The 72,089-nt window shown below is 34.6% G+C and overlaps 4 protein-coding genes across 4 annotated transcripts; 1 reads left to right on the forward strand and 3 right to left on the reverse strand.

Annotated features, from left to right (window-relative positions):
* Window positions 1-19,442: 19,442 nt before the first annotated feature.
* On the reverse strand, window positions 19,443-20,421 carry LOC133324314 (lectin subunit alpha-like). Its single transcript, XM_061533163.1, has 3 exons — window positions 20,308-20,421; window positions 20,131-20,242; window positions 19,443-20,071 (listed from the first exon to the last, which is right to left on the reverse strand). Exons 1-3 carry the CDS (start codon window positions 20,419-20,421, stop codon window positions 19,443-19,445), a joined length of 855 nt encoding a protein of 284 aa, XP_061389147.1.
* A 1,472-nt stretch (window positions 20,422-21,893) lies between these two features.
* On the reverse strand, window positions 21,894-22,352 carry LOC133324325 (lectin subunit alpha-like). Its single transcript, XM_061533174.1, has one exon. The coding sequence runs from the start codon at window positions 22,350-22,352 to the stop codon at window positions 21,894-21,896; it is 459 nt and encodes a 152-aa protein (XP_061389158.1).
* A 1,195-nt stretch (window positions 22,353-23,547) lies between these two features.
* LOC133324281 (lectin subunit alpha-like) lies at window positions 23,548-24,524 on the forward strand. Its single transcript, XM_061533130.1, has 3 exons — window positions 23,548-23,661; window positions 23,726-23,837; window positions 23,899-24,524. Exons 1-3 carry the CDS (start codon window positions 23,548-23,550, stop codon window positions 24,522-24,524), a joined length of 852 nt encoding a protein of 283 aa, XP_061389114.1.
* A 10,249-nt stretch (window positions 24,525-34,773) lies between these two features.
* Window positions 34,774-35,775, reverse strand: LOC133324336 (lectin subunit alpha-like). The gene is made up of 3 exons (XM_061533185.1): window positions 35,644-35,775; window positions 35,463-35,574; window positions 34,774-35,393 (listed from the first exon to the last, which is right to left on the reverse strand). Exons 1-3 carry the CDS (start codon window positions 35,773-35,775, stop codon window positions 34,774-34,776), a joined length of 864 nt encoding a protein of 287 aa, XP_061389169.1.
* Window positions 35,776-72,089: the final 36,314 nt, after the last annotated feature.

The following is a 72,089-nucleotide window of genomic DNA, read 5'->3' on the forward strand; positions in this document are numbered from 1 at the left end:
AGCCCGACTTCACTACCTTCCTTACTGGTTTAAACATATAATTATGTATTTTAAATTATTTCCTCAATATTAGAAACTACATCAACGGTAGCTCAAACCGCAAAAGGGCTTTCTACTAATCATTACGTTAACATATCAAGTGTCAAATTTGAAAGTAGAGCCTTCATCATATATATATATACCCAGAGATGGGAGGGTCTTTTGTAAAAGGCAAACAAGCATCAGTTACAGTTTCACATAATATTATTTTTTATTGCTATTACTTATAAATACACTGTTTATTCATGCCCTTTTCCCCCATCCCCGAAAATAACGCTATGTGCTGGACATACACGCAATATGAATGTGTGTCATAGATATCAGTTTTCATGTGTAAATAACCCTTCTTCCGGTTGTTCTTAGCGTAAAGTTTCTTAACAATGTATGCTCACAATTTACATATATATCTATGTATATGCGTTGATGTTATGATAAACAAACCTCAAAGTTTAACTGAGTGTTTATGTGTAAGCACACTAAAAACCTCTGGCCCATTTATTAATCAAATCGACTTTACCGCTTAGAGCAGTGACGAACTGACATTTGTTGTTGTTCGGCTGCGGTAGTAGTGGCAGTATGAAAAGCGGAAATGGTTGTTAATTTTATTATTGCCTTATAATTTGCATATGATATCACGCTCGAAACCTAAACATACGTGTGTGTATATGTCTCGTTGTCTGTTGTTCCATATTTTCCACATGAGCGGAAAAGAAAATATAGAATTAGCATAGATTTTAACCAAAGTAAACATAGAACATCTGAGTTTCCTTGAATATGTTAGTTTTATATTCGGAAAATATATTTCGTGGTATTGAATTTAAATTAATTTTGGCAGGCTTTTGGTGAATAATGTCAATATAAAGTTTATGACTATTTGGTAGTTATACATATGCATATTTAACCCTTTGTGGTCCTACAAGGGATTTTGGTTTATGTATGCATTTTCTTGTTTGTGTTGTGTAAATTAAGTTAGCTTCTAATAGAATGCATGTTTAGTTTACTGAAATTATTTAAGTATTAAACTCGGATCGAAATACGTACATTAGGTAATTTTTAAAATGACCAACAATGGGCTTGGATTTTTTAAAGGCTATTTTTTGACGTAGGGGATGATAGATACCAAGCAACGGCTTATCTCAGTCCCTCTTTCATCTCAATTGTGGACACTGAGCTCCCTCGGTATCACTTGGGATAGCTACTTCCATCACGTGCTGAAATAGTGAGCTGATATTGCCGCGAGTTCACCCATAAGAACTATAAAAAATGGGTTGAGACGTTGGGTTAGTTGCTCTCACTCGGAAACCCCATCTTACTATGAAAAACCAACGAAAAAGAATACCAAACCGCCCCAATGTTGACGACCCCCACAAACGTATAAAGGACCTCGATCTGCGAATCTGCACTTGGAATGTGCGCACGTTGTACAGAACAGGCGCACTTTTCGCTTTGGCGGATGTACTCAAGAAGTACAAAGCCGATATTATTGCCTTACAGGAAATGCGATGGAAAGGGACTAGCGTAAGTAAATCATATGATTACGCCCAGTATTACAGCTGCCAAGAAACGAGACATGAATTTGGCTGCTGATTTATGGTTAACAGGGGAATAAAAGACCTCGCCTCCAGATACATTCCTGTGGCTGAGCGAATTGCTATAATCCCTATAAAAGCGGAGTTATTCTGCATCAGTCTTATTTGCGCCCATGCTTCAACGGAAAACGAAGATGAACCGACAAAGCCTAGAAACAGGTTATGCTGATTAGCCATTACATTAAAATTCTGCTAGGAGATTTTAATACAAAAATCCGAAGGGAAAATATTTTTGGTCCAACCGTCGGCAAATTTAACCTCTATGAAGATGAAGATGTGATAACGGCATGATGTTGATTGACTTCGCGGCAGCAAAAAACATGGTAGTTAGCAGCACCAGATTCAATCATCTCGATATACACAAGGCCACCTAGATTTCAATCAACGAGAAATCAAATTGATCATGTTGTTATTTTACAATATTTTAGACGGTCGATACAAGGAGCGAATATCGATTCGGACCATTACCTTTTCTCAGTCAAAGTTCTAACGGTCTTAATGTAGCAGCAAAGGTGCGATTTAATGTAACACGGAAGTTAGCAGCACCAGATTCAAGCATCTCGATCTACACAAGGTCACCTAGATTTCAATCAACGAAAAATCAAATTGATCATCTTGTGATTAAATAGTGCTTTAGACGGTCGATACGAGGAGTGAATATCGATTTGGACCATTACCTTGTCTCAGCCAAGGTTCCAACGGTCTTAATGAAGCAGCAAAGGTTTAATGATTTAATGTAACACAGAAGCTCGACGAAAAAAAGTTACAAACAGAATAGATAGCAGAAGCCTACTCCGCTCAACTTACCCACTGGCTTGACGAAAACACTCCTTGTCCTGATAATAATATAGAAGCACAATGACAAAGAATTGCCCACTGCCTACAAACTGCAGCAAAAGCAAGTCATGGTTACCAAAAATCACCATCAAGAAACCCATGGTACGATCAGGAGTGTCGTAATCCTACTGATGTGAAAAACGCAGCGTATAGGCCAACCCGTAATGCGGGAGAGAATTTTCGGGAGAGAACGAGAGAGGAGAAACGTATTTTCAGAAAAAAAAAACAAGAAAAATGCGTCGAGAGCAAATCGAGATGTACTGAAGTCAGAATGAATTACGGAAATTTTACCAACGAGAAAAACCAAACCGAAGGCTTTGTGCAGGCACATCATCCTGAAGAGATGAAGATGGTGACAGATACAGATAGCGTGTTGAGGATCTGGAAGGAGCATTTTGAAAAGCTTCTGGTATCAAATAGTGTCGGTGAAGAATATACCAAGAACCAATAAGAGATGACGGTATAGAGTGTATGCCACCTAGCCAAGATGTGGTCTGAGGATTAATTAATTGGCTGAAGAAAAATAAAGCAGCAGGTGCCGATGGATGACCAGGAGCATGCACCAGCTGATTAGTACAAGTTGGCTAGATGAATGCATTCCCAATGATTAGAACCTCAGCATCCTGTGTCCCGTGAACAAAAAAAGCCATGTTTGCGTTCGACATTCCTGCAAAATTAATACGGCTATGCAGGATAACTCAAAAGCAAGGCCACCTCTCGATAGACCAAACTATGGATCTGAAGCAGCGGTACTTGCGCAAGCAGATGAGGCAGCTCTTGGAGTGTTTGAGAAAAAAATTCTCCGGAACGAACTCTGAGATCGTCACCATTGACCAGATTTCCCTATCCGTTCAGAGGTGTTAAAAGCCATGTTTGCGTTCGACATTCCTGCAAAATTAATACTGCTATGCAGGATAACTCAATAACAAGGCCACCTCTCGATAAACCAAACTATGGATCTGAAGCAGCGGTACTTGCGCAAGCAGATGAGGCAGCTCTTGGAGTGTTTGGGAGAAAAATTCTCCGGAATGAACCATGAGCATCGACATCGACTTGTCAGACTTATCGAGCTGTAGCTATGTTGGCTAGGCCATGTTGTGAGAATGGATGAAGATGCCCCTGCTCAAAAGGCATATAAAAGCGAGCCAAGTGATGGTTCACGCAAAAGGCCACGAATTCGATGGATATTTCCATCGGATGCACATGGAAATATTTTTTAAGCTCGGCTTATGGAACAACCATTCTGTCATAAGCCAGCTAAGAAATTTTTTTCAATGGCTAATAACAGGCGTGGATTTTCAAAGAATAATTTTTTAAGGATCATGGTGTGGATTTTTTAATAATATTTTTCAAGATTATTTTCATGGACTATTTGTCATAAAATATGTATTTTTATACCCTACAAAACTATGTTGTCAGGGTATTATAGCTTTGTGGAGCCCCAAGATTTTGTAACGCCGCGAAATATTGGTTATATCTCGACTAGCTGAGTCGATCTAGACATGTGGGTCCGTCCGTCCATTATAATTTATAAACACGATACAGGCCACAGTTATGGACCAATCTTCACGAAATTTGCATGTAGAATGGGTTCTGGTTCATATTTAGGGGATGAAATGGACCAAATACTTAATTTTTTGGTTGGTTTTTCTGGTTGCTTCAGAGGCCGCAATTATGGCCCAAACATAGCGAATTTTTACATGGAGAAGGAGATCGGGCCAACTAATTAGCATGGCTATTTTGATAAAGATCGGTCAGTATTTAGCGGGTCAAATGGACCCTGACTTTTGTGGGAAAAAATAAAAAAATGTATTCCATGAAGGACATAGATCCGAGAAGTTGATAATATATACAAGAGGAGTCGTTGACCTATAAGTTGACACCAATTATATTGTCGTATGTACTCGGATGTGGGAGTTACACGTAAATATTAATAGGTGCTAACGTATTAATATATTTTTTAGTAACCCATTACCACACTAGAGGGCGAAAATATAGCACTGATCGCTTTGAAATTTTCCATGAGGTTCCAGTTATGGTCAAGGACAACGCCTATAACTTTCGGTGATGATCAGATATTAATATTGGGATGAAGTGGACCGAAAACTCCATTTTTTGTACTTTTTCGAATCGATCTATAGGCCACAATTATGAGCCGAACATCACAACACAACCCATGGTGAAGGGAATCTGGACAAGTAATTAGAAGGGATGTACTGAATATTAGTAATATTCGGAAAATATGTCAGTGTAAGAAAGTGCTGCTGACCCCTAATCGGACAAGAGGGTGCAAATATCACGAAACAGCAAGTTAGATTTCCATGGTAGTTGTGTAGGGTATGGTATGGTCGGCCCCGACCGACTATACTGCTCCCCTCACTGGTTTTAAGTTATTAAAGCCATAAATTATAGACTGTTTAAGGATTATATGTTCAAAGAATAGAATACATTTTCATGAACTATTGGTTATAAAATGTAGATATTTTAAATAAAATTTGTCAAGGACTATTCTGTCCATATAGTAAAAATTTGTTAGAATATTTTGCAAGGATCATCAGAGCAATACAGGATTTAGTTTCCCCTTATTCGTTCGAAGAAGACTAGCTGCATCAATATTTACTTTGTCTGTCCGTGGTACATCCACTTTACATTTCATATGTGACCCTAAATTTTTATTTCCGAATTCTAGGCCTACTTTTTAGTAAAAATTTCCCAAATCTTCTCAAGCAATCTGTGACATATGGCAAACACGAAATGAATATTGAAATATACTGCAAATAATTGGAAAGGTATTCAAATGGAGAAAATATGAACCCCCTCACCAAATGTTCATTCGAAGTAAATCCAAAAAATAAAGTGTATTGTTTTAAATCCACCATGTCACCTTGGTGACTTCTGCTGGCTAACCCCAGCAAAAATTGCAAGGCAACAAATTTCGACGACCCCGTGACCCAGAGTCGTGGCTGGGCATTTGTTCTAAACAAACAAATACACTTTCATTTGTCGGGGCCATTAAAGGTTTGTGGCTGCCATCGGTACCCATCATCATCGTCGAAGTCGTCGTCGTTGTCATCAGGATCCCCTAACATTGGCCATGCCAACAAATATGAGAGATAACATAATCATTACCATTATCATCATGATGGCGAAGGACTACAGCAGCAACACCAACAACAACAATAATGATGTTGATGGCAGCGAGGTTAATGGTTATTGGTTACATTCAAATATATACAAACGCGTGGAATGAAAAAAAGAAACGGCATACTGACATCCGGTTGTGAAATGTGCCTTCAGAACGAAATGGAATGGATTATTGTAAATGTTTGTTTGCTGAGGAGGCAGCATACACCATCCTCCGCCACCACGACCATCACCAATACTGTCACTACAAATGATTTTGAATGGTAGTACTCTGTGTGGCCACCACGATGATGATGACGATGGGAAAAGAATTGGCTTGTGTATGGGACCACTGGAATTCATGATACCCGGTGGCTGAATCTGTCGATGTCAATGCCAAAACTGTTGGATGATTGCGTCTGGATGCTGATGAGGGGTGGTGGGGGATGGATGGAGGCAGTAAGCAAGAAGCCTGAAGAGTCAATAGTGCTGTTATAAAATAATGGCATTACTGCACAAATTATTAGTGATAAGAGGATTCCATTTGTTGTTGATATTATTGCTGTTGTTGTTGATGCTGCTGTTTAGTTGTTGATAACAACAATCAAATGATTCTTCTGTCGATGATGGAAGAAATTATTGACAAGTTTTTCATATTTTTTTTTCGATTTAGTTAATTTGTTCAGGACACTGAAGGGGTTGATGTTGAAATTGAAATGTGATAGGCCAAAGGGGTCTTTAAGTTCGAATTATTTTTTTCGACGTCAAGCAAATGGCAATCGTTGTAGATTGTCATCACCGACAACCGACAGAGATGACTGTGTTTTTGATGGCCCAAACTTATTGGATATGTTTTTGAACAACATTTTTTGTTATCAACGAACTTTACCCTAATAAAAATTGCATAGTGAAATAGAAACAAGATAAATATGTATATAAAAACAAACTTTTTAAATAAAATCAAAATATTTTCAAAATGCCACAAAATGTACAGAGTAATCTGAAATTTGTTCAGCTAGAAAAAATTTATCTTTTCGATTAGTTTGGCAAACTAAATAAACGGCAGTGAAAACATTGGTATTTAACAAAAATTACAAAAAAAAAACTGAAATTAAACGCATTTAAATTTAAATGATTTAGGGGAAACTTACACAAAGGACTATTTAAAGGCCCCATAAGAGGCGTGGATTTTTTAAAGAATATTTTTTCAAAGGACCAATACAAGGCGTGGATTTTTTAAAGAATATTTTTTCAAAGGACCAATACAAGGCGTGGATTTTTTAAAGAATATTTTTTCAAAGGACCAATACAAGGCGTGGATTTTTTAAAGAATATTTTTTTAAAGGACCAATACAAGGCGTGGATTTTTTAAAGAATATTTTTTCAAAGGACCAATACAAGGCGTGGATTTTTTAAAGAATATTTTTTCAAAGGACCAATACAAGGCGTGGATTTTTTAAAGAATATTTTTTCAAAGGACCAATACAAGGCGTGGATTTTTTAAAGAATATTTTTTCAAAGGACCAATACAAGGCGTGGATTTTTTAAAGAATATTTTTTCAAAGGACCAATACAAGGCGTGGATTTTTTAAAGAATATTTTTTCAAAGGACCAATACAAGGCGTGGATTTTTTAAAGAATATTTTTTCAAAGGACCAATACAAGGCGTGGATTTTTTAAAGAATATTTTTTCAAAGGACCAATACAAGGCGTGGATTTTTTAAAGAATACTTTTTTCAAAGGACCAATACAAGGCGTGGATTTTTTAAAGAATATTTTTTCAAAGGACCAATACAAGGCGTGGATTTTTTAAAGAATATTTTTTCAAAGGACCAATACAAGGCGTGGATTTTTTAAAGAATATTTTTTCAAAGGACCAATACAAGGCGTGGATTTTTTAAAGAATATTTTTTCAAAGGACCAATACAAGGCGTGGATTTTTTAAAGAATATTTTTTCAAAGGACCAATACAAGGCGTGGATTTTTTAAAGAATATTTTTTCAAAGGACCAATACAAGGCGTGGATTTTTTAAAGAATATTTTTTCAAAGGACCAATACAAGGCGTGGATTTTTTAAAGAATATTTTTTCAAAGGACCAATACAAGACGAGGATTTTTTAAAGAATATTTTTTCAAAGGACCAATACAAGACGTGGATTATTTTAAGAATATTTTTGAAAAGGACCAACAAAAGGCGCGGATTCTTAAAGAATATTTTTCAAAGGACCAATACAAGACGTGCATTTTTTAAACAATATTTTTTCAAAGGACCAATACAAGGCGTGGATTTTTTAAAGAATATTTTTTCAAAGGACCAATACAAGGCGTGGATTTTTTAAAGAATATTTTTTCAAAGGACCAATACAAGGCGTGGATTTTTTAAAGAATATTTTTTCAAAGGACCAATACAAGGCGTGGATTTTTTAAAGAATATTTTTTCAAAGGACCAATACAAGGCGTGGATTTTTTAAAGAATATTTTTTCAAAGGACCAATACAAGGCGTGGATTTTTTAAAGAATATTTTTTCAAAGGACCAATACAAGGCGTGGATTTTTTAAAGAATATTTTTTCAAAGGACCAATACAAGGCGTGGATTTTTTAAAGAATATTTTTTCAAAGGACCAATACAAGGCGTGGATTTTTTAAAGAATATTTTTTCAAAGGACCAATACAAGGCGTGGATTTTTTAAAGAATATTTTTTCAAAGGACCAATACAAGGCGTGGATTTTTTAAAGAATATTTTTTCAAAGGACCAATACAAGGCGTGGATTTTTTAAAGAATATTTTTTCAAAGGACCAATACAAGGCGTGGATTTTTTAAAGAATATTTTTTCAAAGGACCAATACAAGGCGTGGATTTTTTAAAGAATATTTTTTCAAAGGACCAATACAAGGCGTGGATTTTTTAAAGAATATTTTTTCAAAGGACCAATACAAGGCGTGGATTTTTTAAAGAATATTTTTTCAAACGCTCAGACAGGCGTGGATTTTTTAAAGAATATTTTTTCAAAGGCTCAGAAAGCTGCACTTTTTAAAGAATTTTTTTCAAGGTCGCAGAGAGGCGTGGATTTTTTAAAGAATATTTTTTCAAAGGACCAATACAAGGCGTGGATTTTTTAAAGAATATTTTTGAAAAGGACCAATACAAGGCGTGGATTTTTTAAAGAATATTTTTTCAAAGGACCAATACAAGGCGTGGATTTTTTAAAGAATATTTTTTCAAAGGACCAATACAAGGCGTGGATTTTTTAAAGAATATTTTTTTAAAGGACCAATACAAGGCGTGGATTTTTTAAAGAATATTTTTTCAAAGGACCAATACAAGGCGTGGATTTTTAAAGAATATTTTTTTAAAGGACCTAAACAAGGCGTGGATTTTTAAAGAATATTTTTTTAAAGGACCTAAACAAGGCGTGGATTTTTAAAGAATATTTTTTTAAAGGACCTAAACAAGGCGTGGATTTTTAAAGAATATTTTTTCAAAGGACCAATACAAGGCGTGGATTTTTTAAAGAATATTTTTTCAAAGGACCAATACAAGGCGTGGATTTTTTAAAGAATATTTTTTCAAAGGACCAATACAAGGCGTGGATTTTTTAAAGAATATTTTTTCAAAGGACCAATACAAGTCGTGGATTTTTTAAAGAATATTTTTTCAAAGGACCAATACAAGGCGTGGATTTTTTAAAGAATATTTTTTCAAAGGACCAATACAAGGCGTGGATTTTTTAAAGAATATTTTTTCAAAGGACCAATACAAGGCGTGGATTTTTTAAAGAATATTTTTTCAAAGGACCAATACAAGGCGTGGATTTTTTAAAGAATATTTTTTCAAAGGACCAATACAAGGCGTGGATTTTTTAAAGAATATTTTTTCAAAGGACCAATACAAGGCGTGGATTTTTTAAAGAATATTTTTTCAAAGGACCAATACAAGGCGTGGATTTTTTAAAGAATATTTTTTCAAAGGACCAATACAAGGCGTGGATTTTTTAAAGAATATTTTTTCAAAGGACCAATACAAGGCGTGGATTTTTTAAAGAATATTTTTTCAAAGGACCAATACAAGGCGTGGATTTTTTAAAGAATATTTTTTCAAAGGACCAATACAAGGCGTGGATTTTTTAAAGAATATTTTTTCAAAGGACCAATACCCAAGGCGTGGATTTTTTAAAGAATATTTTTTCAAAGGACCAATACAAGGCGTGGATTTTTTAAAGAATATTTTTTCAAAGAACCAATACAAGGCGTGGATTTTTTAAAGAATATTTTTTCAAAGGACCAATACAAGGCGTGGATTTTTTAAAGAATATTTTTTCAAAGGACCAATACAAGGCGTGGATTTTTTAAAGAATATTTTTTCAAAGGACCAATACAAGGCGTGGATTTTTTCAAAGGACCAATACAAGGCGTGGATTTTTTAAAGAATATTTTTTCAAAGGACCAATACAAGGCGTGGATTTTTTAAAGAATATTTTTTCAAAGGACCAATACAAGGCGTGGATTTTTTAAAGAATATTTTTTCAAAGGACCAATACAAGGCGTGGATTTTTTAAAGAATATTTTTTCAAAGGACCAATAACGAACATTAATACTAAAGTTTTTTTTCGTTTATTTTCAGATACCCTTCGATGTGGACCGGTAAGTTATATGGAACTTCAAATTATTTGAAATTCAAAATCCCTGCCCATTCTATAAGTAACAGTAAAACTGCAAACATTAAATAAATGACAACCAAACAAACTGTCAAAGAAGTATTTTGACAAATGTTGGCAAATGTCTATCAAAACATAATTTGTATTACTGGCAATTTAAACAAAATTCTAGCAGTTTCTTCTTCTGAAAAGAGAGAACGAATGGAGAGTCAGAACCTGCGCACTGATGCCCTGGTTAACAACACCCATGGTATATAGGACCAGTTTCCCTCTCTTTTTATATTGTTTGAGTATTTCTGGAAACGGTGTTATGTTATGATAGCGTTGACATTTAAAGATGATGATTTGTTTCATTCGGAATTGGCATAGATGCCATTGGACGCCACCAATAGCGAGTAAAGGTCTTTATAATGCGATTAAATGGGCATTAACATCTGGCCGTATCCTGTATATGAAAACAACGATGTCGTTTTTGGATATCAAGAAAAATATTTTATTTTTGTCTCCGAAAAAAAAAATCATCTCATAAACTGTCATCTTGTGCAATGAGGACACTTTTGTCCCCAAAAAATTAAGTTATCAATCATTTGATTTGACAGTTTTACTTAACTTGTTTGCATTTGTTTTGCTTTTATCCCGTAATGAGTATTGAATATATTTCCAACATCTGCTTTGCAATGGTGGCTATGACTAATTTTCTTCTGTTTGTAATGGGCGGAGGGAGGTGATGGACGGAGGTGTCCTTATTAATGCAAATTTAAATGGGTCATTTCCAAGGCAGTGGTTTTAGCCGTTGTCATATTGTGGGGGAATGTGGGACACATGGTGTCGATGTGGGCAGTAACCATATGCCCTTAAAGATTCTGGAAATTATTACTTTAAAATTTTTAAATTTTACAAGGGTGACCTTTTTTAAGTTCTATAATAGGCGTGGATTTGTTAAAGAATATTTTTTCCCTTCTATAATAGGCATGGATTTTTTAAAGAAATGTTTTTTTAAGACTATTTTTTCAACTACTATAATAGGCGTGGGTTTTTTAAAGAATTTTTTTAATAATATTTTTTTCAACTACTATAATGGGCGTGGATTTTTTTTAATAATATTTTTTCAACTTTGGTTGGCGTAGGAGATGATAGATACCAAACAAGTGCTCTAATGGGTTGAGGCGTCGGGTTAGTTGCCCACTCTCGGAAAACCCAACCTACTATGAAAAAGCAAAGATAAAGAACACCAAACCCCCTAACGATGACGACCCCCGCAAACGTATATAGGACCACGATCTGCGAATCTGTACTTGGAATGTGTGGACGTTGTACAGAACAGGCGCAGTGTTCGCTTTGGCGGATGTCTAAAGAAGTACAAAGCCGATATTATTGCCTTACAGGAAATGCGATGGAAAGGGTCTGACGTAAGTAAATCAGATGATTACGCCCTGCCATGAAACGAAACGTGAATTTAGCTGCGGATTTATGGTCTTCAGATTCACTCCATTAGATGAGCAAATTGCTATAATCCCTATAAAAGCAAAGTTCTTCTACATCAGTTTTATTTCCGCCCATGCTCCGACCGAAGACAAAGATAAGCAGACCAAATACATATTTTATGAGCGCGTAGAAGCATCATATGATCGCTGTCCTGGCCATGACATAAAAATTCTGCTAGGAGATTTTAATGCAAAGATCGGAAGGGAAAATACCTTGGCCCCACCGTCGGAATATTCAGCCTCCATGAAGAAACATCCGACAACGGCAGTAGTAGTTAGCAGCACCAGATTCAAGCATCTCGATATACACAAGGCCACCTGGGCCAACGAGAAATCAAATTGACCATGTTGTGATAGACGGAAGGCATTCGTCCAGTCTTTTAGACGTTCGATCGTTACGAGAAGCGAATATCGATTCGGACCATTGCCTTTTGGCAGTCAAGGTTCGCATCCGTCTTAATGGAGCAGCAAAGGTGCGATCTAATGTAAAACGGAAACTCGACGTCGAAAAACTGTAAACACAACAGGTAGCAGAGGCCTACTCCGCTCAACTCACTCACCTGCTTGACGGAAGCACAATGGCAAAGAATTGCCCACTCCCTTTAAACTGCAGAAAAAAAAAACAATACTTTGGTACCAAAAACAACCATCAAGAAATACATGGTACGATCAGGAGTGTCGCAATGCTACTGATGTGATGGGAGAATTATCGGGAGAAAAGGAGAGAGGAGAAACGTGTTTTCAGAAAAAGAAGAAATAACAAGAAAAACGTGAGCGTGAGCAAATCGAGATGTACAGGAGTCAGAATGAAGTCCGGAAATTTTACCAACGAATAAAACACCAAACCGAAGGTTTTGGTGCAGGCACATCCTCCTGTAGAGATGAAGAAGGAAACCTGGTGACAGATACAGACACCATGCTGAGGATCTGGAAGGAGCATTTTTAAAAGCTTCTGATATCAAATAGTGGCGGTAAAAAAGATACTCCAGAACCAATAAGAGATGATGGTATAGAGTGTATACCACCTAGCCAAGATGAGGTCATAAAAGCAATAATTCGGCTCAAGAACAAAAAGCAGCAGGAGCCTACGGGTTATTAGCCGAACTTTTCAAGACTGGTGGTCAGATGCTGGTAAGGAGCATGCACCAGCTGATTAGTACAATTGGGCTAGATGAAAACATGCCCAATGATTGGAACCTCAGCATCCTGTGTCCCGTGCACAAAAAAGGAGACAAGACGAAATGTGCCAACTATAGAGGAATAAGTCTCAATCCCATCGCATATAAAGTGCTATCCAGTGTGCTGTGTGAACGATTGAAGCCAATGGTCAATGAAATTATTGGACCATACCAATGCGGCTTCAGACCTGGCAAATCCACTATTGGCTAGATTTTCACTCTGCGCCAAATCCTGGAAAAGACCCACGAAAAACACATCGACACATACCACATATTCGTCGACTATAAAGCCCGAATCGACAGTGCTATCCGTTCAGTGGTGTTTAAAGCCATTTCTGCCTTTGGCATTCCTGCAAAATTAATTCGGTTATGCAGGATAACTTTAAGTGGCACAAGATCAGCAGTTAAAGTCGAAAAGGACCTCTCAGAGCCCTTTAATACCGAACGAGGACAAGTTGACAGTTTGTCGTGTGATCTCTTTAAGGTCATACGAAACGCAAAGGTGAACAGAAATGGCACTCTGTACACCAAACAACACATGTTAATCGCCTACGCAGACGACATCGATATAATGGGTCGAACATTGTGAGCGGTAACAGTCAACTTTGAACAAATTGAGAAGGAGTCTGCCATAGTGAGACTGGCAGTAAACGTCGAGAAGACCAATCTGATGGTATCAACGCGCAAAACGTCCAGTAGACACGGACCAACTGTGGAACTTGAGAACTACAGCTTCGAGGTAGTCAACGATTTTATATACCTTGGTACCGCCATAAATAAAACTAATGATATCAGTTTTGAAATTTGGAGAAGGATAGTGTTGACCAACAGATGCTACTGTGGTCTGAGAAAGCAACTCATAAGCAAGGTCACATCCCGACAGACCAAACTCACACTCTGCAAGACGATGATACTATCCGTGCTATTATATGGGTACTTACGCAAGCAGATGAGTCAGCTTTTGGAGTGTTTGAGAGAAAAATTCTCCTATGTGCTGATCTGCGTTGACGGTGAATATCGCCGTCGGATGAGCTGTACCATCTACTCTCGGACATCGACATTGTTAAACGTATTGAGCTGCAGCGACTACGATGGCTAGGTCATGTTGTTAGAATGGTTCAAGATGCCCTAGCTCAAAAGGCATATAAAAGCGAACCAGCTGATGGCTCACGCAGATGGGAAAGGCCACGAATAAGATGAAAAGATCATGTGGAGGACAATATTGCCGAATATGATATTTCAAACTGGAAAAACTAAGCTAAGTAAGTAAGTAAGTATAATAGGTATTTATTTCAAAAATATTTCTCAATTAATATTTAAAAAAATGTACAAAGAAACAATTTTAGCATGGATTTATTACAAATCTAGTAATATGTACTTGTATATTGTGGTATTACTATTTTACCATTGCAAACACCTTAAGCTATACTTAGATTTAATATCGTGTCAAGTTCCTACTCTTCGCTTCCTTTTTCAGTTTTTGTTGAATCAAGACAAAATACTACTTTTACTTTTTTGCTGCCGTTCAACAGCAACGCTAAAACGCAAAGGGAAATAAATATGAAAAATTTTCAACATCATATATTCTAAGTTCAGCAGAAAATGAAAGTTTGTTTTTATTCTGTTGCTAGCGGCTAAATATTCGTAAAATGCAAACAATAGAAAAAAAGAAAATCCATGGAAAAAACAGAACGTAACGAAACCTAAAGTACGCACTTTACAAAACGAACGAAACTACTCGTAATAAATGACCAACGGCCATTTGAAATACAAGAAGGACAAAAAGAAAAGTGCAAAACAAATGTACACATTTTATTTTTAATGGACAAAAGCAGAAAGTTGTGCTAGGAATTTCACTTAAACTTAGTGTAAAACTTTGGAATATGCCAACAAAAAAGTTTTATTTTAGTTGCAAGACTGAATGTGCGGTCATAAGTGAGAATAGCGGATTTGGTGGAAACATATTGTGTCAATAAATTTATTGTACTGGGATATTATTTTATGAACTTACTAGGAGCGATCTGTAATATTTAATGTTCGCAATTGCAACATTACGTGGGGAGTAAAATATTAATATGTCAATATCATCATATTCATGTAGCCAGAAAACAGAGCTGGGCATGAAAATTATATGAATTTATCACTGAAAAATATTCTTCAATAAATCCACGCCTGAAAAAATATTCTTCAATAAATCCACGCCTGAAAAAATATTCTTCAATAAATCCACGCCTGAAAAAATATTCTTCAATAAATCCACGCCTGAAAAAATATTCTTCAATAAATCCACGCCTGAAAAATATTCTTCAATAAATCCACGCCTGAAAAAATATTCTTCAATAAATCCACGCCTGAAAAATATTTTTAAATAAATCCACGCCTGAAAAATATTTTTAAATAAATCCACGCCTGAAAAATATTTTTAAATAAATCCACGCCTGAAAAATATTTTTAAATAAATCCACGCCTATTGTAGTCCCTGGAATATATTTTTTAATAGGTAGTTAGTTTGAAAAGAGGGGTGGTTTATACCACCACATGTCCGTTGTAGGACATACACTTAAGGGGACCCACCCCCCCCATTCTCGGTCCCAAATTTCAAAAACAAAAAATAAGTGAAAATCTCAACAACTTTTGAAGATATAGCCGATTTATTGTGCTAGCATCAAGTGACGGTAAGAGAGCTTCTCAGATTGGATTAAAGTAATAATCCAATTTGTTTAAAATTTTGACACGTTTCTCTAGGAGTGTATAGCTCTCGTATGAACTAGGATAAAGCCAATCGGTGAAGAAATTCCTTATTTTTTAACTTAGTTTGTGGTCAAACATAGGCGATTTTTCAAAAAAAAAAAAAAAATTCAATGTTCCGCCATTTTGTTAATTGTTGTGTCAATAATTCTAGTACTCTTTCTAACGCCGTTGGAATTTTCCGATTCCAACGTTCCAGTGAGGAGTTATCATGCCCGCCATCAAAAATAAGGACTTTTCTTTAATCACAAAAAACATTATTATATATTATAGCTTTGTGCAGTCCCAAGAGTTTGTAACGCCGCGAAATATTGGTCCCACCTTTAAGTATACCGATCGTCATATCTCGACTAGCTGAGTCGATCTAGGCATTATACCATTATAATTTGTAAACACGATACAGGCCACAGTTATGGACCAATCTTCACGAAATTTTGCATGTATGATGGGTTTTGCCCAATGAAGACCCCTATTGTTTTTGGTAAAGATCGGTTAATATTAAGGGGGTGAAATGGACCAAAAGCTTAATTTTTCGTCGATTTTCTGGTCACTCCAGAAGCCGCAATTATGGCAATTATGACATCGCGAAATTTTACATGGAGAAGGGGATCAGGCCAATGAATAAGCATACCTGTTTTGATAAAGATCGGTCAATATTTAGCGGGTCAAATGGACCCTGACTTTTGTGTGAAAAATGGCAAAATTTGTATTATATAGCGTATATATTTACTGCTGATGGGCATAGATCCAATATGTTGATAATATATCCAAGAGGAGAGGTTGGCCTTTAAATTGATACCAATTATATTGTGGTATGTACTCGGATGTGGGAGTTACACGTACATATTTACAGGTGCTTACGTATTCAGATATTATTTAGTAAACCAATACAACACTGGATGTCGGAAATATAGCCCTGACTGCCTTTATATGTTACATTAGGTTCCAGTTATGTTCAAGGACAACGCCTATAATTTTCAGTAATGATGGGATAATAATTTTGGGATGAAGTGGACTGAAAACTTTTTTTGTGTTTTTTGAGTCGATCCATAGGCCCCAATTATAAGCCGAACATTACAATGCACGGTGAGGGAATCTGGACAGGTGATTAGAAGTACTGTAGTGAATATTAGTAATATTAGTTGACCTCTAGCCGGACAAGAGGTTGCAAAGTTAGTTATCGTGGAAGTTGTGTAGGGTATAATATGGTCGGCCCGACTATACTGCTCCGCTCACTGGTTTTTAAATTTTTCTTCCTTTTTAAATCTTTAAATATATATGGGCAAAGTTATAAACCTTAACAAGGATTGATATTAATTTACCAGCCCATTTAAAGTCTTAAGAATAAAAAATCGTGAATGGGGGGTTGGTTCCCTTAAGCCATTGGAGGCCTGTTGTGCGCTCTAGGAAGGAGAGGTATTTAGACTAAATTATTCTTAATGATTGGTCTCCCTATTCTTCTGGGAATTCTGTGTTCTTGCTGAAGTCCTTTAGAATTTTCCATTCAAACCCCCTTAGGTCATTTAGTTCAGGAATAGTGTCATTTTTCAAGAATTAGGTTCGGATGCATGCAAAAGCCGGGAACAAATGTTCCTGGAACAAATGTTCCAGAGTTAGAGCTTAACCATCTTAGACACTCCGTTATAGCTTGAACCTCCGCCTGTAGGATCGTATTGTGATCTGGTAGGCGAAGTGAGATTTCAGTCCCCGGTTCTTCAATAAAAAGTCCCAGTCCCCTCTTTCCCGCTAGCCGGGAGCCATCCGTGTAAGAACAGTTCCCCGGAGGCATATATGCTAGTGTTCCGCTGTCCCATGAGTCTCTTTCCGGTATCAGGATTTCACATGATGTGATTACTCTTGTTTCAGGTATTCGGTCTGACACAAAGTGGCTAATTGAGTATCCGATCGTATCCTGTAGTATATTTTTGTGCGATCCACTAGTTCATGGCTGCGATGGCCGCTTCATATTTTATTTGCATGTCAACTGGATGTATATACAATATAGTTTCCAATGCCCTGGTATGTGTTGTCCGCATTGCCCCACATATGCCTAGACAACTAGTTATTTGGACTTTCTGTAATGCTATTACATTACATTTTTGTCGTTTGCTGTCCACCAGACTACAGACGCGTATGTTAGAATTGGATCCAGTGTACCATCTTTGGGTTGAAACCCCATTGAAAACCCACGGCTCTTCTACAGAAAGACCAGCATCTATGGGCCTTTTCGATCCGTTGTTGTATGTGGTCTTTCCATCTAAGTCTTCTATCTAGGATGACACCCAGATATTTGACTTTATTTGATATGGCTATCACTTTGTATGGCCTGCCGCTTTATATGGTTAGAAGCTCTTTATAGCATCTCGTACCATTGATTCATCGATCTTATTATTTATGGATGGGTTCGGTGGGAAGTGAGCGTTCATCAGAAGCCTTATTGTTTCTTCAGTTGTTTCCATGCTGTAGCCATCGCTATCTACCATTGTTTCGGCTTGGGTGTGGGTTTTTGACAGACAATTTTTTATTTTTGAAACGTCGTTTACGCGTCTTGCGTTTGGTGGTTCTTGTCAAGTTGTTGTATTTTTTCTGCTTATCATGGAAGTTGTCCCAGTATACTGTAGATTTCTTGCGACGTGCTCTATTATAAAGTCTTCGGACCTCTTTCCCTTTATTTCGAATCTCCCCGGTCATCCAGGGTTTCTCGAAGAGGACAACATTCTTCGAATGACTTTACTATTGCTTCCGCTATGTTATTGACATTTCTGTTTATATCGTCAGTGCTTAAGCTGTCATAGTTATGTTGCCCTAACCTCTCTTTGACTAGTTTTCCGAATTTTATCCAATTTGTTTTGGTCTTGTTTCGAAAATATATGGGTTTCGGCGTAGGCTGTAGGATTTTAAACCTAATATATCTGTGGTCCGAGAAGGAGTATTCTTGTGAACCTCTCCATTCCTGTACCTCGTCTATTAGGTTCGCTGAATATATTGTTATGTCTAAAACTTCTTCTCTAATTATATTAACGAAGGTAGGTTTGTTGCCTATGTTAAGAGTAATTAGGTCGTTAGTATTATGATAATCTAAAAGGGTTTCACCCTTAGTATAAGTACTACCCCACGCAATGTGGTGAGAGGTAGCATTGCTAACAACCAGTACTTCGTTAACTATTTCTTTTGCTCTTCTCATCAATCGCTGCAGCTCTGCCGTTGGTGGTATCGGAGACAAACGGGAGATAAACTGATACCAGGTAAATGTTCCCATTCATATGCTTCAGTATGGTTGCGTCCGGTGTTGACAACTCTGGAGAGAATAAAAAACATTCATTTTTTGCGACATATTATACAGGTTCTCGGTAGGGAACCTGTATTTGCATAGAATAATTGGTAATTTATGGGGTTTAATCCAGACACCTTGTTTTTTACAGTCCATGGTTCCTGGATTAGACCGATGTGTATATTTTTTAATAATTCCACGCCTATTTTAGTCCCTGAAAAATATTTTTTTTTTTTTTTTAATAAATCCATGTCTATTGTATTGTAGTACTTGATAAAATATTTTTAATAGCATTTTTGGCATTTATAGAATAAAACGGCATATACATTAGAACTTTTTACCGGGTTAACCTACTTTATGAGGATTTATTTGACATATGTACAAAGGAAATGACGATTGAAACCCACTGGGTTAATGAAATCCGGTTAAATGTAAACGTACTATAAGCACAATTTTATTTAAATTCATATTTTGATTTTTGCAATTACTCTGATTTTTTATTTATCTCCAAACAATTTATTGTTCATTTTTATTTCCCATAATGTATTCAATGGTCTTTTGAACATCATTGAAATCCTTGGAGAATTTCGTATACATTTGATGAGCAGCATCTTGCATTTCCTGATCCAATTCCTGCACCGTCTTCAATGCAGCCTCAACATATGAACGCAGCTCTTTGTTACGCAATTGAACACTATGATCATTGCTATGGGACATATTCGATTCAATCTTTTCCAAATAACGTGAGATTTCATTATTTTTCTTTACCACCTGACTAATGAGATGCATAAATTTTTCCATTGACTTCTTTTGTTCATGTTGTTGGGAACCAAATAATTTCTTTGTAATATCCAAAACTTTCTGACCCTTCTCTTGCAACGAGGCACGATGTGTATTGTAAGAGGGTTGCTCCTCACAGATCAAACCAATTTGTTCGGTACATGGCAAATCGCTCCATTCATAGTTTTGGGTTTTAGCACAAATATGGACACAGTGTTCATTGGAACCGGCATTGGCTGGGCTGCCTTCGGACCAATTGGTAAAGTCCATACGTTTGCCTGAGGATGACCAATAGAAGGGACGTTTTGGATCCTGATTGGTATTGAATTCGTCATTGGCACCCAACCACAAGTTGATGGGACGTTCTGGTAAAGATCAAGCAATTATTCAAAATTGTCCATAATAATTGTGTATCAATACTTACTGAAGGTAGAGCTAAGAACTTCCACTAAGGCCTCATTTTTGGCTGCCGACTTAATTTCCACCAATTGCAAGTTTCGGCGGGAGCAAGCCTGTTGGGCACTTAACCAATTGTACTGAAATGAAAAATAGAAAACATATTTCAGATTAAAAATATTTTTCCGGAAACAAAAATAAATACCTTTTGCTCGGCATCAATTAAATAACGACGACCATCCCGACTATTATACCATTGGGGTTCTGCTATTACCACACCCACAAACAAGAGGGTTAATAGATATTTTAAAGCTGTCATACTAATACCGATGTCTGCCAATGCACAACTGATGTCTTGATCGATTTCATTTTCAGTTTTATATAAATAAAAATGATTTTTAAAATTATACTAAACGACAAAATTTTTTGACATCGATTTCGAATTTACCTCAGCATATCACATATTGTAAAACCGTGTAATTTAGGTTATTGTCCACAAAATAGCATGTTTGGCAAAAATTATCGGTCAAAATATATTTGTGATTGAGTAAGCGGAAATTATGGAAAACAATACTGAAAATAACCCAAAACAGGTGAACCTGGCATTAAAATAAAGTGAAACATATTTTTAAAAAATATTCTGAAAAGCTCTAGTCTTTTTTTATAAAAAATAATATAAAAAATCCACGCCTATAGCTCTAGTCTTTTTTTATAAAAAATAATATAAAAAATCCACGCCTATAGCTCTAGTCTTTTTTTATAAAAAATAATATAAAAAATCCACGCCTATAGCTCTAGTCTTTTGTTTATAAAAAATAATTTAAAAAATCCACCCCTATAGCTCTAGTCTTTTTTTTATAAAAAATAATTTAAAAAATCCACGCCTATAGCTCTAGTCTTTTTTTATAAAAAATAATTTTAAAAATCCCCGCCTATAGCTCTAGTCTTTTTTTTATAAAAAATAATTTAAAAAATCCACGCCTATAGCTCTAGTCTTTTTTTTATAAAAAATAATTTAAAAAATCCACGCCTTTAGCTCTACGGTTTCTTATAACAAATATTTAAAAAATCCACCCCTTTAGCTCTACGGTTTCTTATAAAAAATATTTTAAAAAATCCACGCCAATAGCTCTACGGTTTTTATAAAAATATGTTAAAAAATCCTCACTTTTAGCTCTACGGTTTCTTATAAAAAATATGTTAAAAAATTCACGCCTATAGCTCTATGGTTTCTCATAAAAAATATTTTAAAAAATCCACGCCTATAGCTCTACGGTTTCTTATAAAAATTATTTTAAAAATATCCACGCTTATAGTTCTACGGTTTCTATATAAAAAAAATATTTTAAAAAATCCACGCCTATAGCTCTACGCTTTTTATATAAAAAAATATTTTAAAAAATCCACGCCTATAGCTCTACGCTTTCTATATAAAAAAATATTTTAAAAAATCCACGCCTATAGCTTTACGGTTTCTTATAAAAAATATTTTAAAAAATCCACGCCTATAGCTCTATGGATTTCTTATAAAAAATATTTTAAAAAATCCACGCCTATAACTCTATGGTTTCTTATAAAAAATATTTTAAAAAATCCACGCCTGTAGCTCTATGGTTTCTTATAAAAAATATTTTAAAAAATCCACGCCTATAGCTGCAATATTTTTTATAAAAAATTTTTAAAAAAATCAACGTCTTTAGCTAGAGTATTCCTTATAAAAATATTTTAAAAAACTCCTCCCCTTTTTGATGCAAATTTTTAATTTATTTATTAACAATAAACAAATAGTGATTATGCCTTTAAAATATTTCTATAATCTATTTTAACATTTTCTAACTTTTTACTAAATTTCTTGGTCAACATTTCGATATCGCTACGCAGTCCCAGATTTACACTGTGCAAAGTCTCACTTCTCTCATCTAGAACGGAATTCATTTGTACCCTGTAGGTTACCAATAATTTACTGGTTTCCATTTCAATTTTCGTTAGTAACGAATTCAAATTTTCCTTGAAACGCAATTCTTCATGCTCCAATTTTTCCAATGTTTTCTGCAAACTTTCAATTTGGGCTTCTTGTTGTGCCTGATATTCCTCTAGAACTGCACCAGCTGCACGTGTGATTTGTTGTATCTTTTCCTCGGAACACCCAGTGCATTCGGTCAGCAGATGATGATCTTCACAAATATAACCTAAGCGTGGCCAATCACATTTATGATCATTCCATCTATAATTCGGTTTCGATTCCCACATATGGACACAATGCTCAGCGTGTACATCATTATCGGGATTACTATCGGACCAATAGGAGAATGTCATACGTTTGCCGGATGAATGCCAGTAGAAGGGTCTATTATAATTTTTGACACCATTATATTCGTCTATGGCACCTATCCACAAATTGTGGGAGTTTCCTGGAAAGCAATTACGCATACAAATATCATTCAGATCTCCTTCTTTACGCATCGTTGGACTTACCAAAAATGGGTTTCAGTATGGCAATTATTTGATTATTTTTCTGCTCAGAATCTATTTCCACCAATTGCAGATTACGACGGGCACACTCATGAAAGGCTTGGAACCAATTATACTGTAATCAAAATGGATCCCCTATTTTAAAATATATTTTTTTTCATTATTTCAATCCTTACTTTCTGTTCGCCTTCAATTAAATAGCGTTTTCCATCAGAGCCGCTGTACCATTGCGGTACGCCCCTTGTAAAATGTGTAATTCCTATTATTAGAAATATAAATACCGCAGTTGATCTTCGGATGTACATATTGTTTGATTATAAAACTCAGATTGAAATATGCAAATATTATATTTTTCGAAAGTCGCAGTATTCTTATCAATCTATTAAAATTGTCCTATCAGTAGCAGACTTCAGATAAGGGTTGCCATTACTGAAAAGATTCGAGCTATAGGCGTGGATTTTTTTAAATATTTTTTTATAAGAAGTAGCAGAGCTGTAGGCGTGGATTTTTCAAAATATTATTTATAAGGAATAGCAAAGCTATAGGCGTGGATTTTTTTAAATGTTTTTATAAGAAATAGCAGAGCATAGGCGTGGATTTTTTAAATGTTTTTATAAGGAATAGCAAAGCTATAGGCGTGGATTTTTTTAAATGTTTTTATAAGAAATAGCAGAGCATAGGCGTAGATTTTTTAAAATATTTTAAATAACATTTTTTCAAGTAAATGTTTAAAAATCAGTGTATGCCTGCTATAGGTCAACGAAACGTTACACGTTCTGCAATGTCTGCAATAATATATCTTTTTCTGTCTGTGGGTTAATTCCTCCTAATTCGATGACCAATAACTGCAAACGATGAACAAACTAAAGGTGTTGAAGTTAGCATAAATAATGACCATCTCAAGGGTATATATATTGGTAGTAAAAACTAAAAAATGCAATAGTTAAGAAATTTTTTAAATTAAAAACTTAGTATGACAAAAATTTATTGTTTCTTGGCATTGCTACTTATTGAGGTGGTAATTGCCGAACCGCAGTGGTACAATAGCTCGGATGGCCGTCAGTATCTGATCGAGAGTGCTGCTAAAGTAAGTTGATGACATAAAACAATTTTTTAATAATTTCAATATTTATCTAACAGTCGGTTTTTAGTACAATTGGTTTAGGGCAAATCATGAATGTTCGCGCAGAAATTTACAATTGGTGGAAATTCAATCGGAATCCAAGAATCAAGCATTGGTGCAGTTATTGAAAAACATATTTGGTGGGTTATACGAAATTCCTTGTATTTTAGTTCTCCATACAAATAAATTTGTTTCCTCCAGGCAAATCGACCAGTCTCTGGCTTGGTGGCAATGATCAATTCAACACGGAAATCAGCACCAATCGTCCCTTCTATTGGTCTGCCTCTGGTAAAACTATGACCTATAGCTATTGGTATCCCGGTGAACCGAACAATGAACGCAACCAAGAGAATTGTGTACAGACCTTTGCCTATAGTCCCGAATTCCAGTGGAATGATGTGTCGTGTAGCAATCAATATGGTTTCATATGCGAACATCAGCGATCACATAATAAATATTCGGCAACACTACAAGAGAAACGCCAGCACGTCGTAAAGGCCATGAAGAAATTTTCCGATTTCATGCAACACGAAAAAGAGAAAATGTTGGATGTGGTACATCGTACAAGGAATCTGATAGCAAAAAATAACAATGAAGTAGAACATTTTTTGGAAGCACTGGAAAATAAAGCATCGCACTCAGCCAGCAGTGATGAAAAGGAAAATAAACAAGAAATAACACGATTATCGTCCGATATAAATGATCACATCAATGAATTGTATGAAAAGCTAGAGAATTCGACACCGAGAATTTCGAATAGATTGTCACAAGAATTAACTGAGGTGGAGCAGAAAATTGAAGATGTTCTTCGAAATGTTAAATTGTAAATTATTTTGAAAAAATATTAAATAAAAAATATGATTGTCAGAAAACGATTGTGTAACAAGTGAAGATAATTATTTTACAGATATCCGGATCAAACTAAAAATTACTGCGGGATGAAGGGCGTAATAATTTAGGGTTGGGCTAAATACATAAAAAAAATAAATTTCAAAGAAGAAGGAACCGGTTCTCAAAATGTTTGAACCGGATATTCTGATAATAAAACCGGTTTTTATACTTCATATACATATCATTAGAAAGCTAGTAAACAAACGTTCCGAATTTATTGAACCAGACTATTATCGGTTTTATTATCTAAATATCCGAAAGTTTTTTATTTTTTTAAGTATTCGGCTTAACTATATATGTTTTAGAAAATAATTCGGACGTATCCTAAAGATTCAAATAATAAGGTATACTGAATTTAGTGATAAGAACCGGGTAAACTCGGCAATAGACCATTAAAACTTTAAAATATATATTTCTCGTCTTTGAAGACCCCACCTATAATCTTATGAGCAAAATTTTTGTAGACTATTTCGAGGACGCAAAATGGCATTTTATAATAATTGTAGTCAGGTCCAATAAATTTAGAATGAAAAGGACACACAAGGAATTGAGTTAGACAGACGAAATATTCTACATAAGCATTCCTCATACGATTATACTGCAGAAATGTAACCTCAAGAAATACCTATAAATCGAGATATGAAGCAATCTCTTCATGTGTAATTGGGTCGAAAGCAAAGCAAAAAAGTCACGCTATATATCTCTGAACATTGATATATGGCCAAATTGTCCATATACTTACCAAGGTTTTTCATCTTCAATAGGAACTTTCCACCCGCCAGACCATGACCGCGATTTTGTCTTACAGTTAACATTTCAAGATCATATCTAGAGATGCAGCAAATTGGTCCATTACTCCGGGTAACTGCCCAACGGTTTTAAAACTTAAAAAAATTATAAATGTTGATCAATATAGAAAATGAACCCTATGAATTACCCTATACATTATTGACCAGTGAGCGGAGCAGTATAGTCGTTAGCCTATACAATTACCACGGAACACTAACTTGCTGATGACTTATATTCCGTGCCTGGGCAATATTTCGCGATATTTGCACCCTCTAGGCCGATTAGAGATATTTTCGGAATATTTTTTCTGGGGTGACCATTTTCGCCATAAGATGCCAATGTTGCCACTTTACACAGAAAGGTCTCGGTTTTTTTGACCCACTTAATATTGACCGATTAGAACAGTCATTCTAATTAGTTGGCCAGATTCCCTTCTAACTTGCTGATGACTTATATTCCGTGCCTGGGCAATATTTCGCGATATTTGCACCCTCAAGGCCGATTAGAGATATTTTCGGAATATTTTTTCTGGTCTCGTTTTATTTGACCCACTTAATATTGACTAATCAGAACAGCCATTCTAATTAGTTGGCCAGATTCCCTTACCCATGTGATGCGTTATGATGTTAGGCTTATTATAGTGGCCTATAGAGGGACTTGTAAAAACACACAAGATTGTGGTTAATTTCATGCCCTAAAAATCATTTGACCATATCCGAAAATTATAGGCGTCGTCCTTAACCATAACCGGAAATATATGCCCTATAATAACTCTCACATCCGAGTACATACATCAATATAATTGGTATCAATTTAAAGGTCAATTACTTCAATCAACTTCTGGGATCTATGTCTTTCAGGAGTAAATACATACGCCCCAGAATACTGCTCTGGGTCCATTTGACCCGCTAAATATTGACCGATCGTTATCAGATCCCCTTTGGGATCTTTGGCCAGATCCCCATGTAAAATTTCGTGATGTTAGGCTCATAATTGTAGCCTCTAGAGATACCAGAAAAATAGACGAAAATAAAATTTATGTCAATAATGGACAGACGGACGGACACACATGTCTAGATCGACTCAGATATGACAATAGGTATGCCTAAAAGTGGGTCTAGCCAATATTTCACGGCGTTACAACTCTTGGGGCTACACAAAGCTAGAGTATGAAAACTAACGTAAAATTTTTAAAATAAATATTAAAATTTAAATACATAGCTATCAACTTTTGATATGAGTCAAATTGGCTTGGTCCCTAAATCTAGAGTAAAAAAACATAGAGTCCATGTCAATTGGTTTTATCGGATTCATCACAGATCCGCTCCTTCTCCCTCTTTATTTTGAAAAAAAAAAAACAACATTTCGAACATTAGCTTCGTCTCCAGCTTGACGTCTCATCCTTCGATTTACACTAACTATGTAGTCGGGAGATATATCCCATACCTCCGTTTTTTATAGTTTCTCTGTTAAACAGGTGTTTGGCGATTATTTCATGGTAAAACCTACAACTGATAGTAATGTTTACTATGTTTGTTTCATAACATACACCTTTATCTTCTCTTGGTTCAGAGATTTATACAATGAGAGTCCAGATTTTGCAGAAGAAACGTCATACTCCACTTTTTAAGCATTCTTTCCACAAGGGATGCGAAATGAAATTATTCAAATTGTACTTTCTTTCAATAAAAAGTTTATATTTTTCACTTTTTTATATATTTATTAATAAAATTGTTATTATTATTAACAATTAACAAAAACATACATAAATAAATAATTTGTATATACATATAGGTAAGATACATCCATCCATTGCATCCCTGCTTTCCACCCTCTGCAACAACGATTCGGGGGCATCACCATTTAATACCAATTAACCCTTTCAGTGTTTTTGTCGAATATATTCGACATTTAAAATTACTCTCTTCCTTTGCAATTTTCGGTTATCCTACGTACCGCTACAATTGATGTCCTTGTTTTTGCTGAAAGACAGACAAAACTGTCCGAGGATTAAAATAAGAATTGCTTTTTTTTCTAAACTCTGTGCCTTCATATGATTTTAAGTACAAATTTTTAGATTTTTATTCCGACAAAAAATTTTTGTGACACTGAAAGGGTTAATAAGACCTTTGTTCTTTGTTATTGCATATTCCAAACCTCTGCATTGTTAGCTCTTTGTATTAACAAATAGTACACAATAATATCAAAAATCATTGCATACTTTTAGGAGTTATGCTAAAATAAAATCAATATAAAGATGATTTATGTTGTGTGATTCCATCAGAGGAATTATACGATTTGAAAATATAAATCAACATACAGTCGACGCCCGGTATAACGAATGATATAATGTCAGGTCCATTCGTTACAGCGAAAAGTTCGTTTTTTTTTAAGGTACAATTTTATTTAAAAAGAAAAAAAATTAATCCACTTTTCAATGGATTTCCAACAAAAAATATATTAATTAACGTAATAGCAGTAATAAAAACGTGTTTACATATTTTTTTTATGAGGCTAGCCCATTATTTTTAACGCCATTCAACTAAATTTGGAAAATAAAGGGCATTCAATGTGTTTCAAAAGACGTAAGTCGTCACATGTGACGAATCATGTATCTATGCGTATGAGTCCGAAACAAAGCCTCAATCGACCATGAAGGCCTTCGAAGGCTAGCCAAATCCAGCCAATGTTTTCCGCCCGTTTCTTGTTAAAACTGATCAAGTGGCGATTGTTCTGCTTGAGAAACGAAAGATGGCTGAGAAGTGCTCCATAACTTGTTTATCTTAAGTCTTTTGAAAAATTCAAAAAGCCACTCATTGTGCATCATGACAATGCGAGCGCTGACTTTTTGACCGCCAAAGGGTGGAATTGATGGATCACTTGCTGTAGAGCCCTATAGATCAAATTACTTCTTTTTATTCCCGAATAAAAAGAACTAAAAGTGATTAGTAGTTGTGTTCAATGCGGTTTCTCAATCGGGTAATTGATTTGAGCACCAGAAAAAGTATATACATTTGACCTGAGGTTCCGGTTATGGCCAAGGACGACGCTTTTAATGTTCAATAATGATTCGATGATATTTCGACGATTAAATGGACCGAAAACTTAATTTTTGTCTGGTTTTCTACTTGCTCTGGAGGACACAATTATAAACCGAACGTGGCAAATTTTCCAATGTGGAAGGTGATCTGATCCACTTAGTCGAATGGCTGGCTTTATGCTGAACGGTCAATATTTAGCGGGCCAAACCAAATTTGAATCTTATGGAGTAAGTTTTTACCATGGGAAATGAAGATTCCATGATGCCAAAGACGAGCTTTTCACCTTCAATCGGTCAAGAGAGTGCAAATATCGAGAATGGTGGTGGCGTCAGATGCCTGTTAGTAGTAACGCGTATACGTTAAATCTTCTTGACGGTTAGTTACCAAGAGAACGCAGAGGTTCACGTGGATCGCAGAGGATAGTTGGTATCTTAATGATTTTCGTATTGGTACAGCTACAACTACTTACGCATATTCCAGTGACAGAGTGTCAAGCCAGGGGAGCAAACCAACAACAACCTTTGCCCTTTGGTATATACGATCTGCGGTGTCCGCAGAGGGAACGTGCAGAGACTGACCTCGGGAGGTTGTAGGCCAACGAATTTAACTTAAACAAATATTTTTCAGCTATTTTGAAAATGCGGCTAGGACCATTAAAATAGTTAAAGTATGTGGTATCTTTATATGGAAATTGTATATTCCAGGTGCACCTTTATTCTCTAAAAATCCGAAAATATATAGTACATCTGCTTCGATTAAAATATATTAATAAAATCTTAATACATTCATGGACGTGAATGATATAGCATCCATATATTTGCTTAAGCTTAATGGTAGGAATGAATTTGCGTCCAATAATGGCTTAGTAGATATGGAATTTTACTCCTGGGGACTCTTGAGGTTTCAAATGGGATGATACAATTACATATACATAATTTTTTATTCTGGTTTTCATTGATAAATACCAATATAAATTCCCGCTGCCCGGAATGCCAAAGATATATATTATTTCTTAAACTTATATATTATTAAGTATGTGAACCGACTTCAATCATACACATATCAATCTGCTATAACTTAAACTTGCAAAACTTCATTGTAAACCGATTTGGCCAACTCTAATTCTTTGGTAATTTTCTTCGATATTTCCTCGGTGCTAATTTGCAATTCAACATTCCGGCTATGGACAGTCTTTTGTTTATCTTCGACCAAAGAATCGACCTCTTTCTGATGCTGAGCCAAAGCATTGCTAATATCTAATTGCAATTTTGTATAGATATCGTTCAGACCTTTCTTAAATTCCGTTTCGCTAGACTCAGTTTCCTTAAAACTAGCTTCCAACGTCTTCGTAAACTCTGTCTGCTGACGATTATATTCGGCAATTAAATTATTATTTGTCTGGGTAAGTTTGAGGAATTTATCCGACAACACCTCCTTATACTGGACATGCAAATGATGATCTTCACAAATGTAACCCAAACGTGCCGAATCACAGTGATTGTCATTCCATAGATAATTGGATTTTTTCGACCATGTATGGACACAATGTTCTTTGTGTTGATCATTGTCGGGATTATGATCTGACCAATAAGTAAAAGTCATGGGTTTACCCGATGAGGACCAATAGAAAGGTCTTTTGTAGTTTTTATCACGGGAAAATTCATCCATGGCGCCCAACCACAAGTTATGGGAATTACCTACAAATTTAGAGGAGTTTTAATTTTTGTAAGGAATTTTGTTTAAGGGGATCTCTTTTTTTCTATTATTTACCAAAAAGTGGTTTCAGCACAGCTATTAAGGCATCATTCTTTTTTTCGGAATCAATCTCAACCAGCTGCAAATTGCGACGAGCACACTCATGAAAGGCTTGGAACCAGTTATACTAAAAACAATGATTAAATAAAAATGTCAATTAATTAAATAAAAATTCTGAATTTTTTGTAGATGCGTCATTGGTTTGCTTAATAAATATTTACCTTCTCATCTCCTTCTATTAAATATTGCCGTCCATCGCTGCTATTATGCCACTGCGGATCACCTCTGACAACTACGAGTAAGAGTGTGACAATTGCGAATAATCTAAACATGACCGATCTTAAAAGAGTCATCTCTGCGTAGTGTCAAAGTTGGATTAACTTCCCAGACTTATATACCCATCTGTCATCATGCTTTTGTATAGGTTCTTCCCTACTAAAGATGATAACGAATTTTTTAATGTTTTCTTAGTGAATTATTTACAAAAAAGGTAAATAAAATGAATAATCCGCGAATCGTGTGTCTTTCCGATTATTAGAGTGTGCCGGACGAATTCAACTTGCATATGAGAATAATTAGATGGGATATTTACCGAAAAAAACAAATACACACGTTCCGCCTGTGCGAATTTTTTACTGATAACATGAGGCGGATATTTAAAATACCTGAAGCCTGTATGGACTTTTAAATGTGGGATATGTTAATGTTATTTGCGAAATGCCGTAAGGTAAAGTCCAGAAGTCGACAATACTTTTAATGTTCATTTAAATTAATTTAAAATGTGAGGTTTCAACGTGTTTAGCTTTAGAGTGTAAACACAACCAGAGGGTCTAGATTTAGCGACGGTCGTTTACCGTGTGTTTGTTATTGGTAACGGGAAATCCCGACGGCTGACGTTCGCGTCCAACGGCTTGACGCTAGAATAGATTTTATTCAATTCAATCTTGCTCTCAATTGAGTTGCCATGCATTCAATGGAAAAGTTGGTACCAGCAGTGGTACCAACATTTCAATGGAAACACAAATTTACAAAAATCCTTTTTTTATCGAATTAATAATAAAATGCTACTGCTCCAATAATTTTACCCAAGTTCCTTGACATTATTGTTTATTATTATTTGGTTTGCACAACGTATAATATTCTGTCAGAAAATGATGTTTACACTCTTAAAGTAACGATCAAAAGGTCCCCTAGTGGTCATACAATCAAAAACCCTAGCATAACTCTGAAAATTGCATAAGTGGACATCGAGTTAAAAGCAAGCCACCAGCAGGTGTCAGGAGTCAGCGGCATACTTTTTCGCCGGCGTGAAAATCAAAATTATGCTCTGAAGTCCGATTCGATCTGGACAAAATTTGGCATAACGTACTGAATTAAATCTAGAATAATGTGAACATCAGTTCAGATTTGGATATAGCTCCCATATATATTTTCGTCCCAAAGTCAAATGAAATGAAAATGTTGCCAGAAAGGCACGTGTATGGAATCATGTTAGTCGGTTCACTCGGTTTCGTTTATCATTCGAACATTGACATGAAATTGTCAGGATACATATGTCTGGTGGTGAAGGGTATCATACAGACCTCCCAGTCCGACTTACTACTTTCCTTACTGGTTTTTACCTAAAATATGGCAACTGAATAAAGTCTATTCTAGCGTCAAGCCACTAGACGCGAACATCAGCCGTCGGGATTTCCCGTCGCCAATAAGAATCACGCGGTAAAAGAGCTTCGCTGACTCTAGACTCTCTGGTTGTGTTTAGACTCGCAGTCTTGTGTAGATGGTTGTAGAATCAATTGGGGTTCCGAAGCAAGCCCTCGACTACCAGTAAAAAAAGCTCTTGAATATGGGGTTAAAAGACGAGCCATCGGCCACCAGTGAAATTAGCTAGAGTTGGGGAATCTAGTTCACGGATCAGATCGATATTTCTCTTTCCGTTTTTAAAAAGGAACTAGTTAAGTTTCGACTTCTAGGTAGGTTCTTTGAATCTCTAAATATTTTTTTTTCGCACACATAGTTCCATTTTGATTCGTTGATGGATGAAAAAAGTAAACAAATTGAACTAAAATTAAAAAATAAAATTGATTTCAATTAATTTCTATATAGTAGAATATTCAAAAGCAACATAATTCAACTACAGGACGACAATCAATTTGAACAGGAAACGAATGAAGACTATGTGACTAAAGGAACGAGATCTGAAAACGGAACTATAACTGAACCTAGTTCCTATCGTTCCTTTATCAGAATAATTCCAATAAACTAGTTCGTTTCGGAAATACTCAGCTCTAGAATTAGCTGTGGAGTATTCGCTGTCTAGTCAAGTGGGGTTGCAAAACGAGCCACGGCTACCAGTGGGGTTGAAAAACGAGCCTTCGGCTGGAACAGAAAAAAGTTCGTCGTTTGGGTCAAGTGGAGTTGAAAAAGGAGCATTTAGCTCTTAGACGATGCATCGGGCCGCCGCTGTACAAAGCTGTCACCAACCTCCGGGACCGTCACTGCTCTACTGTGCCAAGCTGCCCCCAAACTTCGGGCCGTCAGAGCTCATCGGGCTGCTGATGTCCCAAGCTAAAACTAACTTTCTCTTTATCAGGCTGCCTATCTCCGGGTGCTGTCAACGTTCATCGGCCGCCGCTGTGCCAAGCGCTGCCAACCCCGTGGGCCGTCACCGCTAATCGGACTGCTACCGTGCCAAGCTCCCGCAAACCTTCTGTGTGCCGCCACCATCGCTCAACAGGCTGCTGCTGTACCAAGCTAAATTCAGCATTCATCAGGCAATTTCTTCGAAAACGCGTTCAAACTTCCGCAATGTAGGAGATACCATTGTATGTGGGTTACCCTAAAAATGTTCAATGTTTATTATTGTCGTTCATTGAACGATTTTGTTTACCAAACGTCGTCGGTCACTGAACGACGTTGCTCACTTAACGACACCAAATTAGCAGTCGTAGCATCGCCCAGGAGCTAGAAATCGACCATGAAACTGTTTTAAACCATTTACAATCGACCAAAAACGGCCAGAATTGGCCTAAAGGAGAGGTGTCGTGTTCCAACAGGACAACGCTAGGCCACACACATTTACAGTACATTGCAAAATTTCTTTAATGACAAAGAATTGGTATCTAGGGAGGTTTGTGAAAATCGACTACTAGAGTTTTTTGCAAATAGAGAGTTGGACTTATATGAGAGAGGCATTATGAAGTTACTTTTAAACTGGCAACAAATCATGTAACATAACGGTTCATATTTGGTCCAAATCGGACATTCCGAAGTTAAATAAAGTTTTATAGTTCATATAAAAACAATGAATTTATTTTTCCCCAACCTGATACATACATACGAGATTTTAGTAACATTGAGAACGTTTGATTATGATTTATCACATAAAATCGTATGAGCAAAATTCGATATGAGTCAAAATTGGTTCGATCCATATATCTAGAGTTAGAAATATAGACTTCCATATTTTTTGTTTTGTCGGATTGATCATAGAGAGTAAGATCTCTCTATGAACTCTAAGCCATCACTCTAGGACCAATATTTCGCAGAGTTATAAACACTTGTAGGGTATAAAAATGAATACAAGTTTATATACAGGTTTCATTATTCGCTTTATATAAGGTATGTATATGTTTTCATCAAAGAGGTTTCGTATGTTATGTTAACCAAATCGGTTATTCAATTGCCTTTAAATTAAATTTCGACGATGTTGACGGGTCTCACATCCGGACTTGATGTCAAATCGGGCACTCCTTTCGCCGAGAGGACCCATACCGATAATTCTACAAACCGATTTGTGTAAACCATTATGCACTCCAGCAATTTTTATTGGGGATTTTTTCTAAAATCTGAAAACGCTAAAACGTGGACTGAAGCTGATAACACATGGTAGAGTAGAAAATCCTCCAACTACTGCAATTTAGATTGCAAAGTTATATGGGGCTATGTCTGAAGGGATGGGCCAATATTGATTACGTAGTGTAGGAATTACCGAATATTTGAGGTTATGAGGGTTATGCCTAATTAATGACCGATATATGCCAATTTTGAATCCAATATTTTAGTTTTGTATCTCAATGTTTTTCAGGAGGTATCATTATATGGGGGAGATGCCTAATTGCTGGTCGATATATTTTATTATCGTCAGGTTTCAGTTTTTTTAATAATTAATAATTTTTGGGAGGGAGATTTGTTGCCATATACGACTACAAAAAAACTAAATTACAGAGAAATTTGTTGAAAAATGCGCTCAAGAACCCCGAAATACCGGAAATTCGAGGCACCTCAAGGGTTACCTGTATGTAGGGACAACCCGAAAAAGTGGATCTATATTTAAAATTTTTAGTGGAGAAATTTGCTACCCAATATGAACTCAAAGTACCAAATTTCTGCGAATTCGATTGAAACCCCCGCTTAAGAAGCCCGAAATTGGGGACACTGATTTGCTACCCAATAAGAATTTGCTACCCAATAAGAATTCAAAGTACTAAATTACAGTATATTAGGTCGAAAATGCGGGCGAAAATTTATTTATATATATATATTGTTTTTTTATTAACTCATTATTAAATTTATATATTCCAGTCAATTTACACCTAACTTAAACTTTCAAAACCGTATTGTAAACCGATTTTGCCAACTCCAATTCTTTGGTAATTTTCTTCGATATTTCCTCGGTGCTAATTTTCAATTCAACATTCCGACTATGGACAGCCTTTCGTTTATCTTCGACCAACGAATCGACTTCTCTCTTATGCTGAGCCAAAGCATGGCTAATATCTAATTGCAATTTTGTATAGATATCGTTCAGACCTTTCTTAAATTCCGTTTCGCTAGACTCAGTTTCCTTAAAACTAGCTTGTAACGTCTTCGTAAACTCTTTCTGCTGACGATTATATTCGGCAAATAATTTATTATTTGTCTGGGAAAGTTTGAGGAATTTACCCGACAACACCTGTTGATGCTGGACATGCAAATGATGATCTTCACAAATGTAACCAAAACGTGCAGAATCACAGTTATTGTCATTCCATAAATAATTTGATTTTTTCGACCATGTATGGACACAATGTTCTTTGTGTAGATCATTGTCGGGATTATGATCTGACCAATAAGTAAAGGTCATGGGTTTACCCGATGAGGACCAATAGAAAGGTCTTTTGTAATTTTTGTCGCGAGTGAATTCGTCCATAGCACCCAGCCATAAATTATGGGAATTACCTAAAAATTTGGGAGAATTTTAATTGTTGAAAGGTATTCTTTTTACGGGGATATTTTTCAATTATTTACCAAAAAGCGGTTTCAGCACAGCGATTAAGGCATCATTCTTTTTCTGTGAATCAATCTCGACAAGCTGCAAATTGCGACGAGCACACTCATGAAAGGCTTGGAACCAGTTATACTAATAACAGAACAATTAACTTATTAATTTTTTGTAGACGCTTAATTATTTTACGAAATATGTATTTACCTTTTCATCTCCTTCTATTAAATATTGCCGTCCATCGGTGCTATTATGCCACTGCGGATTACCTCTGACAACCGTGAGTAAGAGTGTCACAATTGCGAATAACCTTAAAATGAGCGATCTTGAAAGAGTCATATCTACGTAGTGTCAACATTGGATTAACTTTCCAAACTTATATACCCATCGGTTGTCATACTTTTCTAAAGGTTCTTCCGCACTAAATATGATAACGGATTTTTTTTTTTAAGTTTGCTTAGTGAGTTATTTACAAAAAAACCGTAAATATAATGGATAATCCATGAATCGTGTGTATTTTCGATTATTAGAGTGATCCGAAATGTTTAACGACAACATCAAGAGCCCAGCGGATATGGAGTTTGAAAAAATATTCTTTAAAAAATCAATGCCTTTGGTAGACCCTGAAAAAATATTCTTTAAAAATTCAATGCCTTTGGTAGACCCTGAAAAAATATTCTTTAAAAATTCAATGCCTTTGGTAGACCCTGAAAAAATATTCTTTAAAAATTCAATGCCTTTGGTAGACCCTGAAAAAATATTCTTTAAAAAATCAATGCCTTTGGTAGACCCTGAAAAAATATTCTTTAAAAAATCAATGCCTTTGGTAGACCCTGAAAAAATATTCTTTAAAAAATCCACGCCTTTGGTAAACCCTGCAAAAATATTCTTTTAAAAATGTACGCCTTTGGTAGACCCTGAAAAAATATTTTTTAAAAAATCCACGCCTTTGGTAGACCTTGAAAAAATATTCTTTAACAATGCCACACCTTTGGTGGACCCTGAAAAAATATTCTTTAAAAAATCGACGCCTTTGGTAGACCCTGAAAAAATATTCTTTAAAAAAGCCACGCCTTTGGTGGACCCTGGAAAAATATTCTTTAAAAAAGCCACGCCTTTGGTGGACCCTGGAAAAATATTCTTTAAAAAAGCCACGCCTTTGGTAGACCGCTTAAATTTTATTTTTAAATATCAGGAGTGGATTGAATGATCTCGCCGTCCGGTTTGACGTAGATTTGGTAAAATTATTACTATATATAAAATTTGGATCCTTTCCTATACTATATTCGCTTTTATAAGATTTACAAGGTTTCAAAATTCCAATCTGGGAGGAGTGGACCGGTATGTCCCATCTTCGAATATTATTTGAGGTTATTAAATATATTGCGTTGTGCATAGGAAAACTATTTCGCCAGACGGAGTAGTCCAATAAAATCCATCTTCGAACTTGATCTATGAACATTTACTTGAAATTTGGTTGATTTGGTTTGATTAAAAATTTAAAATGGAAACCGAAATTGGACCTTATTTTTTACAATAAAATAATTAATACAAAATAATCTTTGGTCGGTCCATACCATTATGTATATTTTACACGTTTTCGTGCCTTGCAATAGAAAAAAACGATAAGTTTTAATAACCAACATTAACTTAACACGTGCTGGGGTGGTAATTTAAAATTTGAATTTTGCCTTGTAATGGCAGTGATCAGTTGAAAGTAATTTTAAGTTAGTTATTTATACTCTTTTGAGTCGAGCTTAATGATCGAAGTTTTGCAATGAAAAGGAAAGCCAGGAGAAGAACCTATGTACCCACCATTATGCGAAGCATTTCGCCGTTGGTTAAGCGGCTCATCAGGTATATTGGGCTATGTGGCTTTACAACACAAATGTTGTCAGACCACTTAACGTTCTGAGCCATCAACACACATCCAAAATGGTTGCGCAAAAACATGTGTATGCCAGGGAAGCAATTGTAGGTGTATGGATTAATTATCCATCGCTACAAAAAATCCGCTTTGAAAATGACTGTTTCTAGAATGAAGACAAATGTCGAATCTTGATAAATTTGAATTTAATTCGCATATGCAAGTTTCGCATCAGGGCGGAATAAATACAAGTTATCAACATACGACCTTTGTAAAGCCACATAGCCCAATATGCCTGATGAGCCGCATAACCAACGGCGAAACGCGTCGCATAATGGTGGCTACGTAGGTTCTTCTACTGACTTTCCTTTTCATTGCAAAACTTAGATCATTAAGCTCGACTCGAAAGATTCATCTTATAAAAAGACTATGCCTATTAAAATATAAAAGGCTTGTTGCAATTTCCAAATGAACTACCGAATGCAACAAACGTAAAGAGATTCCAACTGGAATTGCATCTCTAATAAGAGTGGCAATAAAAAAGAGCGACGGAAATCACACTCATTCCGTGGACGTACTAATGTTTCGTTAAATTTTATAGCAAAAGTCATTGAGAGAGTTTGTGATGAAATGGTAATTTAAGAGTGAAACATTTATTTATTTTTCAAGAAGAGCATGAAATAATAAGAGATGTTGATGGTTCACAAGAGCTACAGTTAACCACAAATTTGGCCCCATAAGCACTGTTCGACAATATTGTACATATTTTGTTTCAGATGACAATAGTAGAGTTACTTAAAAAATATGTACATATATATTGTCATATTTAATTACACAATATGGAATTGTGAAAATATGAATATTTATAATAATTTTCCCCATAACAAAAATCGACACAAAATCGATGTAATGGTCTAGAGGAGGAAAATTCCTTATGAGAATGAAAGAAAAAATATTCAATATAAGAGACGAAAAGAGGTTACTTCGATAAGTGTCTGATAATCCAAAGCTAAGTGCACCCAAACTTGCTGTAATTGCAGAGAAATATTTGGAAAAGAAAAGTAAAAAAATGTTCAACGAATTTTGCGTAAGCATGTTAGAGTTGCACTGAAAACAGCTATTCATAAACCGAAAACACGGAAAATTCGATTCTTTCGGGAAACATAAAAAAATCCACTTGTTAAAAAAAACTTTTTCATGGATACTGTGAGGATGCAATTGCTTTTGTTTAACTATCATTATTTTCTTTATATTGAATGCAATAAAATATTTGTTATTTTATTGCATTAACCATTTGTGGCCCAATGTTGCCCACAGGCAACAGAATATTTTAGAGCTTATATTTTATACGCGGCTAGTAAATGTTTAATGCATTTATTAAGAGCTGATTATGGACGATATATATCAAAAGAATAATCTAAAAAATTCAAATTTTTGGTCAAGTTATACGCTTTTCAATATATAGATGATCGCAAAAATGTGAACAGTACAGTCCAAATTATTTAAATCGCTTCGTATTCGAAATGTACGAATTGTACCCCCTAAATTGTTGTTGAGTCTTGTAAAAAATAACCTAAAGAATAATTAAGAGTGATTTTTCGTCGATATTGCATTTATTTTTATTGATATTGGACTTTTTTTTCGGAAAGAAGGTACTGTATCTCCCGAATGCAAGAATGTAGCGACGTCAAATTTTGTTCATATTCTATTTAGGATAGTTACATTAAATCTGTGCACAGAAAATGGTTCTATTTTCACCGGAAAAACATTCAGGGCTCAAAGGGTTAATTTTATGATCAAATATTAATTCTAACAAATGAAAAATAATACTATTTAATTCATTGATGCAGAAAAACGCAGCCATTTTTTCGAAAAAAAAAAAACAGTTTGTTAACAATTATCGGATTTGAACCCAAATTTCACATTTATCTTATTGGAGTGTTTTCTATCAATTCTCATTAACAAATTTGTCCTCCGAGGAAGTTGGTTTTGACCGTTTTTGGCCGAGGTCGTGAAACTGTGCCCTCTATGATAACTAACCCTCGCATCAATGTTTTTTACTTCTCTGACAATTTTTTAAGTTATTCAATAAATGTCTCATAGAAATACAATATTAATAATTTCCTGTTGCACAGTGTAATTTAGACTTGATGCATATAATTTACATTATCAACAATACATTATTAAGAATAAACAAAAAGACTAGAATTATTCAGCCAAACAGGTTTCATTAAAAAATTAAAACATTTTTTTCATTGAATTCTTATAAAAAAGATTGTTCCAATTTCTCTATTTCCCACCATTCATTACTATTAACCTTACCCAATAACTGTGTCACTGATATATAATTCTCTTGCCTGTAACCCAAAAAACTCCAATAAATATAACTTAAGAGTTTACGTTATTATTTACTCATCTAATTAGCATACTCTGTGGAAGAGAGACAATTACAGAGTTTCGTTAAATTTTGTGCTGCCCCAGAGCAGTTGCACTATGACGACAACGTCTACGCCAACGTTGTCTTGTCATGTTGTTCCATTATCGTGAAGACGACTCCAACGACACGAACATCATTATTATGTTGTCTACACGATGCCGTCGTGACGACGACGACGACGACAACAACAGAGTTAAATGCATTTATCCCAAACACTCAAAAAAAGCCGCCAAACACCGAGTGAACGAGAGAGCCCCCCAATAAACCAGTCTATGGGTGTGTGTATGTGCTGCATGCCTACTCTTTGTGTCTGTTGTTTGCATTTGTTTTTATTATGTGATGTTTTCTAGTGGATTTTATTCTCTCTCATACACACACGCACACAGTGTCTGAGAGTCTCAGTTGTCTCTCCACCACAAAACCTTACCTCCATTACTGTGTTTGTTGTTGTGTTGTGACGGGGGAGCATCGTCCAACCATTGCTGCTCAACATGAAATCCAATTTGAAAACTTCAGTTACAGTTGGAGCGTATAGCCAAACGGTTCGGTTTTCTATCCATAAAAGTAACGCGTGCATGAGTTTCTCGTTACGTGTCGTTCGTTGTTCGTCCGTCGTGTAATTCGTGTATAAAAAATATCATCATCTACCCAGCAATTGGAAATAATAAATTTGTGTGTGAAGTTTTTTATGTCTTGTGTTTTTAATTAAAATAGGAAATTAAAGTGTTTGTGTTTTTTGTTTCAATCCGGGATTTTTTTATTTAAGCCGTGACAATATCAAATACATAAAAAACAACAAACAAACAGGAACGAAAACCAACTAACTACTCTACTCCATAACGAAGAAGACACGACAATAATAGTAATAATAACAACAACAACAGCAAAGTCAAGCACGAACAATTAACGGACGGGTTTTGTGAGTGCGTTTCTTCTTGTTGTCTGTTGTTGGTTTTTTGTTGTTGTTGTGGGTATGTGCGTGTGTTAATGTTTTTTGTTACTATTCTTCTCAAAGAGCCAACAAAAATTGAAGAAGAAAAGAAATATACAAAGTAGAGGAGGTAATCGAAGAAAAAAAAAACGAAATCCCCAAACAAATTTTGTGAACAACAGCAGCAGCAAATAAATTGTGCAAATACACAAATCAAAACGGCCCCCAGTAAAATTTCACTCCCACAATAAATTGTGAGCCTAAATTGAAATCAAAAGTGTTTTCTTCGCTTGTCGTTCGTCGTCGTCGGTCTTCTTCTTTATACTTTATCTCGTCGTCTACGGGACAGGCAGAGATGCTGTTAAAACCAGAGCAAATATAACCAGAGGAAGAAGAAGAAAAAAGAAAGAAATACAAAAAAAACAAGTGCAAGGCAATTCGTTAGTTAAGATTCGTTTGTTAACTCGTACTCCACGGCACGCCAGAGTTGTGTAGTATTCCACAACCAGAGCTTGGTGTACTACTGGTGGCAGGCACTACTCTACTCGTAATTTTGCTCGTCGTTGCCGCAGTCGTCGTCATCAACATCGTCGTCGTCGTTTATAGTTTATTAAACTCCGGTTTCGGTTGTTCTTTGCGGGAAAAAAAGAATTGTGTTCGTGTGTGTATGTATGTATGTTTTGGGTCATAGTATCCCAACCCAGTAAAACTAGGTTCAAAAAAGAAAGAAACAAATAAAAATTATTCTTTTCACAACATCTGGCCGTTAAAACAGAGAAAAAAGCCTTTTAAAGTGATTTTTCCATGTAAAACAAATTGTGCTGACCATCTCTAAAAGAAATCATCACATCAATTCCAATTTGTAAGTGCTAAAATAAAACTAATAATAATAATAAAAAATCTCCAAATGACCAAAAAGTGAAATTACAGAGAATTTCCTGTAATCCAATCCCCTTCTCCAGCATCACCCCAACAAAAAAAGTGAAATGTAATTTGTTGTTATTCTTCGATTTTAATCATGATTGTTCACTTTTTATTCCCTCTCCAAGCATTTGTTACTTTTTTAATGGCTCTTCACTGCCCTTCTGTCTCCTCTTTCTCTTTTTTATTACTGTTTAATGTGATCGATGACTTTGCTGCTAAACTTTCCATTTTTTTCTAAAAACCAAAAAAAAATAATTTTGGTTTTGGATTGTCATTATATTGTTGTTGTTACTTCTTTGTTATGATGATGGTGGTCCAGCAGCAGCGACCGAAGTAGGTAACCTTTGTTGTTGTTATTGTCGCTGTCGCTATTTCCGCCTTTTTTTAATTGCTAACCATGAGATGTAGGGATTTCACGGTTTTTTCGAATGATTAAACACAAAAGCTGAATTTATTATCATTCTTGTGTGAATTTTTTGCATTTTATTTAGGACTACGCCAAATTTTATTGTTACGTGTATTACTATTAAGTTTATTGCAATAGATTTTGGGAAAGTAGTAAAGCTTATTTTATGGAGCACAAAAACCTGTTTAATAAAAGACGAATTGAAAATTTAATTCCGGTATAAAATAAACCGGCATAAATAAATAGGAAAAATAACACCTTTAGGGCCCGGATATGCGGATAACTTTGAAAATGTTACCACAAGTAGTAATGTTGCAAATATATGTTTTTATTAACCCTTTGTGGCCCAATGTTGCCCACAGGCAACACAAAATGTTTTAGAGCTTATATTTCATTTGCAGCTAGTAGATATGTATTATTCGGATTTCATATATCAAGACCTGATTATGGACTACACATATCAAAAGAAAAATAAAAAAAAAAAAAAAAAAAAAATTCAAAATGTTGGTAAATTTCAAATATAGAGAAAAGGGTAAATTTGTGTACAGTACTAATTTGTGTATACAGTCCAAATTATTCGTAATTAAAATTGTACAAATTCTACCCTCATAATTATTTTTGATTCATGTAAAATTGAATATAGAGAATAATTTATAATGATTTTTCTGACGATTTTGAATTTAGTTTTCTTGATATTGGACTTTATTTTTTCCGAAAGAATGTACTGTAACTCCCGAATGCAAGGATATATCTATGTCAAATTTTGTGCATATCCTATTTAGGATAGTTGCATTCTGTGAACAGAAATTTGTTCTAAGTTTGCGGAAAAAAATTCGGGGCTCAAAGGGTTAAGAATATTAACATTTTCTTGCATATGGACCTTCAAAATTCCGTATCCTTGAATTTTTTTCATTCGTTCCCACGTCTCTCACACCCGTCCCTGCCGACCGAGGGGGATACCTCCCTATTCGCAGGGAACACGTACACACCAAAAGCCGGACTAAGGCGGGTTGGTAGTGGTTTAACAATACCACTTACAGATAGATCATCAGCCGGCAATTAGTAATTATACAACAAATATAAATTAGAATTAGTTCGATAGATACCATAAACTAACTTCATTAAATCAACAACATTAGATAAAAGCTATAATATAAAATTTGACAACTGCTGCACAAATGCCAGGTTTTACTGCTTCCAAGCCCAGTAAAGAATTCTTTATGACATGCAATGGACTAATTAGGCATATAACATTACTTATGCTAGTATATGTTAAACATAACAACCTCATTGGGTTGTTTAGTTCATAATTTGTTCTCGCGATCGGCAATTTCAACTGTTTAAAATTCCGTGTTTTTCGAGAGTGAACATTAAAAAATTTTTCTCTCGCAAGAAAATATGAATCAATCAGGCCACGTATTAATTTATTAATGAATAATGATTTTAACATAAAACGTCTTCTTTATAGTGTTGGAAGGCTAATCAACAATAAGCAACTTTTATAGGGCGGAAGTAATTCAGATGGGTTTCAATTTAGGCCACGCAAGGCAAATATTAAAAACTGATCTGGAACTGACTGAATTTTATCACAGTGACATTTATAGAATGGACTCCAATGAACGCTACCATATTCTAGGACTGGGCGGACAATACTTACAAATAATCTTTTAGTAACATAAGAGTCATCAAACTCTTTAGACCAGTGTTTAATGAAACCTAATAAAGACTTGGTTTTATTTGCTATTGATTCTAATGGCGACTAAATAATTATGTAAGTGGACATTTCAAAGAAGAGACAAATAACAAATATCAATACAGACGGGTATTAAACGAACCGATATATAAAAATTAGGAAATGATCAGATTTAGTGACAGGTCGTGGATCATTTTAAAAATGTTACCACAAGTAGTCCTTAGGGGTTTTCTATGTACCGATGTACTTTTTAATTTAAGAATTTCCATATTACCTTATGAAAAAATCATATTCTTGTATCTTTGTTTATACCGACAAAGATTGTGCAAGTATTTACAGTGATCATAGTCAAAAGTATCCACTTGTTTTTTATAATAAAAATGCCATAAGTGCATGTTAATCCGATTTTTCTGATTTTTTTTACATTCATGGGGGAAATCCATATTTCCCGAGATATGGACCTCTGAAGTTCTGGAATTTATATGCTCATAATTTAGAAAAACATGTTTATTTAAAAGAAAATTTCGATCTCATAGCCGAATTTTCCATCTGCACATAGGAGAAAGTCATAAATACCAAGACGAAGGCCGGCTATATAAGAAAAATTTGGATATAAAGGAAATTTGAATCGCGTAGCCAAATTTTCCACCTGTCAAAGCGATTTCTTAGTCTAATTGTTTAAGTTCCAATTCTATTTTGGGAACACATAAATCTTAATTAATCTTTTAAATTTCTCTTTGGGAACAATTTATTTTGTATCCAAATATTAATTACTGAAATCTGAAATCTTTTAAACCATCATAAATTTCTATTCCGTAATTATTATTTTCCGAAATCATTACAAAATGATACCAAACAAATCTCACAAAATGAAGTGACAATTTACACTTTCACAATTGGTTTTGTTTTTTGTTATATATTAACACCCTTCGACCCTTCAACTAATAAACCACGCACACACACCCAAACATTTAATTGGTGTTGACGCAAACTTTATTAAATGATAAATGTGTATGACAGCTGTGATGTCAAGGCACCATCTCTTACATGTAACACTTTCCATAAAATTGTGTCTTTGATGTTTGAGAAATAGAACAACAAATATAGAAATAGAACAACAAAATTGATAACGGCGTAACATATCTATCATCACCCCTATCATGATTGATTTCAATTGATATAATTGATTCTGAGAAGTGAGAAAAAACTGATTGTGGGAAACAATAAATATTAGAATTTATTTTAAAGGTGGCTGATATTAATGAAAATTGATGGGGAAAAAAATTAATAACAAAAGTCGAAGATTCAGTTATTAAAATTCCCTTAAAAATAACACATACTTCGATTCGTATTACTGCAATGCAATCTAAAACTATATCTCGAATGTAGATCGGCCGATTTTATACGTGTGTATATATTTTCCATGCACTTTGTAGACTACATACAGAATAATTCCCATTCACATTTATGCTTTGCCAATAATATATTCAATTGTAATGTGTCGTTCCATATTTTTATAAAATCACTGTGAAATATTTTTATTTTTCATTTTTGCCGTTTGCTGTCATTGATACGGAATTGCAATAATTGGTTCCATATACTCGCGAATATATACTCTCATACTCACATGATGACATTTTCATAGAATTTAAATGTTATCAAAATGTCAGATGAAATAAATTCCATGCCATTCGTCGTGAGACCATTGTTCATCGAGAGTTCGTTCAGTGGATTTGATTTTCATATTTATTTTTTTTTTTTTAAACAATCACAGATTTTTAATACAATAACCAATTTTCATATATGTGTGTGTATATTTTGTTGTTTAAAAATTCACATAGTCGTACATTACAAAACGTATGAAAATTGTAACAATTTTTTTTTTGTTAATGGGAATAGTCAGTCAAAATGAGAGATTTTTGTGATGTGTGAGCAGCAATTGAAGTGTACGACGACGAGTATTTGAAGTAGAAAAAACTATGAATTTTATTTTAAATGTTTAAAGTCAAGCTAGATGGAAGTAATGTAACCATATAAAGACGTTTCCAATAAGGCAATTCAATAGGTACAAGCATAGAACATATACGAGGGCAAAATATTTGTTCCGTAAATACTTTACTCGGTCTCGTTATAAAATTCTGAACAAATTTAAGGTCAATGAAAACATATTTTTTGAAAAATCCACTCCTTGTATAGACCATGTATTGGTCCTTAAAAAAATATTCTTTAACCCTTTCAGTGCTTTTGTCGAATATATTCGACATTTAAAAGTACTCTCTTTCTTTACGATTTTTCGGTTATCTTATGTACCGTTACTATTGATGTTTTTGTTTTTGCTGAAAGACAGACGAAACTGTCCGAGGGTTAAAATGAAAATTGCTTTTTTTTCTAAACTCTATGCCTTTACATGATTTTAAATACAAAATTTTAGATTTTTATTACGACAAAAATTTTTTTGACACTGAAAGGTTATAAAATCCACGCCTTGTATTGGTCCTTTTCAAAAATATCCTTCAAACAATCCACGCCTTGTGGTGGTCCTTTTCAAAAATATCCTTCAAACAATCCACGCCTTGTGGTGGTCCTTTTCAAAAATATCCTTCAAACAATCCACGCCTTGTGGTGGTCCTTTTCAAAAATATTCTTTAAAAAATCCACGACTTGTGTTGGTCCTTTTCAAAAATATTCTTTAATAAAATCCACGCCTTGTGTTGGTCCTTTTCAAAAATATTCTTTAAAAAAATCCACGCCTTGTGTTGGTCCTTGAAAAAAATATTCTTTAAAAAATCCACGACTTGTGTTGGTCCTTTTCAAAAATATTCTTTAATAAAATCCACGCGTTGTGTTGGTCCTTTTCAAAAATATTCTTTAATAAAATCCACGCCTTGTGGTGGTCCTTTTCAAAAATATTCTTAAAAACAATCCACGCCTTGTATTGGTCCTTTTCAAAAATATTCTTTAAAAAAATCCACGCCTTGTATTGGTCCTTTTCAAAAATATTTTCTTTAAAAATCCACGCCTTTTAGTGGTCCTTGAAAAACTATTCTTTAAAAAATCCACGCCTTGTATTGGTCCTTTTCAAAAATATTCTTTAAAAAAATCCACGCCTTGTATTGGTCCTTTTCAGAAATATTCTTTAAAAAATTCACGCCTTCTAGTGGTCCTTGAAAAAATATTCTTTAAAAAATCCACGCCTTGTATTGGTCTTTTAAAAAAATATTCTTTAAAAAAAACACGATTTGTATTGGTTGGTCCTTAAAAAAAAACTTTAAAAAATCCACGCCTTGTATTGGTCTTAAAAATTATTCTTTAAAAAATCCATGCCTTGTATTGGTCATTTGAAAAAATATTCTTTAAAAAATCCACGCCTATTGATGGTCCTAGAAAGATGTTTTCTTAAAAATCTGCCCTCCATCCGAATACATAGACCTTTAGAGTATTGAAGCTTATCTGATAAAAATAAACTTTGATTTGAAATCTGACAGCGAGTAATGATATTCTCTGTTGACATTTTCAAATCAATTTTCCTTTGTGGAGATGAAAATTAATTTCCTGATTCATCATAAAAATCCCCTAGTTAGCTAACAATTGATAAATACCTTTTGTTAATTTACTTATCTTCAAATATATTTTCTATTCATTAACAATTAGCTTAATTTACAAAAATATATAATTAATAGTTGTTTGAATAGAACATGACAAAAACTCCTGTTCTCTGTGTGACCACTTCAATTAATTACGATTTAAAATAATTCGTTATCTATCATTTTAATTACAAATTCATAGAAATTCAAAGAAACACAGGACCAAAACAAAAAAATTCTTAAATCTTTAATCGAATTCTATTCCAAATTCATTCATTCTATTCAGTCTGTGTTCACTTTTTTGCTAGTGATGAAGGTCATTGTGTTTGAATTTGAACTTCGAAATGTATATTCCTGGAAATCTTTGTTATACGGTGTGTTAGAGAGTATGTGTGTTTGTCTCAATACTATGTTTGATTGTCTTTCCCCCAATTGTTTGCCATGGAAATTGATGAGACCTTCTCATCATCGTCATCAGCATCATCAAGTTGTTGATGATGATGATAACGATGATTGGGTCATGTAGTCAATAAAGACTACTATTATGACCGTTGTCATCACCATTGTGACCAACACAACAGAAAGACCCAACTGGCAACCGGCAACAGTCATCAACAATTCTCGAAACAAACGAAAAAAAACTGATCAGATTTCTATCTTCATTTCAAGTGAAATTAATTTATGACCACATTTATGACACTCCATACCATTTCGCCATACTTCGTTTGGGATAGTGGGTTGTTGGTGAAGTCCGGTGTTGTTAAGGTCAAGGTTCACATGAAAAGCTTTAATGAAACAATGTCAATATTGTAATTTCTAAGAATTTTTGGTGGGCAGAAAGAGGTGATGGCGTTTTTTCTTAAGCTCTGATATACGGGAAATTTCAAAAGCAATATTTAATTTTTGGTTTTTGTAATGTTATAGTACAGGTTTTGATATTGTCTACTATATAAAGGACCTCCTCGTTTCCGGTAGTTGACAGGCACTTTACAATATAAATAGATCCATGGTGAGATATTGATGTAAGTCCCCCAACCGTTGATTAGGATTTCGAAGAAAGGCTACTAAAAAAATACGCACTTTGAGTAACCTCCAAAAAATATTTTGAACAAATCAACGCTTATATGGCTCAGAAAGACCTCAGAAAAAAATATTGATAGTCATTCCACCCTTAAATATCTGTGATAGACAATGAAAAATATTACTGAAAAATCCGACCTTGAAAAAATATTAAAAAATCCAAAAATAAAAAAATCCACAATTATAGAACTCAAAAAATATTTTTAAAAAATCGATACACCTCTGATAGACTTTAAAAAATATTTAAAAAAAATCCACTCCACACTCCTTGATAGACCTTGAAAAATATGCACGCTAATATAGCACTGAAAGATCTCGAAAAATATAAAAAAACACACGTCTGAGGCTCTCATAGACTTCGAAAAATATTTTTAGAAACATCTTCGCTCCGATAGACCTCCCCGCTTATATAACCCTGATAGACCTTGAAACATATTTACAAAAATCAGCCTCTGATAGACCTCGAAAAAAATTTCCACAAAAATCCATCCATGAAAAATCTAAAATCGTCTAGAAATTTCACTCTCAGATAGACCTCGATAAATATAAAAAAAACAAATCCACGCTAATATGGTCCTGATAGACTTTAAAAATATTCCAAAAAAATCCAGACCTCGAAAAATATTTTTAAAAAGTTTATATTTCTAAAAAAATTAAAAATCCACACATTTATAGCCCTGATATTTTCAAAAATTCTGCTTCTGATAGACCTCGAAAAATATTTTCAAAAAATTCTGCTTCTGATAGACTTCGACAAATACTTTCTTTTTAAATTCAATCTCAGATTAATTCCAAAAAATAAAAAGTTTTTATTTAAAAAAAATAAAAATAAAAATCCACACATTTATAGCCCTGATATTTTCAAAAATTCTGCTTCTGATAGACCTCGAAAAATATTTTCAAAAAATCCATGTCCTGATGGACCTCGAAAAAACTTTCTTTTTAAATTCAATCTCAGATTAACTTCAAAAAATATTTTTAAAATTTAAAAAAAAAATCTACGCACTGATAGACTTCAAAAAAATATCTTTTAAAAATTCTGATAGACCTCGAAAAATTTTTTCAAAAAATCCATGTCCTGATGGACCTCGAAAAAACTTTCTTTTTAAATTCTATCTCAGATTAACTTCAAAAAATATTTTTAAAATTTTTTTTAAAAAAAAAATCTACGCACTGATAGACTTCAAAAAAATATCTTTTAAAAATTCAATCCCATATAGACCTCGAAAAATACATTTAAAAAGTCAAACTTTGTGCTGATGTTTATTCCGAGCCTGCGAAATATTTCTGATATTTGCACCCTCTTCCCGATTAGAGGTCAACATCACCTCTTTCTTACACGGACATATTTTACGAATATTACTAATATTCAGTACAGCCCTTCTATACTTGTCAAGATTCCCTTCACCGTGGCTTGTGTTGTGATGTTCGGCTTATAATAGTGGCCTATATATAGCGACTCCAAAAAACTCAAAAAATTAAGTTTTCGGTTCACTTCTTCCCACAATTATCATCTGATCATCACGGAAAATTATAGGCGTTGTCCTTGACCATAACTGGAACCTCATGGAAAATTTTAAAGCGACTAGCGTTTTATTTCCGCCCGCTAGTGTGGTAATGGGTTACTAAATAATATGTTAATACGTAAACAACTGTACATATATAACTGGTATCAATTTAAACGTCAACCACTACTCTGGGATATATTATCAACTTTTCGGGTCTATATCCTTTAGGAGTAAATAAATACACCAAAGAATAAAAATTTTGTAATTTTTCACACAAAAGTCGGAGTCCATTTGATTCGCTAAATATTGACCGATCTTTGGCATGCTTATTCTTCGGCCCAAACCACTTCTCCATGTAAAATTTCGCAACGTTGAGGCTATAGTTGCAGCCTCTGGAACGACCACAAAAACCATAAAAATTAGGTATTGGGTCCATTTCATCCCTTAAGTATTAACCGATCTGTACCAAAAACAATAGGACAGAACTTATCATACATGCAAAATTTTGTGAAGATTGAGCCATTACTGTGTCCTGTATCGTGTTTACAAATTATAAAGGACAGACGGGCGGGCACACATGTCTAGATCGACTCAGCTAGTCGAGATATGATATGATCGTATTACTTAAAGGTGGGTCTATTACCAATATTTCGCGGCGTTACAAACTCTTGGGGCTGCACAAAGCTATAATACCCTGACAACATAGTTGTGTAGGGTATAAAAATATATTTTTAATCTATTGGGATCATCTAATTTTTAAAAACAATCAAAAAATACTCCCTCACAGCTGTGATATCTCTAAATTATTTTTCAAAATCCACTCTCTGATAGTCTGCCAAAAAAAATATTTTTTTCAAAATCCAAAATTTCGCGACGTTGAGACTATAGTTGCAGCCTCTGGAGCGACCTGAAAAACCGACAAAAATTAAGTATTTGGTCCATTTCATCCCCTAAGTATTAACCGATCTTTACCAAGCAATAGGGGTCTTCATTGGCCAGAACCCATCCTACATGCAAAATTTCGTGAAGATTGAGCCATAACAGTGTCCTGTATCGTGTTTACAAATTATAATGGACAGACGAACGAACACACATGTCTAGATCGACTCAGCTAGTCGAGATATGACGATCGTATTACTTAAAGGTGGGTCTAGGACCAATATTTCGCGGCGTTACAAACTCTTGGGGATGCTCATACCCTGACAGTTGTGTAGGGTATAACAATATGTTTTTAATCTATTGGGGTTATCCAATTTTTAAAAACAAACAAAAAATACTCTTTCACCGATGTAATATCTCTAAATTATTTTTCAAAATCCACTCTCTGATAGTCTACCAAAAAAATATTATTTTCAAAATCCATGCGCACAATTAAAGCAATTTACGTCGTGGTTTCCCAGTGACTGTCTAGCAAATTCTCTATTATGTATTCGCATTTAACCTCCACCTACTAACCTCTACCCACCATTGGTGATTACAATATTTCATGTGAATATTTTCACCAAGCAGAAAAAAAAAATCGAAAACAATACCAATAATGAAATGGTGATAATTTTCACATTACAAAAACAACACCAACAATACCAACAAGGAAAGGAAAAACATTCCATAACATTTTATTGAAAATTGAAGCAAACAGAAAGACAAGAGAATATGATAAAGGGGAAAAAACACATTCATTCATTCACAACGCAGACAATATAAATAAATTAAAATTATCGCACAATTGAAGATGATTTAAAACAAATAAAATTATTGTATTGTGTCATTAAATGAAAAGCGACAAAAAAATAATGAAAACGAATTACAATACTATACAAAATACGATTATGGCAAAAGCAAATACAAAGTATAATACTACTTGCAAAAGATAATATGTTCGTTTGTATGTATGTTTGTATAAATAAATAATTTCTCTACATAATCAAAAGAACACAATATAACGCACAAGCATGCACACGCTTACAGAAAATCACTGAATGGCCTAAAGATGATGCGACAGACACACGTAACGAGATTATAAATTGCTTTTAAATGAACCGACAGACCGAACGGCCGGCCGGTATGCTGATGATAGGCTGCGTCGTGTCATTTAAATAGCTGAAAGCAATGCCAATGACAAAATGAAAATGAAAAAAAAAAAACATTTTCAATGTCTGTCGTGTATATTTTAATAGCCAATATACAATAACTACAAAATGAATTGTAAGCTTTTTTTACATAAAGCAGACAATTAAAAATTGTATATGTTATGTTTGTTTGTTTTCCACTTCTGGGAAAGCTGGAATCTAAAATAAACAAACAAATTTGTGAGACGTGAAAATGTGTTGTGGAAAAACTTGAAAGGGCGAGAGAAATAATTCTTTTAATTTTATGGTGATTTATAGATTTTATTCTGAGAATAATTGTAAACATTATACATCTTAGATTTAATTTTAAAAAAGAGTGAAATTACCTAAGACCTTTCAAAAAGGAAATATATTAAATCGAGGGAAAATGAAAACACACAGCTTTATTGAAAATCGGAAGGCTAGAAAAACGTTTTGAATGATTTTTGGAGATCTATCTATAACCGCATTTTTTATACCCTACACAACTATGTTGTCAGGGTATTATAGCTTTTTGCAGCTCCTAAAGTTTGTAACACCGCAAAATATTGGTCCTAGACCCACCTTTAAGTATACCGATCGTCATATCTCGACTAGCTTAGTCGATCTAGACATGTGTGTCCGTCCGTCTGTCCATTATAATTTGTAAACACGATACAGACCACAGTTATGACCAATCTTCACGAAATTTTGCATGTAGGATGGGTTCTGGCCCACGAAGACCCCTATCGTTTTTGGTAAATATCGGTTAATATTTAGGGGATGAAATGGACCAAATACTTAATTTTTGTCCGCTTTTCTGGTCGTTCCAGAGGCCGCAATTATGGCCCGAACATCGCGAAATTTTACATGGAGAACGGGATTGGGCTAAGGAATAAGCATGCCTGTTTTGATAAAGATTGGTCAATATTTAACGGGTCAAATGGACCCTTACTTTTGTGTGAAAAATGACGACATTTTTATTCTATAGCGTATATATTTACCCCTGAAGGACATAAACCCGAGAAGTTGATATTATATCCAAGAGGAGTGGTTGACCTTTAAATTAAGACCAATTATATTGTTGTATATGCTCGGATGTGGGAGTTACACCTAAATATTTACAGGTATCTCCGTATTCGTATATTATTTAGTAACCCATTATCACTCTAGAGAGCGGAAATATAGCGCTGATCGCTTTGAAATGTTCCATGAGGTACCAGGTATGGTCAAGGACAACGCCTATAATTGTCGGTGATGATCAGATAATAATTTTGGAATGAAGTGGACCGAAAACTTATTTTTTTGTGTTATTTTGAGTCGATCTGTAGACCACAAATGAAAGCTGAACATCACAACACAACCCACGGTGAAGGGAATCTGGACAATAGCTGTTCTGAATACTCTAAAGTTCGGAAAATATGTCAGTGTGAGGAAGAGGTGCTGTTTACCTCTAATCGGGCAAGAGAGGGCAAATATCAAGAAATATTGTCCAGGCTCGGAATAAACATCCGCAGAAAATTTGAGTTCCTTGGTAGTTGTGTAGGGTATCGTATGGTCGGCCCCGTCCGACTATACTGATCCGCTCACTGGTTTCAAAATGTTTTTAAAAGTGGGAGAGATGAGGGGGGGTTTTATATGTTATAGAGGTTTTTTCTATAACCATGGATATTTTCCATTTTTTGTAGATGTTGGTCCAGCCTTCTCAAATTTTTGCAAAGTAAATATTTTAAAAATGTTTTTGCTAGTTCTCACAGACATCTCAGAGTCTATATTTATATATTTATACCCTACACAACTATGTTGTCAGGGTATTATAGCTTTGTGCAGCCCCAGCAGTTTGTAACACCGCGAAATATTGGTCCTAGAGCCACCTTTAATTATACCGATCGTCATATCTCGACTAGCTGAGTCGATCTAGACATGTGTGTCTGTCCGTCTGTCCATTATAATTTGTAAACACGATACAGGCCACAGTTATGGATCAATCTTTACGAAATTTTGCATGTAGGATGGGTTCCGGCCAATAAAGACCCCTATTGTTTTTGGTAGATATCGGTTAATATTTAGGTGATGAAATGGACCAACAACTTTATTTTTTTCTGATTTTCTGGTCGCTCCAGAGGCCGCAATTATGACCTAAACATTGAATTTTTTTTACATGGAGAACGGGATCGGGCTAAAGAATAACCATGCCTGTTTTGATAAGGATCGGGTCAAATGGACCCCGACTTTTGTGTGAAAAATTACAAAATTTGTATTATATAGCTTATATATTTACTCCTGAAGGACATAGAGCCGAAAAGTTGATTGTATATCCAAGAGGAGTAGTTGGCCTTTAAATTGATACGAATTATATGGTCGGATGTACTCGGATGTGGGAGTTACACTTAAATATTTACAGGTGCTTATGTATTCAATTATTTAGTAACCCATTAACACCCTAGAGGGCGAAAAAAATATCGGGATAAAGTGGACCGAAAACTTAATTTTTTGGTTTTTTTTGAGTCGATCTATAGGCCACAATTGAAATCCGAACATAATAACACAGCCCACGGTGAAGGTCAAGAGAGTGCAAATATTGCCCAAGATCAGAATATAGAACCACACAAAGTTAGATTTTCGTGGAAATTGTGTAGGGTATCATATGGTTTTAATATAATTTTCCATACCTCCTGCTTTTTCCCTTTTTTGTGTTATCGTCCACATATATAATTGAGCGATTTTTGCAAAGGCGTGAATCTACCAATTACATGTACACATTTGTTCACAAGAATTACTATTGTTCACATTCTCTTTCACTAAATATTTGTGCTGAAAATCCCCATAGCTTATCATTCTAATTAATTAAATTATATTTAATGCAGATAGACAAAGATATGGGGCGATTGCATTTACGATTCAGCCCCCAACCCTATTACCCCAACCCTATTACCCCAACCCTATTACAGTCAATGTAAGGGCCAAAAGTCGCACACTTCTATTAGTATATTCAAATTACTATCGTTTCGAACATTATCTCTCTGTTTTAATCAATAGGAAAAAGAAAATACTACAAATACATAGAAGTCAAATATTTTTATTTAATACAAAAACATGCTTATATCAGCACACAATTATCAACAGAAATATAGATTTTTATTTATTCTCCATTCAATTCAATGACTGTCTCAATTTGTTTTTTATTTTGTCACTCGGTTTGTTATTGTCATTCAATATTTATTCATTGCGATTTTTTTTCTTTCTTGTAATTTGCGTATTTATGGTTTGGGGGGAATTATGGGTAAACTCCCACCGGGTAAAAAAGCAGAGTAAATAACAGAGAGGGGATTTTTCTGCTCCAATAATCAATGAAATCATCATTTGATGTGGTTAATGTTTAGTTAAGATATGCATAATTTTGTTGTGAATGGGCGACAGTCCATAGAAATTTATTTTCCAAAATGTTCCCTTTTGCGATGGGTGTAATTATGGGCTGCTTTGTGGAGAAATTTATCAATTTAATTTGAATATACCTAATGTGAAATATGTAGATAAACTGGTTTGCGGGCCAATAATAACATTATTAACATTTGCTGCGGTCCACTGGAAATTGTTTTCTTTTGCATTAGAAAATATTTGAATTTTAAAATATAGGTGGCATTACAAATTAACCGTTTCGAATAGATTTTCTATGGTATACAGTCTTCAATGGGTCATTCAGTTACGCCTTTACTTGTGCTACTATCATGATTTCCCCTATTTCAAATGTGGTTAATATGAACTTTTCTTATGTAGAGCGTTAGAGGTTTATCAAGTGAAATAATTTATGTTCTGGACGCCATAGTACATTTTACCTGCCTTATCCTTCAAAAAATATGTTTAAAAAATCTACGCTTATCAATAGACCTTTAACAAATATTTTTAAAAATCTACGCTTGTCGATAGACTTTCAAAAAATATTCTTTTGAAAAATCTACGTTTGTCGATAGATATTCGACGCTTGTCGTTAGACCTTCAAAAACATTTTTAAACCAGTGAGCGAAGCAGTATAGTCGGACGGGGCCAACCATACGATACCCTATACAACTGCCATGGAAATCTAACATTCTGCGGATATTTAGTCCGAGCTTGGGCAGTATTTCGTGATATTTGCACCCTCTTCCTTATTAGAAGTCAACAACACCTCTTTCTTACACTGACATATTACTAATATTCAGTACAGCCATTCTAATTACTTGTCAAGATTCCTTCATCGTGGGTTGTGTTGTGATGTTCGGCTTATAATTGTGGTCTATAGGTCAACTCGAAAAAAAAAAAAATAAGTTTTTGGTCCATTTCATCCCAAAATTATTATCTGATCATCACCGAAACTCATAGGCGTTGTCCTTACCATAACTTGAACCTCATGAAACATTTTAATCGATGGGCGCTATATTTCCGCCCTCCACTGTGGTAATGGGTTACTAAATAATATCTGAATACGTAAGCACCTGTAAGTATTTAAGTGTAACTCCCACATCCGAGTACATACGACAATATAATTGGTATCAATTTAAAGGTTAACCACTCCACTTGGAAATACTATCAACTTCTCCGGTCTATATCCTTCAGGGGTAAATATATACGCCCCAGAATAAAAATTTTGTCATTTTTCACACAAAAGTCAGGTTCCATTTGACCCGCTAAATATTGACAGATCTTTATCAAAATATGCATGCTTATTCTTTGACCCGATCCCCTTCTTCATATACAAATTTGCGATGTTTGGGTCATAATTGCGACCTGTGGAGCGACCAGAAAAACCGACAAAAATTAAGAATGGCTAAAGAATAACCATGCCTGTTTTGATAAGGATCGGGTCAAATGGACCCCGACTTTTGTGTGAAAAATTACAAAATTTGTATTATATAGCTTATATATTTACTCCTGAAGGACATAGAGCCGAAAAGTTGATTGTATATCCAAGAGGAGTAGTTGGCCTTTAAATTGATACGAATTATATGGTCGGATGTACTCGGATGTGGGAGTTACACTTAAATATTTACAGGTGCTTATGTATTCAATTATTTAGTAACCCATTAACACCCTAGAGGGCGAAAAAAATATCGGGATAAAGTGGACCGAAAACTTAATTTTTTGGTTTTTTTTGAGTCGATCTATAGGCCACAATTGAAATCCGAACATAATAACACAGCCCACGGTGAAGGTCAAGAGAGTGCAAATATTGCCCAAGATCAGAATATAGAACCACACAAAGTTAGATTTTCGTGGAAATTGTGTAGGGTATCATATGGTTTTAATATAATTTTCCATACCTCCTGCTTTTTCCCTTTTTTGTGTTATCGTCCACATATATAATTGAGCGATTTTTGCAAAGGCGTGAATCTACCAATTACATGTACACATTTGTTCACAAGAATTACTATTGTTCACATTCTCTTTCACTAAATATTTGTGCTGAAAATCCCCATAGCTTATCATTCTAATTAATTAAATTATATTTAATGCAGATAGACAAAGATATGGGGCGATTGCATTTACGATTCAGCCCCCAACCCTATTACCCCAACCCTATTACCCCAACCCTATTACAGTCAATGTAAGGGCCAAAAGTCGCACACTTCTATTAGTATATTCAAATTACTATCGTTTCGAACATTATCTCTCTGTTTTAATCAATAGGAAAAAGAAAATACTACAAATACATAGAAGTCAAATATTTTTATTTAATACAAAAACATGCTTATATCAGCACACAATTATCAACAGAAATATAGATTTTTATTTATTCTCCATTCAATTCAATGACTGTCTCAATTTGTTTTTTATTTTGTCACTCGGTTTGTTATTGTCATTCAATATTTATTCATTGCGATTTTTTTTCTTTCTTGTAATTTGCGTATTTATGGTTTGGGGGGAATTATGGGTAAACTCCCACCGGGTAAAAAAGCAGAGTAAATAACAGAGAGGGGATTTTTCTGCTCCAATAATCAATGAAATCATCATTTGATGTGGTTAATGTTTAGTTAAGATATGCATAATTTTGTTGTGAATGGGCGACAGTCCATAGAAATTTATTTTCCAAAATGTTCCCTTTTGCGATGGGTGTAATTATGGGCTGCTTTGTGGAGAAATTTATCAATTTAATTTGAATATACCTAATGTGAAATATGTAGATAAACTGGTTTGCGGGCCAATAATAACATTATTAACATTTGCTGCGGTCCACTGGAAATTGTTTTCTTTTGCATTAGAAAATATTTGAATTTTAAAATATAGGTGGCATTACAAATTAACCGTTTCGAATAGATTTTCTATGGTATACAGTCTTCAATGGGTCATTCAGTTACGCCTTTACTTGTGCTACTATCATGATTTCCCCTATTTCAAATGTGGTTAATATGAACTTTTCTTATGTAGAGCGTTAGAGGTTTATCAAGTGAAATAATTTATGTTCTGGACGCCATAGTACATTTTACCTGCCTTATCCTTCAAAAAATATGTTTAAAAAATCTACGCTTATCAATAGACCTTTAACAAATATTTTTAAAAATCTACGCTTGTCGATAGACTTTCAAAAAATATTCTTTTGAAAAATCTACGTTTGTCGATAGATATTCGACGCTTGTCGTTAGACCTTCAAAAACATTTTTAAACCAGTGAGCGAAGCAGTATAGTCGGACGGGGCCAACCATACGATACCCTATACAACTGCCATGGAAATCTAACATTCTGCGGATATTTAGTCCGAGCTTGGGCAGTATTTCGTGATATTTGCACCCTCTTCCTTATTAGAAGTCAACAACACCTCTTTCTTACACTGACATATTACTAATATTCAGTACAGCCATTCTAATTACTTGTCAAGATTCCTTCATCGTGGGTTGTGTTGTGATGTTCGGCTTATAATTGTGGTCTATAGGTCAACTCGAAAAAAAAAAAATAAGTTTTTGGTCCATTTCATCCCAAAATTATTATCTGATCATCACCGAAACTCATAGGCGTTGTCCTTACCATAACTTGAACCTCATGAAACATTTTAATCGATGGGCGCTATATTTCCGCCCTCCACTGTGGTAATGGGTTACTAAATAATATCTGAATACGTAAGCACCTGTAAGTATTTAAGTGTAACTCCCACATCCGAGTACATACGACAATATAATTGGTATCAATTTAAAGGTTAACCACTCCACTTGGAAATACTATCAACTTCTCCGGTCTATATCCTTCAGGGGTAAATATATACGCCCCAGAATAAAAATTTTGTCATTTTTCACACAAAAGTCAGGTTCCATTTGACCCGCTAAATATTGACAGATCTTTATCAAAATATGCATGCTTATTCTTTGACCCGATCCCCTTCTTCATATACAAATTTGCGATGTTTGGGTCATAATTGCGACCTGTGGAGCGACCAGAAAAACCGACAAAAATTAAGTATTTGGTCAATTTCATCCCCTAATATTAACCGATCTTCACCAAACAATAGGGGTCTTCATTGGCCAGAACCCATCCTACATGCAAAATTTCGTGAAGATTGGTCCATAACTGTGGCCTGTATCGTGTTTACAAAATGTAATGAACAGACGGACGGACACACATGTCTAGATCGACTCAGCTAGTCGAGATATGACGATCGGTATACTTAAAGGGGGGTCTAGGACCAATATTTCGCGGCGTTACAAACTCTTGGGGCTGCACAAAGCTATAATACCCTGACAACATAGTTGTGTAGGGTATAAAAATCTAAGCTTATCTATAGACCTTCAAGAAATATTTAATTAAACCCTCAGCCTTATGGCTAATGAGGGTATCTACACTTTGATATATAGGGGAGACTGGGGCACCTTCGGCATCGGGGCACCTTCGGCAATCGCGTTTTCGATATGAAGCTCTCACCGTACATCACTAGTTTCGATACATAGGTATCGAATATCGAAATAAATAACTGACACAAAGTTTGAAATTTCTAGCTAATAAACTTATTTAGTTACATGGGTTTTTATATTTTTATAGATGTTTCTGTAATATTTCAATTCCACTTCGTAAGTATTTCGCGTATAAAACTTTTTAAATTTTTAAGACAATATTATTAAAAAGTGGTTAACTACGATGTGTATTATTATAGAAATGTTTAAAAATATAATGTTTTTAAAAACTGATCGAAAAAAATGAAAAAAACTATAAAAAGTACATTCGGGGTACATTCGGCATTTTAAAGTGGGGCACATTCGGCCATATACAGATTGTGCAATATTATTTCCTTAAAATGTTTTTGAGTTTGTCTTTAAAACTAATCCTTTAATATGGTCCGAAATTGCATATATAATATCAAACGTACTTGTATTGACGAAAATGCGATAGAAAACCCTTATTTCTGATGTTGTGTGCGAGCTTGAGATGTAAACGTATGCCGTTAGAAAATAAAGCCCTATAATTCAAACATTGTGTGGCGTATTAAAACCAAATAGAGCATTTAGAGGATCAGAATTTCAACCAGACTGATACCGATGACAATTACCCGGCTATGACTATGTTGCCGAATGTGTCCCATCAAATGCCGAAGCTACCCCGGGTTGGGGCACATTCGGCAAATTTGACTTTTTTTACAAAACTGTAAAATTTTTTAACTAATACTATTTTTTTATATCTTTTTGGTACTATTTTTTATAATGAAGTGTCTGAGGATAATAATCAGCCATAAAGTTGTTATATATGTTGAATAAGTACTGAGATATAGAGCTCTAAAAAAAAGTGCCGAAGGTGCCCCAGTCTCCCCTACCCTCATTAGCCATGGTCCACTCCTTCTGGTACCCCTCCCACGAATGGTCAAAATTTGCAATATTTTTAAATGCAATATCAGGCGAATGGAATGTCATATTTCAACTTTTTAAGTCGATTTATGCATGTCTGTCTGTCCATGTTAAATTGTAAACAAAGTACAGGTCCATTTTTGATTCGAATTGGATGAAATTTGACACAACTCATTTATTTGGCCCAGGGACCCCTTTTGAAATTGGGAAAAATCGGTTCAGATTTAGATTTAGCTCTCATATATATTTTGGTCCGATTTTAGGAAAATAGTGTACCAAAGTCCCTATATATCCTTCGAATTGCATGAAGTTTGGCATAGCGTACTGAATTAAGTCTAGAAAGATGTGTGTTAAATTTCGTAAAAATCGGTTCAGATTTAGTTATAGCTCCCATATATTTTCGCCCGATTTTGTGTAAATGGTGCACCAAAGTCCCTATATATCCTTCGATTTGCACGAAATTTGGATTTATAAGTAAATGAAGAATTCAATATCTGACCGAATGCACAAAACATACTGAAATAAGAGTAACCTAACATGTGAAAAGTTTCGATGAAATCGGTTTAAATTTCGATATTTTGTTTTAAATTTATTTACATAATTTGGTCCCATTGTAAGAAGCAACTCTATATCTGACAAAAATTTACTATAGGTTGCAGAATGACATGTTTAATTTCATGTTAATGTTACTTCAAAAATGCGACGTCTGTTAGGATTCCATCTGTTGAATATACCCAAAGTGGTGAAGGGTATCTTATAGTCGGCCCCGGCCGACTTTACTACTTTTTTTACTGGTTTTTAAATAATTTTTTGATCTTAATTAAAGACATTTGAGGGAGGAATTGTCGTGTGTATCTCATAATTTATTTTCTATATATTCTATTAAGTCCCAAGTGATTTATTTCCTCGATTCTTGAATAATTTCCTCGAAATTTATGACATCTCTCGATTATATGACATATTTATTGTTAGGGCGATATCCACTTCCTTCACCATCAAGGACTGTAAATTCTACTTTCAGAGTAGATGTGTCATTAAAATAAATCCTCTGCCATCCATTTTAAGCAAATTGCATGAATTTCATTTCAAAGTTATTCCCAAAATAAATACATTTCCTATTTCTTCTTTATCGCCAATTTTAATGGCTTCCCAAAGCTGTTAGCGATTTTAAGATAATTACTTCCTATAAAATTTAATGATGATGTTGATTTAATCAAACAAAAAATCGTTTCATTTCATTTTCAAATATATGCGAACACATAAACATACATACATATGCAATCCATCAAACACATCACTGAAATACTTGAAATAAAAAATAATCATTTTCCTAAAAACATGAAAAAAAAACAAAAGCGCGCTTTGTTTTCTATTTTAATCGTGCTTGGCTTTTTTTGTATTCAATCACTGGTTTTTTGAGAGTGCTAATTAATCTGTCGTTTTGCTTTGTTAAATATTTTTTTTTATTTTTAACAAAGCATTGCTCCTCCTCCTTCTAATTGCAAAAAATAAAACGTCATTAAATTTATTTATTCATTTTTTTGTGTTTTCAAAATCAAGATATTTCTAGATTCAAACACAAATACTACTACCAGCTAGGCAAAGCACATGGAATTGAGTTTGAGTTTTTTAGAAATATACATACGTATGTATGTATATTCGTATGAATATTATTTATTTTTTCTTCCATTCTAAAGGTCATCAACGTTCACATTTCAATGTGCAATGAATGATTCAAAAGAAACGTGTGATTTCTTTGAAATTATCTCGCAGAACGATATTATTATGAAAATAATTTCTATGTAAGATTCAACATTTCTTGCTTCGTTTTTTTTTTCAAAATAATTATGGAAACCACCATAGTTCTTATTTTCTTCGTAGAATGATTTTTTTCTTGTTTTCTTTGATTTTTCTTACTTTAGTTCTTTATCAAAGTCTTTTTTTTTTTTGGAAGTTGGTCAAGTTCGTTTGGTTTTGGATTTGAACTCTAGTTTTGTTTTTTTTATGAACTGGTTTGCTCTTAACTGCAGCTAGTTTGTTCATGCCACGCCAAGATACACAATATATGTATATGTTTCTTATTGTTTTTGTCATTTTTTTTACTCTGAATTTAATTGCCTGCACGAAAACCAACCAGTTTTAATGGATGTGGTCTGGTTTTCAAAACATTTAATCTTATCTTTCATAGCAAGCCTTTAATCAAAATCGTAGCTTTACTGCTAATACCTTTGTTTCGTTTTGGAATAGATAGATTCGATTCGATTTTTGTTCAAATCTGGTTTAATTTTTATTGAAATTAAGCTATAAAAAATGTTAAAAAAAATCTATAATATCTGTTGATAATTTGAGCTGAAGACTATATTTTTATTGGACCTTATTTTGTTTCAGCCCAAATATATTATGCTAATATGGTGAATATCCTACCTTCGTGGCATTTTATACCCTCCAGTATAATATGTATGGTATACTACATTCGTCATTTCGTTTGCAACTAATCGGAATATTCATCGAAGGCCCAATGTATTCGTGATTTTGGCAAATTTCTTTATTTAGCCATCTGGACCTGCCAGGCTTTTGCTCATCCTCAATAACCCCCTTATATTTAAGGTAGATCCTTAAAATTTTACACATACGTTATTACTACTCTTAGCATGATTGGTATTGAAATTGGTTATATCGGCTCATGTATTGTTGGTATTGCCCCCATACTACGATACAAGTTTCGATATTATAATACCAAAGGTACAGCAATTTGATATATCCGCTTCTTAGAGAGAAAAAACTTTTTCGCAAACAGATCATCATACGTCGACTAGCTGAGTCGATCTAGACATGTGTGTCCTTCTGTCTGTCCATTATAATATGAAAACACGATACAGGCCACAGTTATGGAGCAATCTTCACGAAATTTTGCATGAGGAACGGGTTCTGGCTAATAAGTTCTATTATTTTTGCTAATTATCGGTTAATATAAATGGGATGAAATGGACCAAAAACTTAATTTTTATTTGTTTTTCTTTTCGCTCTAGAGGCTACAATATTGATCCGAACAGCATAAAAGTCAAAATTGATGTTGTCAGGTGTCATTTTGTATTTTTGAGAATCTCCAACTGTTTTATCTCATCTTTTCGCCCTAGAGGCTACAATACTGTATATCCGAGAGGAGTGGTTGACCTAAAAATTGACACCATTTTTTAATGGGTGTATGTCATCCGATATAGTAGTAGTATTCTGATATTGTTTAATATTACCATTACCACACTAGATAGCGGGAATTTAGCGCTGATGGCTAGGAAATATTGCATAAGGTTCCGGTTATGGTCAATGACGATACCTATAATTTTCGATGATGTGATTATCATATTTCAGGGATGAAATGTACCGAAAATGATTTTGCCTGGGATTCGAATCGCTCTAGACGCCACATTTATAAGCCGAACATTACAAATTTTCATGGGCTGGGCGATCTGATCATCTATTTGCTATGGCGCCCAACATTGAGGGGTCATTTCTTACCCCGGGAAAATATGATTTGGAGAAGGTGCCGTAGAGGAGGCGTTGAACTCTAATTTGTGCTTTCAAAAATGTCTAAGGATATTTGTCCAGTCCGATTAAACAGTAACGTTTGGAGACAAAAAAACGTAACCAAGCAAATTTTCGTGATGTGATGAAATAAAAAGAACTCATTGCACGTTTTAGCCGACCAAAAAAGGGCTGGTTTAAGCCGATGTGCGAGACCTTGCATTGTCATTGTGCACGTAGATTCATCTTCAGGCTAACAAATGGGGTTGTGCAACATATAATTGATCATCGTACGTTGCACATGGTAAACTGGCGTAACATAACCAGTTTTGCCAGGTAACAAGTGATGTTTTGCTTCGAAATTCTTCTTCTACGAATTAGAAACAAATCTGACAAATATAGTTTATCATATCTAAGAATCCAGACTGCCAAATTACAATAGCTTCACATGGAAAATTTAGGAAGATACATGAGTGTACTTACGTACACTTTAATACGGCAAAAATGTGCTTAATCGAAATATTAGTTTTAGACACCATGTTTCTTTGGACCAAAACCGTTTCAGACAATACGGAGACAATTTACAAATATCATGCTGTCTGGCTGTAGCGCACGATAACTCTCGAAGGGGGTAACCGATTTCATCGAAAATTTTCACATCATTACTTACAAATTTGTTTTAAGTTCAAAGATAGGCAATATCGGTCCCCTCCCTCTGGTACCTCCATCACAAAATGATCGAAATTGTACTAAAAATAGTAATATATAATTCGATTTGAACAGAACGTTGCACATCCTAGATGGGAGCTCCACACAAATGGTCAAAACTCCAATATGAGACGAATGGAATGTCCGATTAGAATCAAACTTTGCACAACCTATTATCTTTACCAAGCCTAGATCAAATCCGAAAGTGCGACCGGTTGGTCCTCTCCTTCTGGTACCTTTCAACAAAATTGTAAATTTAATTTGAAGCTAATTGAATAACCGCTTTAATCAACGAAGTCTCTTTTATAAAGTGACTAATAAAAGCTGTGTGAAATGCCTCATTCCATAGACTGAGGGTATATATCTGTCGGCAACACCGACTGACACTTTTGTACTCGTTGTATTAAATTATTAGAGTTATCCCATCAAAACTGGCGGAGATCTGACATCAAAGAAAAAGTCGAAATGTTCGACAAAAATATGTCCAATTACTCCAATCGATCCATGACCAAAGCAAACATTCACACATTGAGGCTGTGTACACTTGTCAACAGTAAATTTTGGGTGCAGAACCCCAAATCGAGAATTTCCATGGTGTTTCAGTCAATATAACTTTTCGATAGGATTCTGAGTCAAGTTTATGCATTACCTAGACCCAATCGAAAAAAATACAGTGTTTGTGATGATCGGCTGGATTGAGTTTTAATATTACCTGAGCTTTATAAACAAATTTTTGGAGTGAATGTTAACATCTTTTGGTGGAAGAGTAATGTTAAAGATAGACCTTTTGGTTCTCTCCATTAAAAACCTTTCCGTATTCTGCAATAAGGCATTTAGGTCTTCCAGAGAAGTGAGATCTCCTGAACTCTCAAAGCAAGTCCTTTCGTTTTTCGAAAAAGGAAAACCTGTTGGTCTTTGATTGGAAAACCTTCTGATTTCTGGAAGATTGTCATTTTCCTATTCATAAAATGTTCACCAATGTCTGTATCGCGTCTCGACACAAATTTTTTTAGATTGCGAATAGTAAAAACAATTTTTTGAATTTTTTTCTATACTTGATAAATTCAAAAAAAAAAAAAAAACTTCGAATGGGACACTTAAGTAATAAAAACTCTATTTGTTGTTAATCCGTTTTTAGACGCAGGCTTAAATACAGGTTCTGAAGAGGTTTCCAACAACAAAAGTTATTTTTAATTAGCTGCCCCTTTCGAAGTTTATTTTTTATTTATTTATTGTTATACCCTACACAACTATGTTGTCAGGGTATTATAGCTTTGTGCAGCCCCAAGAGTTTGTAACGCCGCGAAATATTAGTCCTAGGGCCACCTTTAAGTATACCGATCGTCATATCTCGACTAGCTGAGTCAATATAGACATGTGTATCCGTCCGTCTGTCCATTATAATTTGTAAACACGATACAGGCCACAGTTATGTACCAATCTTCACGAAATTTTGCATGTAGGATGGGTTTTGGCCAACGAGGACCCCTATTATGGTAATGATCGGTTAATATCTATGGGATGAAATGTACCAAATACTTAATTTTTTCTGGTCGCTCCAGAGGCCGCAATTATGGCTCGAACATCGCGAAATGTTACATGGAGAACGGGGTCGGGGTAAAAAATAAGCATGTCTGTTTTGATAATGATCGTTCAATATTTAGCTGGTCAAATTGACCCTGACTTGTATGTGAAAAATTATAAATGTGTATTCTCTAGCGTATATATTTACCCCTGAAGGACATAGACCCGAGAATTTGTTAGTATATCCAAGAGGAGTGGTTGACCTTTAAATTTATACCAATTATATTGTCGTATGTAATCGAATGTGGGAGATACACTTAAATATTTACAGGTGCTTACTGAAATATTATTTAGTAACACATTACCACACAATAGGGCGGAAACATAACACAGATCGTTTTGAAATTGTCAATGAGATTCCAGATGTGGTCAAGGAAAACGTCTATAATTTTCGGTTATGATCAGATAATAATATTGGGATGAAGTGGACCGAAAACTTAATATTTTTTTCGTGTCGATCTATAGGCCACAATTAAAAGCCGAGCATAACAACACAACGCACGTTAAGAGGAATCTGGACAAGTAATTAGAAGGACTGTACTGAATATTAGTAATATTCGGAAAATATCCCAATGTAAGGAAGAAGTGCTGTTGACCTCTAATCAGGCAAGAGGATATATTGCCCAGGCTCGGAATAAAAATCCGCAGAAGGTTAGAGTTCCGTGGTAGTAGTGTAGGGTATCGTATGGTCGGCCCCGTCCGACTATACTGGTCCTCTCACTGGTTTTTACTTTGACAATTACCAGAAATTTTGTTTCAATCAAACCTGTTTTCGAAATATATACTTAGGTGCAAGAGATATTTACTTTTTTTATATTTTTAACTTTAGAATTGCACTTATCTACAGAAAGATATTTAAACAATTGTTAATGTATGTGAAAAAAACAAAACAGTTAACAATATTATTAAAAAAAAACATCAAATTAAGCAAAGACATACAATACCCACTTTTGTGCTAATCACAATGCATATAGACAAAATACAAAAGGGGAATCACCAAAGAGTGGGGGAAATTACCATATGCTTTGTTTAAAAATAAGCACTATGTACGTAAATATGTACACAAACAAATATTAATAAACATACATACGTGTGTTTTATTGTTTCTGAACATCTATGCATCGATGAGCTGAGTTAAAACCTGTCATTCGATGTTTTTTTTTTTTCAAAACAAGGTTTTATATTCACACCAAATCAACAAAAAATGGGTATTGGAAAAAAGTCAAAAAGAAAAAAAAACAACAACACACTTTTTAAAATAACATATTTTTTTGACCGGCTAGACATTGTAGGCTTAGCTAGCAGGCTGGCTCGAGCTAATGCCTAGGTAACAACTGTAGCAATTGTGGTAACAGCCACAAAACCACAGTTCAACAACAACAAAATTTGATTTTTATTTAAGTTGTTGTTTTGACGTATGGATTTTAATTTTTTTCTGTTTTGTGAAATGCCGGGAATGCTGGATCAACCAATTGTTACATTGATGTTTTGTGTGCGTGTGTGTCGATGTTTGCTTTCCAGCATTGCCGGCATATCTTTCCCCCAAAAAACACTTATCCCCTCCTTTTGTTTTGACATGACCTTTCACTGGCCCCTTGTTTTTTATTTTTGTGTGTCTATTTATTATTATGTTGGGCATTTGTTGTTGTTGTTTATGAAGTGAGGTTAAGTTTGTTGTTGTTTCGATGTTTTTTTTTGGTTGTTAAGTGATGCATCAGCTGGCGTTGGGTTTGTTATTTTGGTGGAAGAAGATTATTAACAATTTATGTTAAACAAATAGCCATAATATAAACTGGAGTATATACTGGGGAAAAATGGATACGTATGTATGTTTTTGTTGTTGTTTTTTTTTTTTTTTTTGGGTAGATAGACATATTGACTGACTGACAGATAGACAAGCGTAACTATGTACACATATAAACTTTCTAAAAAATATCTGTGTTTAGAACATCTGTCAGATAGCTTTTCATTCATTTGAATTCGGTGCGGCAGAGTGACTTATGTTGTTTAAAGTAAGTTATTTACATTTTTTTTGTTTCGAATTATGTTTATACATTTTTTTATATAACATTTTGAACCTTAAATATTGTAATTTAGTATTTTATAATAGAAATGAAAACACGTGCATGCTTTTTTAAGCCGGCTGGTTGTAAAAAATGAAAAGTGGAGAATACAGAGTATTGAACTTCAATTGCCAACTTAAAAATAGAAATAAGTGTGTAACAAACATTGCGGGCTTTGTTGGACATGTATTCCCTTTAAAAATCCTTGCTATAGTTATCCTGAAAAAGATATTTTGTTCAATGCCACACTATTATAGTCCCGAAAAAAATATAATTTCAAAAATATAATTTATATCATCCACGCCTCTTATAGGCGTTCAAAAATATAATTTATATCATCCACGCCTCTTAAGTAGTTCAAAAATATAATTTATATCATCCACGCCTCTTATAGGCGTTCAAAAATATAATTTATATCATCCGCGCCTCTTATAGGCGTTCAAAAATATAATTTATATCATCCAAGCCTCTTATAGGCGTTCCAAAAAAATATTCTTTATATCATCCCCTTTTTTATAGGCCTTGACAATTTTTCTTTATATTACCAGCGCCTCTTAAAATACTTTAAAAAAGTTATTTATATCATCCACGCCTTTTATAGGCCTTGAAAAAATATTCGATAAAAATCCACGGCTCTCATAGACCTTAAACATCTATTCCTTAAAAAGTCGCGCCTCTCATAGATCTTCTGTAAAAAACACGCCTTCTATAGATCCTATAAAATCTGTAATAAGTCCACGCTTTCTGTAAAAACACGCCTTCTATAGACCCTATAAAATCTGTAATAATTCCACGCTTTCTGTAAAAAACCACGCCTTCTATAAACCCTAAAAATATTCTTAAAAACATACACGCCCTCTATAAAAAATCCACGCCTTGTATAGACCCTAAAAAATCCATACAAGGCTCCAAAACATATTCTTTAAAACATCCAGCCTTGTATACACAATAAAAATATTCTTTAAAAATCAAGGCCTTCTATACCTCCAACAAAATATTCGTTTAAAATATCAACGCCTTACATAGACTCTAAAAAAATATTCTTTAACCAGTGAGCGGAGCAGTATAGTCGGACGGGGCCGATCATACGATACCCTACACAACTACCACGGAACTCAAATTTCCTGCGGATGTTTACTCCGGGCGTGGGCAATATTTCATGATATTTGCATCCTCTTGCCCGATTAAAGGTAAACAGCACCTCTTCCTCACACTGACATATTTTCCGAATATTACGAGTATTCAGTACAGCTATTGTCCAGATTTCCTTCACGGTGGGTTGTGTTGTGATGTTCGCTTTCATTTGTAGTCTATAGATCGACTCGAAAATAACACAAAAAATTAAGTTTTCGGTCCACTTCATTCCAAAAGTAATATCTGACCATTACCGAAAATTAAAAGCGTTGTCCTTGATCATAACTGGAACCTCATGGAACAATTCAAAGCAATCGGCGCTATAGTTCCGCTCTCTAGAGTGATAATTGGTTACTAAATATTATACGAATATGGAGATACCTGTAAATATTTAGGTGTAACTCCCACATCCGAGTACATATAACAATATAATTGGTATTAATTTAAAGGTCAACCACTCCTCTTGGATATAATATCAACTTCTCGGGGCTATGTCCTTCAGGGGTAAATATATACGCTACAGAATAAAATTTTTGTCATTTTTCACACAAAAGTCAGAGTCCATTTGACCCGCTAAATATTGACCGATCTTTATCAGAACAGGCATGCTTATTCTTTGGCCCGATCCCCTTCTCCATGCAAAATTTCACGATGTTGGAAAGACCAGAAAAACCGAAAAAAGTTAGTATTTGGTCCATTTCATCCCCTAAATATTAACCGATCTTTCCCAAAAACAATAGGGGTCTTCATTGACCAGAACCCATCCTACATGCAAAATTTCGTGAAGATTGGTCCATAACTGTGGCCTGTATCGTGTTTAGATCGTCTAGATCGACTCAGCTAGTCGAGATATGACTATCGGTATACTAGAAGTTGGGTCTAGGACCAATATTTCGCGGCGTTACAAACTTTTGGGGCTGCACAAAGCTATAATACCCTGACAACATAGTTGTGTAGGGTATAAAAACTCCACTACTTATAAAGAGCTTAAAAAAATATTCTTTAGGAAATCTATGCCTCTTTAGTGCCATGGAAAATATTTTTTATAGCATCCACGCCCTTGAAAAATATTCTTACAAAAACTTTCTACTTTTCTCCGAAGCCTTGAGTTACACTTAACCCATTTAAGATTGTTTTCCGTTGAAATGGAACAACTTGCCCATCGTTCATGAACACAGTAAATTTGTCATTAACTGTCGTTTATCTTTCAAGGATATTTTTTTGGCTACTATGTGCCAACGATTGTCAACTCTAGCATTTTCCAATGAAACAAATGTCATAAGTATTTATGTCTCAACTCCATGGAAAAGAAACTAAAAACACAGTTTTTATACTGTCTCTTTTAATGCTGCAACCAGATTTCCTCAGGCAATTGCAGTCAGTAGAACAGAAAAATAGAAAAGAAATACCAAAAAACCTCTAGACACATATCATAATAACTGTGTCCCACTGCCACAGAAAACAAAAACCATTGCAACCGAACGAAGAACAACTGTCTTAACTTCTCAAATTTTCAAATCAAATTTAATCTGAAAGGCAAAAAAAAAACAATTCGGTCTTCAAAATAGAGCCTAGAGCTTTAAGAAACCCAAACCTGAACACACCACTAACATATATTTCAGCACCAAATGCCGACTCGAACCAACTACCCGGCCATTATTAGAGTATCGTTGTATCAACAATGGGCCCATGTGTATTCTATTGCCGAACCAGACACATTCTCATGTGGAATATGCCACAAAAATCGAAAGGTATCTCTTTTTTTGTTTGGTTTGGTTTTATGTCATTCGGTATTTGGAATTGTGGCAAAGCAGTCAAGACAACTACTGTGAAAAGAAGAACTAGAAAAAACTAAAACAAAAACTGATGCATGACCTCGACTGTATGGTGGTATTGTTGCTGCTGCCGCTGCTGCTGTTCCAATACCAGTTATCACCATCATTGTCGATTGTCGTTCTTTGAGAGTGTGTGGTAAACTATTCTTACAAAGCAAAACCAAACCAATGTCTTTAAATAGAGAGAAGAAAAAACAGAACACGCTGAGCTAAAATAGAATACCCAAAGACCAAGACGTAACTGAAGTCGTTGCAACCAATTCAATGAGTTTTCTATTCCATAAGATCCAACTGTTCATTGAACAAAACAAGACTGGTAGTCTTAAAACAGCGATATCATTGTTGCCCTCTCCTTCATTTTCTAGAAAAAATACGTGCAACCAATAGTTGTAATTTTGTACGTGTGAAAACAAATACATATTGCATTTTATCAATAGACAGTGGAGCAAATTAACACAAAAATTAATTTTACGTAAAATTAATATTAATTAA

Source organism: Musca vetustissima, unplaced genomic scaffold (assembly GCF_032173495.1).
Source record: "Musca vetustissima isolate MV318-11 ecotype Yass unplaced genomic scaffold, APGP_CSIRO_Mvet_v1 utg15310, whole genome shotgun sequence".
NCBI lineage: Eukaryota > Metazoa > Arthropoda > Insecta > Diptera > Muscidae > Musca > Musca vetustissima.

Coding starts and splice junctions, on each gene's coding strand:
- LOC133324336 (XM_061533185.1), bottom strand. CDS start 35,775: ATGACTCTTTCAAGATCGCTCATTTTAAGGTTATTCGCAATTGTGACA. Junction 35,575..35,643: donor TAATAGAAGGAGATGAAAAG/GTAAATACATAT, acceptor TTCTGTTATTAG/TATAACTGGTTCCAAGCCTT. Junction 35,394..35,462: donor TGTGCTGAAACCGCTTTTTG/GTAAATAATTGA, acceptor CCAAATTTTTAG/GTAATTCCCATAATTTATGG.
- LOC133324314 (XM_061533163.1), bottom strand. CDS start 20,421: ATGACAGCTTTAAAATATCTATTAACCCTCTTGTTTGTGGGTGTGGTA. Junction 20,243..20,307: donor TAATTGATGCCGAGCAAAAG/GTATTTATTTTT, acceptor TTTTCATTTCAG/TACAATTGGTTAAGTGCCCA. Junction 20,072..20,130: donor AGTTCTTAGCTCTACCTTCA/GTAAGTATTGAT, acceptor GATCTTTACCAG/AACGTCCCATCAACTTGTGG.
- LOC133324281 (XM_061533130.1), top strand. CDS start 23,548: ATGACAAAAATTTATTGTTTCTTGGCATTGCTACTTATTGAGGTGGTA. Junction 23,662..23,725: donor TGATCGAGAGTGCTGCTAAA/GTAAGTTGATGA, acceptor GTCGGTTTTTAG/TACAATTGGTTTAGGGCAAA. Junction 23,838..23,898: donor GTTATTGAAAAACATATTTG/GTGGGTTATACG, acceptor TGTTTCCTCCAG/GCAAATCGACCAGTCTCTGG.
- LOC133324325 (XM_061533174.1), bottom strand. CDS start 22,352: ATGTGGGAATCGAAACCGAATTATAGATGGAATGATCATAAATGTGAT.